General features: G+C 32.6%; 6 protein-coding genes and 1 long non-coding RNA gene across 7 annotated transcripts; 2 read left to right on the plus strand and 5 right to left on the minus strand.

The window, feature by feature from the left end:
* Positions 1-3,915: 3,915 nt before the first annotated feature.
* Positions 3,916-4,826, minus strand: LOC144550027 (uncharacterized). Its single transcript, XM_078298515.1, has one exon. It carries the CDS (start codon positions 4,765-4,767, stop codon positions 4,312-4,314), a length of 456 nt encoding a protein of 151 aa, XP_078154641.1. The 5' UTR covers positions 4,768-4,826; the 3' UTR covers positions 3,916-4,311.
* Positions 4,827-22,182: 17,356 nt separating this feature from the next.
* Positions 22,183-25,134, minus strand: LOC144575171 (NAD(P)-linked oxidoreductase superfamily protein). The gene is made up of 9 exons (XM_078325290.1): positions 24,887-25,134; positions 24,194-24,244; positions 24,018-24,091; positions 23,817-23,904; positions 23,517-23,723; positions 23,347-23,418; positions 22,944-23,003; positions 22,681-22,857; positions 22,183-22,388 (listed from the first exon to the last, which is right to left on the minus strand). The coding sequence occupies exons 1-9, from the start codon at positions 25,037-25,039 to the stop codon at positions 22,299-22,301; spliced, it is 972 nt and encodes a 323-aa protein (XP_078181416.1). The 5' UTR covers positions 25,040-25,134; the 3' UTR covers positions 22,183-22,298.
* A 2,118-nt stretch (positions 25,135-27,252) lies between these two features.
* LOC144575178 (protein RETICULATA-RELATED 5, chloroplastic-like) lies at positions 27,253-32,197 on the minus strand. The gene is made up of 7 exons (XM_078325299.1): positions 31,348-32,197; positions 30,535-30,664; positions 29,485-30,018; positions 29,262-29,369; positions 28,202-28,750; positions 27,941-28,063; positions 27,253-27,800 (listed from the first exon to the last, which is right to left on the minus strand). Exons 1-7 carry the CDS (start codon positions 31,974-31,976, stop codon positions 27,570-27,572), a joined length of 2,304 nt encoding a protein of 767 aa, XP_078181425.1. The 5' UTR covers positions 31,977-32,197; the 3' UTR covers positions 27,253-27,569.
* Positions 32,198-34,374: 2,177 nt separating this feature from the next.
* On the minus strand, positions 34,375-37,083 carry LOC144575186 (laccase-3-like). The gene is made up of 5 exons (XM_078325305.1): positions 36,902-37,083; positions 36,628-36,779; positions 36,130-36,377; positions 35,841-35,969; positions 34,375-35,636 (listed from the first exon to the last, which is right to left on the minus strand). Exons 1-5 carry the CDS (start codon positions 36,989-36,991, stop codon positions 34,552-34,554), a joined length of 1,704 nt encoding a protein of 567 aa, XP_078181431.1. The 5' UTR covers positions 36,992-37,083; the 3' UTR covers positions 34,375-34,551.
* On the plus strand, positions 34,517-36,231 carry LOC144575194 (uncharacterized). The gene is made up of 3 exons (XR_013518373.1): positions 34,517-34,642; positions 35,855-36,056; positions 36,112-36,231. It is a non-coding gene; the product is annotated as an uncharacterized LOC144575194 (long non-coding RNA).
* Positions 37,084-46,195: 9,112 nt separating the features above from the next.
* On the plus strand, positions 46,196-50,000 carry LOC144575163 (sorting nexin 2B-like). Its single transcript, XM_078325281.1, has 6 exons — positions 46,196-46,891; positions 47,226-47,639; positions 48,014-48,223; positions 49,189-49,449; positions 49,532-49,618; positions 49,737-50,000. Exons 1-6 carry the CDS (start codon positions 46,355-46,357, stop codon positions 49,815-49,817), a joined length of 1,590 nt encoding a protein of 529 aa, XP_078181407.1. The 5' UTR covers positions 46,196-46,354; the 3' UTR covers positions 49,818-50,000.
* Positions 50,001-63,283: 13,283 nt separating this feature from the next.
* Positions 63,284-64,425, minus strand: LOC144575199 (PRA1 family protein B2-like). Its single transcript, XM_078325315.1, has one exon. It carries the CDS (start codon positions 64,154-64,156, stop codon positions 63,515-63,517), a length of 642 nt encoding a protein of 213 aa, XP_078181441.1. The 5' UTR covers positions 64,157-64,425; the 3' UTR covers positions 63,284-63,514.
* Between the last annotated feature and the right edge of the window lie 7,664 nt (positions 64,426-72,089).

Here is a 72,089-nt window from a genome sequence, read left to right on the forward strand (position 1 = left end):
CAAAATAAATAAATACTAAACTTTTCTTTTGTTTATCATATTCTTCACTCTTTATTTATTCACAATTTATAAGTACTACTATTTGTAAGAAAAGAAAAATGTAACAATAGTAACCTTAAATATCACTCCAAACATAAAAAAAATATTAGTTCATAAGTGCTAAGATCAATAAATCAAAATTATGATATAAATTCCTAAACCGAGCCACAACATCTTATTCAAAATCCATACCCATATGAGTTTTCAAATTATATTAGAAATATATCATATATATAATCAAATTATAAGACATGCACAATAATTGAATATAAATTATAAGACATGTCAACTATTTATTTTTTGATTGTTATAGTTTAATTTTCTCTGATATTCAAAATAAATAAAATAATAATAGAATTTATATCTTAACCTCATATATAATTCACATATTAATTTTATCAGTACATTTTTGAAAGAGGAGGGTTCAAATGCCTCCAATTTTTGTGCCTCCACTATGCCTCCATTTTTTAAAACTTTAATAATTCAAAATTTAAAACTTAAAAGTTAAAATAAAACCGTTGGATATGATCTACATCATTTTATCTATGGACATGTAAAAAATTATGACATTCCAATTTTATTTGAGTTGTCATCAAGAGCTTGTAAAAAACGTACTAATGTGGATAATTTCTAGACGTTGATTTTTGAACTTATTGATTCACATAAAAAAAAAATGAAGTGTGATAATTTTTTATAAACACAGAGAGAAAATAACATAGATCACATCTAACGGTTTTATTTTAACTTTTAAGTTTTAAATTTTGAGTTATTAAAGTTTTTAAAAATTGAGGCATGGTGGAGGCACCAAAAATAGAGGCATTTGAACCCTCTCTTTTTGAAAATGAATTCTTAAAGGAATGAGGATATAAATATTGGAGAACAACTTTAGTACTAGTTAAATAAGTCATACTACTAGCATGAACAAGCATCTAAAAAGACAAAATGTGTGAAACAAAAATATTAAAATATTATAAAATATAATAACTGACTTCATGTATACTTGAATAGTTGAATGTTGTGGGATTTAAGTTCATAATCGGCCCAAAAGCCTAGCCCACGAAGAAGACCTCTCTTGTTGTCATCATGGAATCTGTATTCCCCTCAGGTTACTAAAATACAATAGAGAAAATAACGCAACGAATCTTAAAGCCATCTTTCTATGTTTAAATTATTAAATAGATACCGAATTTTTTGGCCCCGGCCATTCGTACTTTCTCTATTGCATCCTCAGGTACCACCAGTATTTTGGACCCATCACCATGTGCTACACGCTCTCATCAATAAACACTAACAGAGATATTTTATGTTGATTTCTCTTCTATTCTACATAACTCGAGAGAACCTCACGAATAAACACCAACAACCATAACTCAAATCATCTAAGATATCTCAGCGCATGCATGACTGACGTGTACGGTGCCTATTCGGGGATGATGCAGGGGCCAATATTATTTGTGCTTTGAGATTCGTACATAACGTTGGACGGTTGTGATTTTCTAAAACGTCACGCAAAGTTTGAGATATCTCAGAGGATTCGATCGAATTCCCACCTCCTCCGTCCCCCGAAATTATTTTATCTACCATCTTATTATTTCAATTTTTAAATTTTATTATTAATTTCTGAAAAATTTTAATGTTGCCATATACACAAACATTGTCTGCGCATAACACGTGAGTTCTATGCATACCATATAAAAAAAAAGGTGAACTCATATTACTCAAATGCCGAAATATTGTTCTAACATCAACGTCACATTAATATTCCGTAATGAAATATCGATGGTGCCGGAATTAATCAGAGTATAAAATATGAGCGCATCATCGATGTTTTTACAATAATACATCGATACATTGTTTTTAAATTTTAAATGTTCATAACTTTTGGTAGGAAACTCTGATTTTAGTGTATGACTCAAATTCTAAAAGCTCGCAAAGAGATGGAGGGCGTGGAGTATCAAGAACAACCCGAAAGTTGTATGGTTAAAAGTTAAAAAAAAAGAGTCACTTGGTGCCTAAAAATTTCAGTACAAGTTTATGATCCTCAGCAATCATGTATATTCCTTTTATTTCAAACAAAAACAACCAATTTTTCATTAGAAAATTTAATTTGACCATAGCCAACATTCTAAAATTAAGTACTAATATTTCGATTTTTCTATCTAATTGTATGTGTTATTTTTTTAAAATAAAAGGACATTGTTTGTGTAGAGTACAAGCGCTAGGAATTTGAAAATAAAACGGCTATAAATTTATTATCTAAAAAAAACTCTATGCAGGTATTACCATTTTAAAAAAAAATTACAATTTCTTCGTGCATGCTAATATTGAAAATTTCAGTAATCGATGGTAAGATTAAAAGTTAGAATAATAAGATGGTATATAAAAAAAATGTCGTTAAGCCTCAGAACTTAAAAGGAAAACAAGCATGACAAACTAATCTAATGCCAAAAATATTTATCTCAGCACTGTTAGCAAACCAACCTACTTAACACTGATACCTTTCTCAGTTTCTCACAAAAAGGAACAATCTGTAACCACATATCGTACCAACTCTTTAATTACCCTTCATTTCTGTAAATATACAACTCAAAAAAATATATATATGCAGACGTAGACTTTTGCAAAAGAGACCATACCAGTACAGAACATCTGTTAAGTGTTAAGCATCAATGTAATGCTATACCAGAAATCCAGAAATTGTCAGTGAAATGAGTTTAGCTGCAATTAGTTAAGCTACAATTTACTCAAAAGAAGAGGATGAGGCTATCGGGCAGTGGGGTAGTTTAGGAAATATTTAAATTAGGTTAATGTATAATTGTTATCTGTAACTTAAAAGACACAGTATGATCATTTAAATTTCCTCTAAAAATTGATCTTTTTCTGTTGTTGGCTTTACATAATAAGATTATAAGGGGCTGGAATGGATCACCATTGTGTATATTCTGTGGTAATAGGGAATCTGTTAATCATTTATTTTTTAACGTTGTCCTTATTCCATGATATTTTGGGATTTTGAGAATCTTGTTTACATATGTCTAAGACTATACAATGAGACTTATTGACAACATTTACATGGATAATATGTGGAGAAAAGAATAAACGAATTTTTTAGGTTGTGTAAAAAAAACACCTTATACATTTTAGCCAAATAATACACAATAAAGCACATATTATTATTTCAACTAAGATCTTTAAATTTGAAACATCACTTGCCTAAAGGTGCTTTATTCATGTCTTGTAATTAAGTTTATTACGATTATAACCCTGAGTTTCTCATTTACAAACAGTTTGCCATCTAATTAAGGGATAATTGATTCTTTTTATAATGTGTCTTGGCATAAATATTCCCTCCAAATTTTGTCTAGCCTCTTAATCCCACATCTAGAAATTTTGAATAAAAAGGTCATGTATATTGTAAAGGGATATTACACCTAAACATTATTAAGAAGCATAATTCTGCTTTCAAAAAAGAGCATTTACTTTTCGACATTTGTAACCCTTTTTATTTCCAAATAAAGTAATGCCATATTCGTTGACAGCCAAGTCATGATAGAATAATATTATTCTTTTATAATATATTTTCAGAAATAAAAGTTACGCAAAAAAATTAAGTGATGAAAGCATTGTATAAATATGTCAACCAACAATTGTAAAACTCCTGCATCTCTTTTCAGCACGATTTTTGAGCATTGACTTTGTATAATTTCAAATTTCATGAAGGATTCGTACTTCTTGTAACGTTTCGTGCATCATAATTACTGTTTGCGTGTGATGGAAGCTTGACAATAAGAATTATGTCTCAGAATTTTATAGTGTTATCTCCACTAAAAATTCTAAGCAACTTGTATTAATTTAAACATTAATAATTCAACTCCCTTCCAAAATCTACATTAATTTATTTTATCATCAGACGAATTACAATGTACAGAATGGAGACGAAAAGAATAATGTGGAGAAAAATACTTCATTGCATTATGATTTTGTACAATTTTTTGAAACAACACGACACAACAAAAGCAAAGCCCCTGCCTTCTTCCCACATTGACCCTGATCTTTCCCATAATTATCAAGAAAGATCTCCATCAAATTGGCCTTCTACCAATTGCAACAACAACAGAGAAATAGAGAGAAGAACCCCTCAAATATCAACAGGAGGAGAAAAAAAAGATGAAAACAAAGAAAGAAATATTGAAGACCAACAAAAAATGGGTTAATCCTCACTAACAGAACCAGTCAGCATGTTAAAACAAACTTCACAAATTATAAACCAAATTATGATTCCTCCACTATACTTTCGAGTTGCGGCCGCCATACCGCAACTCTTGCACTACTCCTCCTTCGCCGTTGACTTGATCGCTTCTCTGAAAGCAACTCTCTCAAATAATTATCATCATCCAAGGAACTCGCCACTTTAGGTGTTGGTTTGAAGTGTTTTTTCTTTAATTCCTTCTTCTTCTTCTTTTTCTCTGGTATGGATGAATTCGGTATGAGGAAATAAATATGCCCCCGCTTGAGTTCTGAATCGGGTGACATAATCCCAATCCTCTTTGCACCGCTATTCGAGCACGGCTTCGTTATGACATGATTCGGGTTTGCTTCGAGGATTTGCGCTGCCGTGATTTGGCAACTGAACTCTTCTACTTGACCATTTAAATGTACAATTCTCACAACATCTAGTGCTCCACAAGGTAAAACGCAAGCTAAACAACATCTCAGACTATTTCCCATGTTCTCTCTGTTTCTCTATCTTTCTCTCTCTCTGTTTTTATTCACCTTTTCTCTTTCTCTTGTTTCCGTTTGGAATGCCAAAGAATGGAAGGGTGGGGGCTTATATAGTTGGTGCTTTCAGAATCCCAACTAATAATAATTAAAAAACGATTTTAGAAAAAATAGAACTCAAAAATATTGTTTTTGTTGTGTTTTAAATCTTATCTAGCTCGTGATGAACAAGGAGCACCCCTCCATCATGTTCTTAAAATTTAAATTTCTCTGTGGAGCGCATAGTGTTTGTTGTTATGCAACGAGTCGATTCGGATAAATAAAAGATATTATAATAAATAAATTCGACATAAAAAAAAAAATATATATATATATATATATCATTATATGCTCAATTCTATGTACAAATATACCTTAAATAATAACTGATTTTTTTTTGTAAAGTACTATTGTGGATAAAGGTATAATAAAGAATAAAATTCCACATTAATACATAAATAATAAAATAGGAATACAAAAATAAAAAAGTAAGCATGTTTATTGGTTAGACGCTCCATAATATATATAAAAAAAATCATATTATAGACTAATGACTTGTTGCATAGTAGTTATCTTCCTATGTGCCACAGAAAATCCTGATCAATATTTATAATAGAGAGTAGTAGGCCGGTTACTATTTTATTCCTTTGCTGCACTGGCGGAGGGTTTTGTAATTAATTCTTACAGGGTGGCCACCTGCTAGATAATTAGGAGGGAATATACAGAGTTCGGATCTATGACCGTATAACAATTAATTTTATACTGTTTTCTGCAATGTTGATTAAGGAAGTAAGTTAAGGTGGTTATGAACTTGGGATGTTTCCAGGAAGCTGCCTTTCTCAATCATTTGCAGAATTTAGCAATTATTATTAGTACCGGACAGTACGGAATGATTACTGTAATACGGTACACTGTTACCACCTATTTTGACTCCTATTGATATATGAAAAATTAATAAGTTATTAAGGTCTCGCCGCTCAAAAAATTGTTAAATGTCAGTTATGATCTTAGGGTTTTTATGAAGTTGTGCCCACATTAATTTCACGGCAAAATTTCAGATATAAATACAGTTGACAAACTTTAGTTGGATAATTATTGCTCGTCTAATTCTACCAATGAAGTGGGACAGTCTGATCCAAATACATTTGGGGTAGGAAATGGGGAATTCGGATTACTATGTTACTGTATCTAAAATTACTAAATTCAGACGGTTCTTTAGATGTGACACGAATTTCAGAAGCTGCCCCTCTATGTTTAAATATGACACAAATTTCAAAAAACAACAGTGAATGGCTCCACCGATCAGTGAAGCAAATGCATTTCTGTCTCCACCAATTTTAATCAATGGTACTTGTTTCGTTGAAATATTTAAAATTAGTTTTATTTTAAAAGGAAAAGTCTTCAATTATTCGGCTGGGAGTTAATCTCAAGTCACTGGACCGAGTGTGGTACCATAGAGGATACAGACTCGGGAAACCCTTCATAACCTTCTTCTTAATTAAACATTAACAAATCGAGTTTGAAGGATAGAAATGATAATTTTGTAGCATAATCATAGTGTAAATATTCAAACTTGTAAAATAACATAATTATATTTTTAATTCAATGTGTTTAATTTCTTATGTACGAAATACATCATTTTATTACAATGTGTTTAAATTGCTTTCTTAACCTATTTTATGACTGAAACTGATTAAAGTGCAAAAAGAAATATGCAACTAAATAATGAATTAGTGTAACAATTTGAGCGCCCAAAAATTGTGGGTTTAAACGCACGGTTTGTCTCCGGAAAAGCTAGCATTTGATAACCTCTACCTACACACTACATCAATTGTCATCTAAAAGAAATAACAACAATAAGACCCACTAAACAGGTTGGTAATTATAGGGAGACAAAAAGGAAGAAGCGCCCAACTTTTCTTGAGTTATAAGCAAAAAATTATCAAACAAAAAGAAAAGGGGCCAATCATGACTAGTTCTGTAAATAGTCATGCATGCTAGTGGGTCTCAGCTCTCAAGCGCTCATTCAGTCCGTACAAACGCTGCCGGAGCGTAAGGGGTCTAAAGCTGTGCGTTACGGCTGGGTGCGTCCCCTGTTTGCACATCCTGCAATGTAAAGGCAAACACTCTGCAAACACTTTTCACTGGTTTCGGTACTGTTGCCTGCTCATCATTTGATGGAGTCAGATTCTCTGTTACGTATTTTGTAAACAAACTGCGTTGCAAGTCACTGACAGAATGCTTCACGAATAGTTGCTGTTCTTTAATCTGAGTCCGTAATCCCCCCAGGTACCTGAGGTGAAATTAATGAAAATGGACGGCCCAGATTAATTCCATTCAGGCTAAACTCAATCCGGTAGCTGTTGAGGCGAAGGGGGCCTTCTTTGAGATTCGTGCCAAGTGAAATGAATAGTCCAAATTCACCACTTGCACCTCAGGTACCTGGGGTGATGCGGATTCCTTTAATCTTTAGTCAGATCTCAGATGGAATCCAGTCTATCTGACTTGACACATAGAAGATTGGAATTGTACCAATGGTGGACAATTAATTAAGAATCCACGTAACAATTTTCTTTTTTTCCATAAAAAGTGTACTGTATTTTAGTGTAAATTCTTAGGGATGTCAATGGCATTATTTTATTTTATTTTTTGTTAGTATACCAGGTACGGATAAAGATAACAATTTTTTTTCCGTCACCTAACCCGTTTTCATATAAGATAATTTTTAAAAATAAGATTATATATATAAATATATATTTATATAAAGATGATACATGATATAATAAAGTTTTGTATTTTATTAAATTTTCATAATACAAATTAGTTGTATTCATTATTATTTTTTTATTTTTTTCTTGTTTTGAAAAAATATTTTATCGAAAGTAAAAATTGAAATGTCAATGGTACTTTTTTATTCATTTACCTGATCTGCACTGTATTCGAAAAGACGGGTAAGAATAAAAAAAAATTCCGTTATCATAACGGATATATATCATACTTGTTGACACCCCTATTAAATTCGAAATCCAGAAATGATTCAAAGTACTTAAAATTTTAAAAATTTGAACGTAAGATAATAAAATTTGGATACAGTTCGTTTATATTACGACATTATGTATTAAAATGCTAATATTTATACTGTAGAGTAAATAAGAAATTATTGAAATTATATAATGACATTATGATAAAACGTTATCTTTGATGGATAGTCCTTTTCTAGTAGCACACTTCAGCGAGGCTACTTTTGTTGGGTGATATTATTTTGCTCCATAGCAAAAGTTTTTTTTTTTTTTTATGATATATTTTGTTCATAGCAAAAGCAAAGGTACATCAAATTTCGCGAAGGGAGATGAGACGGGTCTGTGCAAGAACAACAATTCCCAACTCATATGTGCCAAATCTCACCAGCATTCCAAAGTTATCTAACTTGGTTTTGTATTGTTTTCTCGGTAATTAGCATATATTGAAATAAGGAATATTGCCGACAATTGGTGGGATTTTTGTTTAACGGCTAAATGGATTTAAATTAAGCAAATCAAGGCACTGAATTCCGTTGCAACGGCTAGGTGTCAACAAAGCCGCTGAGTTAGGGGATGAAACGTGCCAAAAAATTAAGCTCTCTTGTCTTATTTGTTGGAGAAATGCGTCATTACTGAATAGAGTTTGCTTCCATCGGTTTAAGCTTAATATTTTGTTTTAGATTACATTGGAACTTGAACACAATCCCCAGAGAAGATTTGCTATATACGAGTAAAGGAGGAGAGTTCAAATGCCTTGATTTTATGTGTTTCCATCGTATTTTTATTTTTAAAAACATTAATAATTCAAAATTTAAATTATAAATATCAAAATAAAATTGTTAGATGTGATATATGTTATTTTCTCTATACACTCGTAAAATATTATTACATTTTAATTTTATTTTTATGTGAATTAATAAGTTGAAAAATCAATGTCTAAAAATTATCCACATTAGTACATTTTTTTTACAATATCTTGATGACAACTAAAACAAAGTTGAAATGTCATAATATTTCACATGTAAATAGATAAAATGATGTAGAACATATCCATAGAGGTGCTACTTTTACCCGATTACCCGAATCCGATCCGGAACCGAACTGGATCCGACCCTGATCCAATTAAATTTGGATAGGGTATGGTTTAAAAAAATATAACCAGTTAAATTATGGGTACGGTTACAAAATTAATAATTTAATATCCGATCGAGATCCAGACTGGAACTGATACTGTAATGGATAGGATATGAGTTTCACTTAATTATCCGACCTATAACCAAACTCGTCCCGATACCCGTATAATACCCGATAAAACATATATTAATAACTATTAATATATAAAAATATAACTTTACATATTAATTTTTGCATAAGCTGTGGTGAGCTCAGTACTTATGTGAGAAAATATAATGCAGTCACATATTCGCTATGTCTATACACACAAATGGATGCCAAATTTATTCTTTCCGTAACAGCCGCATTAATTTATTTAAATACAATTTATTGCTATGAATACATCATTCAATATTTGTCTTAATATCCTCTGCATAATAATGAAAATTTATTGTTCTCATTGATATGTCCTTTTTACAAATTATTAGTGTTCCATTCATAAAATTTTTGAACCATAAAAAAGAAAATCGTCATCTCCAATATTTTAATTTTTAAAGACTATATCTCTTCTTCAATAGAGTTATTATTTTTATTGTGTTATGTAGTATGATATATTTTATTATTTATGAACAAGATCAATAGTATAATTTTTATTTTGCGGTAGTTTTTAATTTATATTATAATGATTTATGATATGAGATGTTTCAAAAATTATTATATTTAAATGTAAATGATTTTTCAAATACTTTGGAGTTGTGACATATACCCGCTTCGGATCCAGAACCGCCCTGTATCCGAAACAGATCCGATAATCTACAAACAAGTTATGGATATCTATCTACCCGGAACCGAAAGACTAGACCTGAAATATCTTCGGGTAGATAGGTATTCAGATCCGGACCCAACCCGATTTGAAACAAATAAGTATATGAATCGAAATTTGGACCCAAACACTTTTAGGATACGGATCCAAATATAATAGTATCCAGATCTGACCCGACCCGATAGCACCTCTACATTGTTATACTTGGGGGCACCACTAATTAGCTAAAAAAACTGAAAATAAATGCGATTAAAAGTAAAAGAGATGAGTTTAGAGAAATTGACACGCGGGATGATAACGGAGTTCGGCAAAACAAAGGCCTACGTCTCCGGGGCGTCGCAACCTCTTTCTAGGTGCGCCTTTCTATTACCCAATATGAAAGGATTACAATTGTGAACCGAGAGCCCTTACAAAACGAGAAGTCACCGCCAACGAGAGATGAGCGCCGACGAGCCCTTACAACCAAGGGAAGTCACACAAGCTACTCAAGAACAAGAGAAACACTCAATATATTACTCTAACCTAATCTAATTAGAGATTAGTGAAGTGGGTTTGAGGTTGTTTGAGATTGATTGAGAGATATTGAAGTTTATATTGAAGTTTTAAGCTCAATCAACAATGGTGAAACCAAGCTCTCAGAAAATCGCCTATTTTGAAGTTTAGGGATGGCTAGGTTAGTTTGGGAAGAAAGCCCAATCCCCCATTTATAGAGTCAGCTAAAAAATGAGCTAATTGAGCTAAAACGTTACAACGTTTTTTCCCTTTAGGTTTTCAAATTGTCTGAAAGCTCAGTAAAACGTTACAACGTTTGTAAAACGTTACATAACGTTTTGCATTGTAAAAACTTGATCAAAATCAGGAATTTCTGAAGTTTGGAAATTAACTAAAACGTTATAGAAAACGTTATAACTTTTTAAAACGTTACAGCAACATTTTAAAACGTTACAAAAAACGTTATAACTTTTTAAAACTTTACAGCAACATTTTAAAATGTTACAGAAAACGTTATAACTTTTTAAAACGTTACAGCAACGTTTTTGACTTTGATCGAGTTGTTTCACAGCGTTTTCTTAAGATATAATCGTTATAACGTTTTACAAACGTTACCAACGTTTTTATCATGTTGAAACAACATCAAAAACACTTTACCAACTTTAAAATATTACAAATTAAATTCTTGATAAATATCTTCATGATTTCTTCGGTTCAAGCATTCTACACTGCAATTCCAATTCGGCTTGAACCTACATAATTCTAAAATAAAAGAAATCGTAAAATTCAATAATTGTATGTTTTGCAAATTAGTCAAATAGGCGAAAAAGATTATTGCGCGAACAACATACATATCCAATGGTTTTTTTTGTTTTTTTATTTTTAAGTTTCAAATTTTTAGTTATTAAAGTTTTTAAAAATGGAGGCATAATGGAGTTACCAAAAATAGAGGCATTTGAACCTAAGAAATATTTTTTCTAAACAATTTGTATAGGTAAAAAAATAAAAAGCAAGAGAGAATATATTCTACATATGGAGATGCAAACTTAAAAAATAAAGTATACACATCCTATTAGTTTTGGATAAATGGGTGGTCACCACTCCTGTCTACCAAGCTTTTTATTTCTGGAGCACGAATTTTAAGTTTATATGAAAATAAAAAGGGCACTAACTTACGAGTTATAATATATACATTAGGAATTAGACTAACATACAGATATTTATATTTATGTCAAAATACAAATGATTTAAATTATATATTTTTCTAAACATAATAATATTGTAGGATAGCTAACTATACTATTTTTAAAACTATTTTATTATTTTCTTAATTTTTAAAAGATAATCCTATTTTTTATGCAAACATTGTACCTTTCTTTTACCACCTTAGAGTCATTTCACACGTGTTCATTTATTGGACAACTATTAAATCATGCATATTTTTCACAAGTATTTCAAGTTGTACACCCACAATGTTTAAATCAAATTTAAAAATAAATAAAATTAATATGAGTTTAAATTTATCAAAGTAATTTATGAGTTTAACTTCAAACTTCAGTAGTTAGGTTTCAAACAATGATGTTGAACTATTGATTTTCATCTATTCTTAAATTTATACAATTTGAGCTTTAATATGAAAATTAGAAACATAAATATTTGAGTAGAACTAGGGTGTTTTTAAGTTCACTAAGCTTTTTGGTGAACTCAAGTCTAAAACCCATCAAATCAGCTTTAAATTAAGAATCCTAACCGTTGAAACCCGCCTACCTTACGAGTGATGCGTCTACATGTGAAAATTTTAAACATTCGAATTAATTTAATATAAAGTCAATTGGTCAAAATTAGTATAAAGTGACCGCTTGACTTTATACTAAATTAATTCGAATGTTTAAAATTTTAATATGTAGACAGATCACTTGTAAGATAGGCGGATTTTAACGGTTCAAATTCGTCATTTAAAGCCAATTTGACAGGTTTTAGACTTGAGTTCACCAAAAGGCTTGGTGAACTTAAGAGCACCCTAGTTCTACTCTAAATATTTAATTAATTTATCAAGAGGAGGGTTTACAATGTCTAAATTTTATGTGTCTCGATTATGTTTTTATTTTTTATTTTATTATAATATTTTTTTAAATTTATATGTTAAAATAAAACCGTTATATTTTATCTATATAATTTTCTCTATGTGTACATAAAATAGAAAAATCAATGTCCATAAATTATTTACATTGATGTATTTTTGTAAATATTGATACCAATCAAAACAAACTTAAAATATTGTCATCTTTTATACGTGTATAGAGCAAATGATACAAATCAAATTTATCACTTTTACTTTAGTATTAAAATTTTAAGTTTTAAGTTATTAAAATTTTAAAAATATAGACACACCGAAAAAACAAAATATTAAGGTATTAGAACCCTTCTCATATATCAATGAAACTAAAATCAGCGTTGTAAATTTGTTTTTTGTTTTTCTTTTGCAATAAAAATAGCGGGCAAGTTCCGATTTATTATATTGAAAAATGAAAAAGATACGAGGACCTGACAATTTTTATAATTAATTTAAACCTTAAGTTATAAATCACTTCTTGTTATGAATAAAATATTAATGTGGATGTCCATAACTCCCAATATTCATTCTCCACTATCCCCACTACTCCATGCACTACAATTGGAATTGATGGCCACTACTATTGGAATTCATTTCTCCATTTATTATTTGTTTGGTTTTCATTTACAATTTGTAGCCTATAAATAGAGGCATTGTAATCTTGTATTGTATACACATATGAGAAATATATGAATAAAGAGATTGCCATATTTTTCCTCTCTATTTTGTTTATTCTTCTTATGCTTGTTTATATTTATTTTATAACACGTTATCAGCACGAGAGTTCTACTAGTTGAAGATTCGAGGTAATTTTAATAACTTTTATTTCAATTTTATTTATATAAATAATACTTCCTAGTAATTGCTAAATGAAATAAGTTATCAATTTATTTATATTTATTTTGAGATGTTTAGTATGATTCATAGAATTTTACATGAAGTGCATTTTTTAATTTAATCTTCCTGAAGAAGATTTAAAAGAAAAATCTTCTTGAAGAAGATTTAAAAGAAAAATCTTCTTGAAGAAGATTTATATGATGTACAAATATTATATAGTGGTTCATATTTTTTTTTGCCTCAATAATTGAATCTTCTTGAAGAAGATTTTAAAATATATTAAGAAAATCTTCCTGAAGAAGATTTAAAGAAAAATTATGTGATGCACAAATTTAACATGATGTTCATATCTCAATAATTTAATTTTTCTTGAAGAAAATTTCAAAAGATATTAAGGTCTTCTTGAAGAAGATTTTAAGAAATTTTATATGATATGCAAAAAAAAAAAAAAAAAAAAATTCAAGTAATCTTCCTGAAGAAAATTTATGTTGTTCATAAAAATTAATATGAGAAGATTTCAATATATCTTCTTGAAGAAGATTTCAATAAGGTTTAAATGATGTGAAATTTTTTGATGTAATCTTCCCGAAGAAGATTCAAAAAATATTTCAAGTTTATATATTATCTTTTTTTTAGGGTAAAATGCATTTTACGTTTTTTCATTGATAAGAAAATTATTTACAGGAAGTTTATATATTATCTTTTACATTACAGTATGTTAATAAAATGGTCCGAATCCATCTGATTATATTGTTATGTTAATTAATGGCCCGAAGCCATATGAATATAAATTATGAAATTGGCCCGAAGCTATTTCATCAATTTTATCAATTGACTTGAAGTTCAATTATAAGATTAAATTATTGAAGCCACATGCTAATCATAAATTTATAATGTGAAATTTTGTTTTCATAATATGCAATTTTATATTTAGCAACATAACTAGCTCTATGATTAAACGTTGTTGTAATGGTTCTTGAAAATATTCCTTTTGATTTGTTTTGTTTTCGCTCTCTTGAATAAGTTGATTCGCATTAGTTAACTACATAATAAAAAAAAAATGGATGATTCGTATTAAAAACAATGAGTTAAAACGAAGCATTCGGAGAAAAAGAAATTTTCATTCCGTATTATTTTTTTTTGTCTTTTGTGCAATATATATATTTTTCAATAATTCAATCTTCTGGAAGAAGATTCTAAGAACAATGCTATGATTTTGATCTTCCCGAAGAAGATTTCAACAAATATTAAGAAAATTTTAAGAAATTTTTCTGAAAAAAATTTTAAGAAATTTTTCTGAAGAAAATTTATATAGAATTAATGTAATGTTCATTTTTTTTTTTAATTTAATCTTCCAGAGGAAGATTTCTAGAAATATTTTGAGTATATTTCTTGTCTTGTTATGGTTGAACAAAATAATAATTTCACCAGAAGTGGAAAATAATATGATAGACAAACTATTAGATATGAACGTGGTAATGAAAAAAAGACGCATCATTTCACTAGAAGTGGAAAAAATAAATGAACAAAAGGAATTACCACTAGAAGTGGAAAAATAATGAATAAAAAGAATGAAAAAAGTGACAGAATAGCGAACAAGAGAATTCATGATGATGGTAAAGTCACGTACATGTCGTACACCGATGTACTTGTCGTATCCAAAATATATTGTTGACATATATCAAACACAACTAAAAAAAAAAAAATAGAAGTAAAATGTTTAAAATAAATTAATCTTGTTGAAGTGATATTTATTACATTTTTTTATACAAGTGTAACTATATTGATGGAGAGTTATTTATTTATTTTTTTCGTTGAAGAATGAATATTTGATATTTCTTTTATCAACAATGATATAAATAATGAAGATATATGTCTCGCCGACAGTGCAACAACTCATACCATCATCAAATATATTTCTCTTATTTAGTAATGCAAGGAGCCAATGTTGACACTATTGCCGGTAGTAAAAAAAAAAATATTGAAGGCTCCGGAAGAGCTACATTGTTGTGATATGGAGGAACACAATTTATATTGATGATACATTATGTTATTCTAAGTCTCAAAGAAATTTATGAAGTTTTAAGAATATCCGTCGAAATGGATATTATATTGAGACAACTAATGAAAAATATTGAATATATGAAAAACAATGCATATTGAAAATAAATTGCATATGTTTTTTCTCCGACTTGTACTACATATATATTAGTGCAATTGAAATACATATTATTGTAAATCAGAAGTTTACATACAATAATATGTTTATAGTTTGGCATGACCGGTTGGACCATTCCGGATCAATAGCGATGCGAAAAATAATAGATAATTATGAACATTCATCAAAGAACTAGAAGATTCTTTAATCTGATGAAATTTTTTTGTGTTGGTTTTATTTCTAGAACGTATACAATATGATATTTGTGGAACATTATATCCAACATGTGAACCATTTGAAAATATTATGATTTTAATTGATGCATCAACAAGATGGTCACATGTATGTTTATTATCAAATCGCAACATGGCGTTTGCGAAATTACTTGCTCAATAGATTTGATTAAAGAGCATAATTTTATGATTATTCAATTATGAAAATACGTCTAGACAATATCGAAATTAATGTTGAACATCCTGTAGATGTTCGTATATAAAAAGAAGATATGATATTTTACATACAACAAAATTAATTCGCATCATGCCAACTAGTTATTATAAAGCTTTCCCTTATAATTGGTTTTTGGTCACATACCTAATATTTCCCATATAAGAATTTTTGAATGTGCGGTATATGTTATAATTGCTCCACCACAATGCACTAAAATGGAATATCAAAGAAAGTTGGGAATTTATATTGAATTTGAATCTCCATATATAATAGACTATCTAGAACCATTGATGGGAGATTAATTAATGGCTAATTTTGCCGGTTGTGATTTTGATGAATAAAAATTTCCAATCTTAGGGGGAGAAAACTATCAGCTGGAAAAAAAAATATATTAGTATGAATTATCATTGTCTTATTTTGATCCTCGTACTAAAGAATGTGAACTAAATGTTCAAAAGATAATTCATTTGCAAAGGTTAGTGAATCAATTGCCAGACACATTCACAAACTCAAAGAACGTGACCAAATCACATGTACCAGCTGCTAATGCTCCAATTAAAGTCGGTGTCCCTGTTGGACAGACTAATTATAACACGCATGAAGCGTGGAAAAGCAATCGGTTCCAAAGATTAAAAATATAAAAATCCTCGAAAAAGAAAAGGAGCAAAGAATGAAAATGGTCAAGTCGAGGATATGATAATTTCAGATAAAACTCCAGAAGAGAATAAAATTATAAGTAATATTGGAGTTCCAGCAGAAACTCAGGTATCTGAAATTCATGAAAATAAAGAGATCTCGATAAATTATATCATGAATGAAATAAGATGGAACCGAGATGAAATTGATATCAATAATATTTTTGTATATAATATAGCGCTAAACATAATAAATATTGAGGATCATCACTAGAAGTCTATTAAAGAATGTCGACAAAAGAATGATTGGCCAAAATAGAAAGGTGCAATTGAGGTAGAGGTAAACTCTCTTGAAAAATGAGAAGTTTTTGGACCTGTAGTCTTTGTATCTCAAGGTATAAAACCAGTATGATATAAATGAATATTTATGAGAAAATAAAATGAGAAAGGTGAAATTTTGAGATATACTCATATGTGGTGGATGCAACAAATTTTTGATATATAATTAGTCTGGCAGTCCATGAAGGACTTAATCTGCACCTAATGGATATTGTTACAGCCTATGGCTCGCTTGATAATGATATTTATATGAAAATCTCTGAAAGATTTAAGATGCCTGAAGCATGTAATTTAGGTTCTCGAGAACATTATTCAGTTAAATTGAATAAATTTTTATATCGATTAAAGCAATATGGACGCATATGCTATAATCGTTTAAGTGAATATTTATTGAAACATGGATAAAAGAATGATATGACCTATCCATGTATTTTCATGAAAAGATATAGAAATAATTTTATTGCAGTTTATGTTGACGATCTAAGTATTATTGGAACTCCTGAAGAGCTTCCAAAAGAATAAAATTTAAAGGAAGAATTTAAGATGAAAGATCTCGGAAGAACAAAGTTTTGCATTGGATTGCAAATTGAACATTTAAAAATGATATTTTTATGCATCAAGAAAATTATATTGCAAGAGTGCGGAAATAATTTTATATGGATAAATAACATTCATTAAGCAATCCGATGGTTGTAAGATCATTAGATGTAAATAAATATTATTTAAACCTCGAGAAAATGATGAAGAACTATTTGGTCCTGAAGTACCATATCTTAGTGCAATATGAGCACTTATCTTGATGAGCATACAATACATGATATATTATTTATAGTAAATTTATTAACAAGATATGGTTCTTCTCTCACGCGAAGATATTGACATATAATTAAACATATATTTCACTACCTATGAGAAAATTTAGCAATACACAAAAACAAGTCAAGTATGTGTTTGGTTAAGATCTGTGATTTAACACACTTGTCAGACATGTAGATTGTCTTTTAGAGAAATGATCCTGAATATCATATATGAATATAATATTATATGTATTGCTCAATGAAAGAAATGATACATTAAAGGAGATATAACAAAACATATTTCACCAAAAATTTTTTTCACATATGATTTCCAAAAGAATAATGTTATTAATGTTCAGCAAATCCATTCAAGTGAAAAATCCAGCAGATTTATTCACTAAGGCACTCCCTATAGCAATATTCAAAAAGCTAGTTAGTAATATTGGAGTTCGCCGACTTAAAGATCTTGATTGATGCTGTCATGAGGGGGAGTTAATATGCACTATATTTTCCTTAACCATGGTTTTTTCCACTGGGTTTTCCTGGTAAGGCTGTAGTTGCGTATTTAGAAGAATATTGTACTCTTTTTCCTTCACTATGTTTTTATCCCATAGGGTTTTTCCTAGTAAGGTTTTAATGAGGCATATTCTTATGTAATAGACATCCAAGGGGGAGTGTTATGAATAAAATATTAATGTGGATGTCCATAACTCCCAATATTCATTCTCCACTATCCCCACTACTCCATGCACTACAATTGGAATTGATGGCCACTACTATTGGAATTCATTTCTCCATTTATTATTTGTTTGGTTTTCATTTACAATTTGTAGCCTATAAATAGAGGCATTGTAATCTTGTATTGTAGACACATATGAGAAATATATGAATAAAGAGATTGCCATATTTTTCCTCTCTATTTTGTTTATTCTTCTTATGCTTGTTTATATTTATTTTATAACACTTCTAATTTTTTTTATTTTCATATATTTTACCAGATTTGATGAGAAGATGTTGAAGAAAATAATTCTGGGTACGCGTGCGGCGCACGTGATGAGGGAACGGATGCCAAGCGAGAGGAAGTTTCCTGGCAACTTGGTGCAAGGCCAAGGCACCGACCTATACAGCTCACAACTTGGACTGATCTGCTCCTTATATCTGGGTCCCACTTAATCTAACGGTTCACACGGTTTGGGCCTATGGCTGATTAAATTAGGGCCTCTCAGTCTGACACCAACACAGATGACAACTCAGTTGGGCTTTGTAAGTTTACTATGTGGGCCCGTGTGGGCATGTGGGTCATGTACTATAAGTCTATAATACAGGAAATATCATTTATACCCCTCTAAAAGCTTGAAAACCTACAAATTAGAAAGCTGAACATTTTTCTTCCAAACTACATATTTTTACTTTCTTAATAAAGGATAAAATGATAACTTCATAAATTTAAATTAGTTTTAATAGAAAATTTAGAGGGGTAAATATGATATTATAAATTTTAGGATGGAAGATGTAATTTTGAGATTTTCAGGGGCATGCATGAAATTTTCCCAATAAAATATTAATATTATTTTAAAAAAAATTATTGGGTATTTTATTATTGGAGACCATCTCTCAACTAATTTTTTGATGGCTTGTCCTGTATGTACTTTATGATGCTTTGCTGTCCGTGCGCTTATTTTTCTCGTATCAGAGGCGGTGGTGTTATTATATTAGCTCTGGAGGAGTATCTATTGTCTCTTGGTGGTTGCTCAGCATATTTATATGGTAAACTAATAATGTATATAAATGAATGCGGGGGATTTGTTGAGTTCAAATCATTGAGATCTGTTAGGTACTGCATGATTTGTGTTTTAAAGGATATATTTTCTGATAGTGGATGACCTTATTCGTTGATTTCAAATCATTGCTGTTGTTTTCATAAGAATGAAATGATGAATTACAAACAAAAAAATGAGATAATCAAATATATTAGTGATTATATGATAATGATTTGGTGATGAAATCAGAAAGATTTGGTGATGAAATCAGCATGTTTAACTTTCTCTATTGATTATTATTATATATAGGTTGGATGATAATTTTCAGGTAACAATATATTAGTTGAAAAATAAAGAAAAATAATTACAAAAGAAAAAGCAATTGTCAATAAAATAAAGAAAAAAGAAAAATAAAAAGAGTATCAAAATTCAAAACATAAGTTTCTCATTCCAGAAAAAAGAAGATTCATAATTTGTTTGATTTGAGGCGGCATGCTGTTCCGAATTTCTTTTATTTGAAGTTAATTTGGGATGATTTTGATTTGTTTTTCACTTGGCAACTTGCTCGGAGTGATTAGTTGTTGTAAACTGTATAAAATACTATTTCATACTAATTTTAAAAATTCAAAACATAAGTTTCTCATTCCAGAAAAAAGAAGATTCATAATTTGTTTGATTTGAGGTGGCATGCTGTTCCAAATTTCTTTCATTTGAAGTTAATTTGGGATGATTTTGATTTCTTTTTCACTTGACGACTTGCTCGGAGTGATTAGTTGTTGTAAACTGTATAAAATACTATTTCATACTAATTTTAAAAATTCAAAAATCATATGCCGATTTAAGAGTCGGCGAAACTAAACGCGATTCCGTCAGCACTTCCATCTGAATCCCACTCAATCCTCTCTCTTTTTTTTCTCTCCTCTCCGTTCAAGAAGGCGCTTCTACCTAATAAATCTAACTATTGTTTTTGCTGCTTCTGTTTAGTGGATCTGACCACTGCTCTTTGCTCTGTTCTATATCCAAGCAAGTGCTTTCGTCTAGTGGATCTGACCATTGCTCTTTGATCCGTCTTCTATTTTTTGAGTTCAACTAACGGTGGTGTGAATTCATTCCACCCCGTAATATCTAACTATAGTTATTATATGAATAAGGTATGTGTTTTTAATAATTGTTGCCGGTGATGATGACTTCCACATTGACGTCTCTTGTTTTGAAAGGTGATTGTTACAATCCGATTGATTTAGTTTTTAGTTCGGTTTGATTTAGTGCCTTCTCGGCTGCATATTCCTCATAGCGGTGACTGTTCTGATTCTGATTAATTCAGTTTTCGGTCCAATTTAATTCATTGCATTCTCAACTGTACATAGGGATAGAATCAATAGAGAACCTATGAATCTATATTATTCCATTTTAATCTCTTCCCGATACCTTCCAAGGAAAATCTCAAGAAGGAAGTTTCAGCTTAATGCAGATGGGTAAAATATCTTCGACTTTATAGAATTTTCAATTCCATGAAAACTTATTTTTAGTGTCACTTCTGACATCATCTACAACAAGTGGTGTCAGTTTTGGAATGCTTGACGGTATAATTATTGGTGAACCAGATGCAACCATTGCATTTGCAGGTAAAAGAGTGATTGAAGAAGTTATGGGGATCGAAGTACCCGAGGGTGTACATGAAGATGAGTACTTATTGGAAAAGGGCTTATTGGATTCAATTGTACCACATAATCTTTTTAAAGGTTTACTTAGTGAATTATTCGCGTTCCACAATATTTTTCATTTTTCTAAAAATAAATAGAGGAGGCTTATGAAAAAAGAATTGGTATGTTCCTTTCTATTGTTTATGGAATCATTTTGTTCTATTTTTTATTATGTTTTGATTCGAGTATCGATACGATGTCTACTAGAAGGACCAAGATAAATATACACACAGAGGAAACATTCAATAAACTTCTATCATTATAATTAAACAAAAATGATTAAATTTGTGTCCATAAAATACACATACTCCCTGTGTGTTTTTATTTCTATTTGTGTACAGCTAAATAATTTTAAAGACAATTATTGTTTAATATTTGTTTTTTTTTATTAAAGACACTTATTGTTTTTATTTATTTACAGGTAAATAATTTTAAAAACAATCAGTCTAATTTCATAACAATTAATATGTAACTTTTTACTTATATTAATAGCAGAACAATTCATAACAGTTAGTTTATAACTTTTTCATTATATTAATAGCAGGTCATTACTTCTCTTTTACCTACAAGCACTACAAATGCAATGCAATAGTTGCATCTGGTTCACCAACTTTTTGAATCAATACAATCATCTACAAACTTTCAACCAAAAAAGCGAAAAAAAAATAATTCAAAAGTCAAGTAGCAGCTCAAATATTCGCAATGATATCAGTCAAATGTAAAGTTTTGAAAAATTAAAAAATTAAGGCCCACAGCGCCAACGGGAAAAAAAGCAATTTAGGCCGAAAATCGTGTTTTATTTATAAGACGGAAACGCCCATTACCGAACTACTGTGATTGGTCAAAAATCGTGTTTTATTAATAAGATGGAAACGCTCATTACCGAACTACTGTAATTAAATGTTCACTAACTTAATAAAATTATACATTAACTAGTTTAGTTCGATTTCAAAATTTACGAATTTAAATAATCCAAAGGTTTATTAATATAATTATTTTCTGAACCCACCGATTGATCCCAAGACAGCAACTTCTTATCAATACAAAACGACGAAATATACTCCGAAAAACGGTACAAATTATACTAACTTGTTAAAAAGAAAAAAAAAGAAAGGAAAAACACCATTTTTCTCAAAAAAAAAAAATAAAAAAATAAGAGCACCTTTATTTATGTACCATGACTTCCGTTCAAAACAAAGACCCAATTAAACAAACATTATTAGCATACTGCTCAGGCGAAACATAGATGAATATAACACGCTTAATCCTCATTATCCCACAGCTCAGCAGTGCTCTTGTACGGACCATGAACCTTGTTAACAAAAAGAACCTCTCCATCCAGAACTCTCCTCTGTCAAATAAATAAACACATAAATAACCAAAATAAACAAAATATATAGTGGGACTTTAATATTATGCAGCACATACTAATTAGTCCATATTATCAATTAATATATTCGTTTTCGAATTCCAGTTAATCGATATGAAATGTTCAATGTGATTTTTTTTTAGTATTATTTTACTATCACTACTTTTGAATTGTCATAATCTTTAAATCATGTGCTTAAAATAGTAAATAAATATAGAATGTAAAATTTGAGGTAAATTTCACTATTGAAGACAGAAAAATAAAAATAAAATACCTGATCTTTGATGGTGCTCAAAGCTTGAAAATATTCTTCTGGGATATCCCAATTGAAGACTTGAATGTTTTCATTTATTCTCTCCTCTTTTGATGACTTGGGTATAACACTGGTTCCCCTCTGAATTCCCCATTTTATCAACACTTGTCCAGGAGTTCTGTTCACCTTATTAGCTACCTGCATTATTTGTAAATGCAATTAAAATAAACACAATTTAATCCCAGATTCAAAGATTTAATAAATTAGATTGGATTAGAACAAACCCTGGCGACGACTGGATCGTGTATGAGGTCTCTCTCGCTAGATCCCAAAGGTGAGTACGCCTGACATTTAAACAAAACATGTTTAAGCTATGCAAATTTCAAAAACTTCTTGCTAGCACATATTATAGCCTGCTATCAATGTGGTTATTTTTGGGCCGGGCCAGTTTACGGGCCACTGTCTAATTGCTTTTTGAAGTGGGCCAATGTCAAGGACATGTGGACTATCATTTTTGTGATTCCTATTTATCATTTCAATGAAATAGGTTAACTGAATAACTGTACTGGTACTTTTCTCTTAGCCCTTCAATCTTTTCCATTTTTTTTTTCTCATTTTTTCCCATTTTTAAGGAAGAAAAAGAAAAGAAAATAATAATAAAAGATACGACTTGTTATTATTACTTACAGTTGCATGAATTCCATGCTTCTTGCAAGCTTCAAGCATTTTATCATTCCTCCAACCAGGATGCATCTCCATCTACATGAGAAACAAAAAATCAATCCATGAATTTACAATTATTTCAAACAGTTAAAATACCCTCTAAGTAATGCATATCTAATCTATGGCATGCGCACCTGGCATACAGAAGGTTTGATCTGTGCAAAGCTTAACAGCCTGTTGAGCTTTTTAATTGTGTAGTTACACACACCGATATCTTTTACCAGACCGTCTCTAACTAGATTCTCCATTTCTTTCCACACACCTTCCATGTCAAACTCTAACACCTCCCCTGCTTCTGGAGGCCTATGAGCGCCGTCTTTCAAGCGGAACGGCCAATGTACCTATCAGTTCACATATTCGTTTTAGTCAAAGATGACACCAAAGATAATCGCTATAGACATAGTCATAACAACATATAATTTTAATTTTAGTACCAAGTAGAGATCAAGGTAGTCCAGCTGTAACTCCTTTAGTGTATTCTTCAATGCATATTTTACTCTATCCGGGGACAAATCAGAACACCTAAACATAAAAAAACATTTTCTACAAGTTATGCTATTGATATAACTACTTCCAAATTGGTAATGCTTACTGGAAAGCTATAACATAAAGAGCGCAATTGAGCTTGAATTTACCATAATTTTGAAGTGATGAAGAGATCTTCTCTAGCTATGCCAGCTTGCATTGCAGCTTTGAGTCCTTCACCAATCTGTAGGTTAAAGCAATTACATATGTGCTATGAAGGAAAATGAACATGTCGGTATTCTATCTTCTTTTTTTTTTGGAATTAAAACAAGGCGGGATACTATACCTCTTCCTGTACGCCATATTCTTTTGCTGTATCAACATGCCTATATCCAGCCTGTGATTTCAATTTTGATAAAATAACGTTCATATAAAAGACATTTCATTAGTCTGACAGAATTAAATTGCATGAATTCTCTCTTCCTTCTCTTCTAGTTCGATTAATTTATCTGATCTCAACTTCAGTTCCAAGCATCCAAATTAAAGAACCACCAGCATTGTGCAATTAGAACAAAGTAAAAAGAAAGCATGGATCACTGGATATTTTGTCACGTCCTAGGCGTAAGTCAAAATTTCACTCTTTTGTTTCATTTTCATATGTTTCTTAAATTTGAATATTGAATTTTGCGCTAGTAAATCACCTTCTACCCGAAAAAAATATTAAAGTTTATTGCAGCCACTCAAGTACACAAGAACAACAAGAAAAAAATTAGTATATTTGTATAATATTTTTGTAAGCAATTTTATAAAAAGTTTAATGTAATATTTCCTATATATTTTTTCTTCGTGATACGTGAAAGATTCTGTTTGTGTTCTCGATTGATTTCGTGAATGAATTTTCAAACATATTATATATTTGATTAATATGCGATGAAATACATATAGACCATTCAACTTTAGTGTGCTGATATATAACATATAAATATTTGTTAATGAAATTCAGAAAACACACAGAAACAACAAAAGAGAGATAGAGAACCTTGGTAATAGCAGTGAAGACCAATTTAGCGGCATCCGAACCGGAGCGCCAAGTGCCGAGCCCAACTGAGGGGATCTTGTGGCCGCTGAACAGAGTGAAGTACTCTGCTTCAGCATGTATATGTGGTTCTCTCACCTCCTGTGCCATTGCCATTCCTTCCCAAGTTTCTCTCTAGCGCCCTCTCCCTTTCTTTACAAAAAGCTTCTACAAATATATGCTTGTATAGTTGTATGGGGTTGGCTGGACCTGGATAGGATGAATCATTAGGAGGAAGGGGGTTTTAAAAAGTTGGTATAGGAAAAGGAAATTCAAGGTGGCAGGACAGGTGTTAGCTTGAAGTGGACACGTGGTGGGATGGTTTGTTTAAGAGGATGAATGAGAAGAACCTCCTAGGAGGCCAGGAGTCTGTTTTTAGAAAGGAGAAGCTAATAGGAGCTAATTTTTTATATGGAAGTATTGAACTAGAGAGGAAAAAAAAAAAAAAAAGACGGACCAGAGGATCGTGGCAACAGCGGTTGCTGGTTACGTACTATTAACCGTCTGATTTGATCGGACGGTTTAGCTCAGTTTATTAGATAAAAATGAGACTAAGATCTAAATAAAAGAGCGTTGTTTTTAGTTAGGTTCAGACGTTTAGCTTTATTCTAAATGGATATTTAGATGAAAGTGAATTTTCGAATATTTGAAAGTTATCTCTTTTATAATCATGTTTTAGTCATAATTAGAGTTAGGCTACGGTATTTAGGGGTGTTCAAACGGTTCGGTTTAATCGGTTTTGGACCGAACCGAATTAGTTCGGTTTAAATGGTTCGGTTATTTCGGTTTATTGGATCGGTTCGGTTTGCTTTTCAAAACCGAATTATAACTTCGGTTCGGTTCGGTTTGAAAATTTTCAAAACCGAAATAACCGAACCGACCGAACTATCATATAATATGAATTTGATCGGAACCACTCCGGTTTATTTTTTAATACTCCGGTTTATTTCTTAATCAATTGCTTTAAATACTTGGTTTATTTTTAAATAACTTAATTTATTTCTTAATACTCCGGTTTATTTCTTAATATACTTCCGTTTATTATAAATCAATTGTTTTAAATAAAAAATAATAATATATTTCGGTTTGAACCGAACAAACCGAAATAAAACTTCGGTTCGGTTGCAATGCTAATTCGGTTCGGTTCTATTTTTAAAACCGAATTATAACTTTGGTTTGCCAAGTTTGGTTCGGTTTCAACCGAACCGAACCGATGAACACCCCTAGTCGGTATTATACATAGCGGAATATTCTGTAATATAGATTAATATTTTTGTTTTTAAAATTCAAATATTTCATATGAATCAGTCAATATATTTTCTATGTAAAAATATACTTTAGATTAAATTTAATATTTTTTACAATTCTTTTTATAATTTTTTAAATAGATAGAAAATCACTTGATTTAAAAATAGAAGTAAAACTAGGGTGTTCTTAATCTCACCAAAGTGTTTGGTGAGCTTAACTTCAAAATCCATCAAATCGATTTCAAATGATTAATCCGAACTCTTGAAATCCGCCTACCTTACGAGTGATGCGTTTACATGTGAAAATTTTAAACATTCGAATTAATTTAGTATAAAGTCAAGCGGTAAAAAAATGTTCAAAAAATGAATGCACTAAAATTAATTTATTAACCTTCTGATTTTGACCAATTAACTTTATACTAAATTAATTCGAATGTTTAAAATTTTCACATTTAGACGCATCACTCGTAAGATAGACGGGTTCCAACAGTTCGAATTCGTCATTTGAAACCGATTTGATGAATTTTGGAGTTCAGCTTACCAAATACTTTAGTGAGCTTAAGAATTCTACTCTAAAAATAGTAATATTTTATTTATCTAAACAAAAAAAATATAAAATATAAAATTTAATATACAAATACATTTTCATATAAAGAACAATATTAAACAGTTTAAAATTCATTATTTTAACTTTAAAAAGAAAAATATTAATATGTAGTACGGATCAATCCACACCATGCATGATACATAACTGCACTCCAGAAGAATTATATTAATCAGTCAGACAAAAATCCGAACGGATAATGATTAGCTGTAAGATAACATTAAATCACAAGATTTTAATTTGTTATAATTTTTATGATAGTAAGATTTAAATTAAATATGGAACACAATTTCAAAGGATTGTTATATCTAAGCTAAAATGTGAAATCATAAACTAAGGCCTTCGACAAAATTTTTAAACCGTTATGCAGTTATGATTTTACAGATGGAAATATCAAACATGTTTTGGATGTATAACTTCATATAAACTATATTATACAATCAACAGAACTTAAAAGACGTTAACACACATGTACCTGGTAAATCTTTATCCAAAAATTTCACCAGAATTATTTATTAACCAAAAATGATAGGTACAAGGCTTGCAGAAATAAATGTTCTCTCCATCAAAACTTCAGCCATACAGCAAAGGTCAGTTGCCAAGAATGTATATACATACGGCCTCAAAACCTCAATATTTATATGCAGCACCACAATTCTTCTTTACTCCATCCAGAGTTTGTAAACTATTGTTTTTCTTCTTTATTGGTATATTTTATGAACAATTGTTCTCAGCTTTCTATCCTTGAAGAAATATTCCTCATCAAATTTTTTACTTCTCTCCTGCGGTGTTGTTTCTACAAGTTATGACTGTCATCTGATTGGTTATTGCTGTCTTCTACACTTTGTACTTCTGTAATGGAGTCCTCGATCACTGGCATTTCAGATGAAGCCTGAACTGAGTTCATTTGCACTTCTGTTGCGGTGCACTCTAGCAATGGCCTATCTGGTGAAGCGGAAACCTGGACTGAACTTGGTTCGTCCTTACTCCTCTGTATTCCAGTATACCTTGCCAGATCAACCCATTGCTTCATTGACAATCAAAAGCACACATTTAAATTGTGATTCAAAAAAGAAAGAGGCCCACAAAAAAACTTTGCATGCTCTGATTGGGCCAAAAGTGTTAGTTCTATAAAAGCATGAATATAAATGGAGAAGCGAGCCTAACCTGAGTTCCCCAGTATGAGTTGATTGTGCGTGCAACAAAGGACAAAACATTTGCAAGGAATGGTTGGTTGTAATAAGATATCAGGTATTCAGAAAATCGATGCTCTACTAATCCAGCAATCACCTGCATTCAAGTGCACTATTTAGAAACAGAAAACCCAGAGAAAAATATTTAACAAAAACCCAAAAAGTTGCAACATCAATACACCATATCTAATGGCACCAGATGTCATCAACTATTAATATGCTAACAAACAATTACCTGGTACCGTAGATTGGCCGAAGTACCAAGAAAGCTTCCATAAACAGCCGCAGACTTTAAGATAGGTGTTCTTCTGCGCACATCTTTTGAAGCAAGTGAAGGGTTCAAAAACCTTCTCAACCCATACAAAACATCAGAAGCCACCCCAGCACCTATACTTGAAATTACACCAACACTGGCTAGTTTCGTGCCTCCAACGAGCACTGCCGCAACCCTCTGAGTTAGATTCCAATCAGTACCAACAACATTTTTCTGAAATGCATTGTCAGGGAAGGAACCAATGAAACCTTTGAGCAACTCAAGGTTTTCACTAGGAGAGGAGTCATTTGCATGGGAGAGGAAGGAGATGGTTGGGGCCGGGAGCCACACAGTGAAGAAATCGACTACTATGCCTCTAATTGTGTCAGTTAAGACGTAATCTATCTCCTCCCAGAAACGGCCTTTGCGCCTCTCGTATTGTGCCAGTAGAGTTGTTGTTATGGATATGGCCTCTTCTATGGCTAATCTGTTGAGAAACTTGGGATCTGCTAATAATCTCTCGCGAAAACCCTAAATAATAAAAGAAAGGTTTAGTTATTTTTGTGTCTAAATAATAAATAGGATGGATAACTGTCTCATATTTGGTGTCTTCACTATGCCTCTATTTTTTTCAAATTTAACTAAAATCTAAAAGTCTGATATCAAAATAAACTGTACAAGTGATCTACATCAGTTTTTCTACATGAACCCAAAAACTATGACATTTTGATTCGGTATTGATAAGCATCAAGAGTTTGTAAAAAATCATTGATGCGGGTAATTGTAGACGTTAACTCTCCAAACTCTTAATCCCAATAAAATAAAGTTCAAATGCAACCACTTATGCACATGTAGAGGAAGTAGCATAAATTGCATCTAACAATTTTATTTCTTCATTGAGTTCCAAAAAATTTGTCATGAAGGAATTTTAATGTGGAGATATTATGGAGGCATGAAATAAAGGTATTTGAACCTCCTTATAAAAATAAAAAATAAAATATATGTACATGATCATGTAAAAACATAATGAAAGAAATATTACCTGAAATCGGTGTGTGAGTTCAGAAATGACAGGATACTTTTCAAGGTCGAAAAAGTTTTGCAATATTTCAGGTGAGACCACACCAAGATCCAGTCCTTTTTGTATATCCTGAATAAGTCCATACAAAATAAAATAAAAATAAGAATATAAGAATATCTATTTCTTTCTCTCCAAAGCAAAATAAATCTATAATCAATGATTAAGGCTAAAATATGAATGAAACCTGTGGCAGGCCCTCTCTTCTCCTTCCAGCTGCATTCATAACCCGCGCAATTTCAGCCCGATCAAAGCAATTTCTGTTACAGGGCTTAGCAGCAGAGTACCACAGAAAATCAGTGAGAGGAATCTCCCCCTCCCTCCTTATATCTTGCCTCTCTGGATCAAGTAAAACCACCACTTGGCTCTTCTTCTGTATTTTCCTTGAGATCCGTGCTGGCACACCAATCCCACGGGACCCATATATGACGTGGCTTGCACCGGTGATAACTATCAGCATACCAGTGGGCTCCCCATCCATGATGGCTTGTAGAACTGTCTGTGAAATGGTATAGTCATCTACAACCCGTGCCTGTGCAGACAAGTATGCAGTTGGGCCGAAGGGGATTTCACGATTAGGTGAAGAAATTCGGTCAATTAAAGATCGTCCTGATATGGATGTGAAGCCTGAGATAAACCCTGACCCAGCAGGAGGAGTGTAGATTTTGCGGTCGGCCTTGGAGAGGCCATGAATGCCTTCAGCCTGGACTGTTCTCAAGACCTACTCAAGAGAAAAAATAGTTTCTGGATTGAAAACTTAAGCTCGACCTATGCTCAATCTGGACTTGTTAAGCATGTCATAAAAACTTTGTACTGTATTAATTTTCAGATGGATTTTTCAAATGATAATTTTCACAAGGATTCTGCATTATGTGAAGTTGCAAAAGGAGTTCCTTAATTTTTGCCCTGCAGTGACCTATTCAGAAGGTATTGAAGTTCCTGAAGAGATAAGGTACCAGATTAATGTTTTCAATAATTGAGGGGAATTCTGCAAATCTTGCACAAGGACTGTTGTGACTGTTCCTTGAATTTTTTTGCTCCATAAATCTTATATATTAATCTATGATCCAGAGACACTGTTCATCTACAGTATCCGCTACAGTGCCTCTCTGGCAAGTGGGACCCACTTTTTAGTGATATTAAACTTATTCAGTATAGAGACTCAACCTCTCAGATGTTAAATCAACAAAGCCTATTCTGTGGTCTGGATTGGTATAAAGTGAAGCTGACAAATTACCTGAAGGGGAGTGCCGCAAGCAACAAGCTTGATTTTGTTTTCCCGGCAATAATTCAAAAGAGGTTCATACTCCTGCCAGCGTTGTTCAGGCCAGTGAAATGTGTACGATTTCAATCCCTTCCCATCAATTCTGTCAAAAATATTGACTTGTCATGAACAATGTTGCCAAGCATCTCATTATCTCACTAGTTTGGACCAAAATGATTCCTTCAAGCTCATTAGCCAGTAGGCCCAGGACTATGAGCCTACCTCTCTAATTTGCACTGGGAAAATTCATATTACACAAATAATGGACACCATAGTTCATATACTTGCACTTAAAGGAGTTTTTTTCTTAACTGAGAACAGCACCTTGGAGCAAATCCGGGCGCTGTTAGCTAAAGACTGGGAGGTGAAGATATACGAACTGAGAGAAAATGGAATGGTTGTGCTGATCTATTAGCAAAAAATGCACTTTCAAGTGGCATTATTTTTAAATCTTTTCCTCATATAAATAATTTGTGTTGTGCGGATGTATTAGGTGATGTTTAATAAAATTGGAGTTATACTCTTCTGATGGCTATGCCGAAGGAGGGGTGTGCTTTATTCCTTTGTTTGATGAAAAAAAAGAGAGCTATTTTCTTAACTTCACAGATATCAGGCATATTACCAACTTAAAGTAAAACTAACAACTATAATTTTTTTTTAAAAGCTAACAACTATATATAACATAATGTTTCTAACAACTCTTGAGGATAAATGATGCCTGCTTACAAACATTTGCTTCTACCGCTGAACAATTGACTAATAATCTCTCAAATTGAAAGAACTAACCTCCCATCCATAAACTGATTTAATGGCTCTTGCAAATCCCTCGGAAATGCCTCAAGAGCAAGCGACACTGGCCGCTCCAGCTCAGCACACCGGCTCCTCAAATTCTTTACAATCTCCAATTCAAGAACCCGATCGTCTCTATCTGGTACCATCTCAGCCTCCCCCAAGTACACCACTCGAGCCGCCATCAGTTTCTCCCACACTCTACTTCTGTCCTTCCCCACCGCTTGTGGCTCCCCTATCACAGTCGCGTCGTAAACCCTAGAAAGCACCTCCGGCTCCACTTCTTTTTCTTTATTTTTCTCTTTTGAAATGTCTACGTCGGATGAGGGAGTGGATGGCGCGGGGACGGGGGCCGGTGAAGTTGTCTCCTCTGCCCTGGCGGTGGATAAAAGACAGCTGGCGGCGAAAGCCAGGGAGGGGACAAGGAGGAACTGTCGGCGGAGGACGGAGGGGGAGGACTCACGCGTGTCATCATCTCCGGTCGGGGCGTGGCGAAGCGCGGTGGTTCGTAGTGGTCTTTTGCGGCGGAGAGGACGTTGGAGGGAGGTGGAAGTGGAGACGGTGGGTTTTGGTCGGACAGGAGAAGGAAAGTACTTGAGATCCGAAATGGCTTGTGTGTGAAGCATTTTTTACATTAAGCAGCAGCTATTGGTTTAACATTACTAGATTTTACAATGGTTGGCTGTTGTGTTGCCACTGCTTGTAAGCCGGCGGTAATGAGCGGGAGCTGACAAGCGGAGAATCCCGTTTGTAGAGATTTTTTAGATAGTTTATTCCTCCTCGCGGTTTCTTTTTTCGAACTTCTTTATTTTCCTGGGGTCAAGGACTCAAAGTTGCCTCAGCTTTCTAGTGGTAAAGGGTCTAAAGACACATGATCTTTATGTGAGAGGTTATAAGTTTAAAATTCAGATGAAATTTTTTTTGTTGTTGTATTACAAGAGTATTAAATAGTTAGGTGACTTGACTTTCAACTTTTACTCAATAATTTATTCATTTGTTTTATTATAGCTCATTTTAAATTTATAAAATAACTATTTTATTCTTACATTAAAAAATTAAAAATATATAACATGTGTAAATTACATAATTGATCCGTTTATGAGGGTAGGATAGGGGTGAAAACGGAGCCGGATTATCCGGCCGATATCCGCTCCGTATCCGGATATAATCCGAATCCGGATAATCCGGATTCGGATAATTCCCGGATACGGATTCGGATAATTTTCGGAAATCCATAAAAGATTCGGATACGGATACAGATTCGGAGTCCTAAACGGAGCGGATATCCGGATTATCCGGATTCGGATAGTTTGGCCAAACTCATATAAAAGAGGAATAAATATTTGCTATAGGTGGGATTTGAACCCATGTCCTCCCATCTCAATGCCTTAAGACTAAGCTTCAAACCACTACACCACAACATCTTTTGTTACCATACACTTATTTGATATATATATATTATATGAATAGATTATCTTTCATCTCTTATAAGTTCATTAATATTTATATTTAATGTTTTAATTAATATTTGTATTTTAGAAGTTCATATATCTTAATTATCCGACCATTATTCGTTTTATATCCGTATTCGAATCCGTATCCGTGGACTATCCGTTCCGTATCCGTATCCGTTTAAGGAGGATTTGGTTTTGAATTTTGATATCCGTTTACTATCCGTATCCGTATTCGTATCCGCTCATTATCCAACGAATGCGGATATGGTATTAGCATTATCCGCTCCGTATCCGCTCCGTTTTCACCCCTGGGGTAGGAGGTTAATTTATTTACATTAGGCGCATACCCAGTTAATAGACCACTGTACAACTCCTCTTATTATTTCCACTAAATTTGTATCCTTTCAAGGAATACAATAATTAAGTTCCCACAGATTATTCACATCTAAATAGTCAAATATAAAATTATTGTAATTTGCAATCCAACTCCAAATTGAATTAGCCATCTTGACAAGAAACAAAAAGATGATCAAACATATTTCAAAATGTTTGGCCCAAAATGTAATATTTAATTTTATGCAACGTTCTAAATAGAAAAAAAAATATCAGATTGTTTTATCCTTAAAACATTTCTAATTGGTTCCTAAAATTTCATCTGTATCAATTAATCTTGAACTTGCGAAAAAAAAATAGGTTCTGTACTTTTATTTGAATTATATCGGTCCTTCAATGTCAAGTTATAATCTTCCATCTTTATTCTGGAATGATCAATTAGTTTTTTCTTTAAAATTTAAGAACCAACCTGTACGAACCAATTTTGTATTTTTCTAAAGTTAAAGAATAAAATAATTTTATTTTGGAAGTTGTAATAAAAATTTAAGAGTAAGTTAATACTTAAAAAAAAAACTTATTAATAGTCAAAACTTGCTATTCATGAAACTTGAACTGAATAGCTAACTGCATATGATAAGGTTGCATCGTCAGCACTCAGTAGTCGGTCCTCCCCAAACAAAGAAAGAGAGAGAGAGAGAGAGTTGGTCCAAAGCCAAGACATTTTTTTTCTTTGGAAAATCCAAAACCAAGAAATGTGAAGCCTACGTGAAGAGATAAAGATGGAGACCGAAAGAGAGGCTCAAGTTTGAGGTTCAATTTCTCAGCCACACATCCATAAATTTGCAGTCTTTTCATCTCAAGCAACTTTTACAGGCCACATTTTTCTCGCTTAAAATTGCATAGAGACGTGCCTCTCTGCGGTTCACGAGGGGAAAAAAAATTATCGGTTTCATTTTTGAAAGAGGGCCCGATAAATAGGCGCTGGCCACGGACCACCCGATCCGATAAATAAATTTTGATTCTATAAAACTAGTTATGACTCAATAATTTGGTTGAGCTAATTCGTTATTCTAACATAAAAAATGTTATAAGTCAGAACTACTTCTATCTTAAGTTTGAAAGAAAAAACTATTTTATAATTTCGTCACTTATTTTTCCATGAAGCAAGAATCAGAGTCACAACAATAATTACTCAAGACCATAAAAAAAAAAAAATTTAGACCATAAAAAAAAAAACAATAATTACTCAACAACTGCAAGATGTTTTACTCACAAAAAGTACAAACTATGGTAGAAGGGCATGTAAGAATCAAAAGCTACATAGCGTGCTTTCTAAATATATCCAAAACGAAAACGAAAAAAAAAATAACGAAAGTACAAAAATTACAAAAATAAAATTATCACGTTACAAGTTTTAACAAAGAGGGTAATCAACCGGTGCCGGCTCGAGCGACTCCAATTCACCGACGCCATCCTCCACCAAGAAAGCCATGGCAAGTCCCCATGTGATATGCACATCCAAATGGCAATGCATTAACCAAACCCCTGGGTTATCTGCCACGAACCGTATTACCGCCCACCCGTTAACCGGCACACCAACGGTGTTCCTTTGCGGCGGATCAACTAGGTTAAACTTGGATGTGTCCTTCTTCGGGTCAAAATTACCAAAACCTTCTGCTAGTATGTAGAAATCGTAGCCATGGATGTGAATTGGGTGGTTCTCACCGGTGACAATGTTAGTTCCTTGAAGCACGAGCTGCACGACCGATCCAAATTTCAGCGGGTAGACCTTGGTGCCCTTGACGGGTTGATATAACGCCTGGCTGATATTTTGAGCCGTGTAATCAAATTGTACCGGAGGCTTGGATGGGAAATCAGTGGTGTACACTCCTTCAAGGCCGTAATGGTGTGCTTGTAGAATGGAAACTTGTGATGGAAGCACAAAGGAGAAGTTGTTCATGCTTGCAGCGAAACGGGTATTGTTTGGTCCGCCGCACTTTTGGCTCTTCGGACAGTTGATTAACCCAAGACCAACTGTGAAGAAAAGATTTTCATCAACCGGCTCTGGGATTTTAACCTTTGCCGGGCTTCTAAGACTGGTCGTAAAGGCGGTGGCAGTCGCAGTGTCATTAAAGGCTGGAAGATAGGGGAAAATTGGCGGGATTCCACCAGGTCCGGGTTTGGTGCTGCAACCGCAATCATATTCCAAAATGGCAGTGGTGGTGGTATTGTCAAAGGCAACGCCTTGCGCACTGGAATAAGCACGAGCGGCAATATAGTAGGAAGCGATCGCTTGGTCCATTTTGACCAGTACATCAGTTGTCTGGCCGGGTGAAATCAAGATGACAGATGTGGTAAAGGGTTTCGTGTAGAGAGCATCGGCCCCAACAACCGTCATTTTGTGGTTGGCAATAGTAACAAACATCTCAGTGTTGAGAGCTGAGTTAATGAACCGGAACAAGGTGGTCTCGCCGGCCTTTACGGGGATGGTTATTGTGTCTGCATATAAATTTTATTTATAGGTTATTTCTGGATTCAGTATATATGCACAATAATATATATTTGGTATGGTTAATTTCTCTACTGACATGCCTGAATCATGGCATAAAAAACCTGTGTTGGTCAGGTTCATCTTGTCATTTTTTCTTTTCTTTTAATTTAATTACGAATGAAATGAACTGGACTAATCAAAGTGCAATTTACCATCTCTAGAACAGTTGAAGAGATCGCCGGGTTGGCCATTGATGGTCAAGGCATCGGAGACATTTGGGGCAGCGCCGGTGCGTTGTGCCTCATTAATCACATCAATTGGATTCGCATTCCACCATTCTCCTGCATAAATATTTAAACTTACATAAATTGATAGACAATTTTAATACTGCTTATACACTATTAAATTAAACTATTAGTTGCTAATTCGTGTAAGCAACCCGCAGTGCCATTCCAACTGAAAAAAAATTGAAACTTGAGAGAGAAGAGAATTGAAAGAGACCTAGTAGGATAGGAACTTCTCTGATAGGCTTCTCATCAAAGGGGTATGAATTGTTGCCTCGAGGGTATATGATTAGTGCACCGTAGACAGTTGCTCTGAGCCAGGAGCTGTGAGCATGCCACCACAGAGTGCCTTCTTGTTCCTCAATCGTAAACCTGTACTTGTAACTTTCTCCCGGCTTGACGGGGCACTGAGTCACAAACTCGGGTCCATCTGCCCATGCTGTCCTCTTCTGCCTTATCCCATGCCTTGCACATAAAAAAATTGTATCTAATTAAAAGAAGAAGAAAATTTGATACCAGATTTTGTTTTTCTTCTTGGTGAAATAGACAAATTAAACATCTATGTCATGTGTGCAGTAATGTGTAGCTAATTATAAAATGTATCCAAAATTAGTTAATTTACGTGTTGACATTTGATGGTGAAATTAAATACAAATACATATATCAGGTTACAGGAATATCTGTGGAGATATTAATATGTAATTAGATTACTCACCAATGAATTGTAACATTATACTCAGCTTTGTTAACCACATTGATAACAAGAGTGTCTCCCTCTTTAACCTCGATGGTAGGTCCCGGGAACTGCCCGTTCACTGTTATAATGTTGTGTGTATTGCACAGCCTCTTCACTGGTGTTTCTTGAACCTGATCATGGAAAATGCATTAATTCAAGTGTAAATTTGCATACAAGAACCCAAATAGCTAGAGTAGTATATATATACCCCAAACTAGAAATGATGTAAATAAGCAACAAATATAATACGTACAACAAAGTCGTGGTAATGCACTTCTGCATGTGTGTATGATGAGAAGAGAAAAAATAACCCTAACAAGAGAGAAATGAGCCAAGTTGCCATGTTTGAGGTGTTTAGTTTACAACTATTGTATATATGGAAATATAGCTAGCTAGAGGCCGGTGTGCCAAACTAATTAAAGCAAGTTGTACTACAAATGAAACCGAGGGGCCGGGGCAGGTATTTATATAGATTATATTCCAGGTGGGATATCAAGATGCATGATTGTTTATTTGTGGGTAGGTTAGGTTGTTTTGATAATTTGTATATATTTAAAGAATAAAGATTTTAAATTTATTTTCAAAAGAGGTTTGGCTAGAGAGACCTCCTGATCAGTCAGTCCTTCATTGTTCAACTTCATAGTTATAAGTTGGTGCACCCACTTGTCCTTTTCCTTTAGTAGTATAGGCGCGTCTCTCATTAGATTTCCTTTGACAAGTCTTGATCAACTAATTAATGATTAATGATTTTGACAAATTCACTTTTAATTAACCAAACTTTTTTTTTTTCCGTTGTCTACACATATGCACGGAGGTTTACATAACTACTTCAGGGAATTTGTCAACAATTAAGTATAATGCTGCTCATAATTGATTAGCAATAACACTTTTTTCGTTGGGATGTAGATGGAAATTTGTTTCCTGTCCAGCTAACTAGCTAGTAAGAAATCCAATTAGATTTAAGCAATTGCGAGCTCTTTCACATGAGAACATATGAGGAAATTAACTAACAAAATTTAGATGCCGGGTATAATTTAGTGCAACACCAAGAACATGTGGTTGTGAAAATTAACATATTATTTTTTTAATAGTTCTTGGAAAACCAATATAATTGTGTGTATTCCAAATAATCTAAAATATATACTCTATAGATGCCGGGTGTAATTTTACCCCAATAATATATAGAAAACATTATTAAATAATTTCAACAATTAAATTTTATAGAGTTTCAAAGAAAACAAAAATGTATGAGTTTATCATATACATCTAATGTCAAGTAATTTTAATATCGTTAGATAAATACATAAAAGATCGTTAAATTCATACTGTCAAAAAGCTTCAAAATATTCAATGAATGAATATTAAGACATTAACTATATGCATGTCATCATTTTTGTCAGTACAATATGCTATGTAGATCATATTTATGAAGTTTGGATTTTTATCTTAACTTTAGTTCTATGATTTTTTAAGTTGTAGAGTTAAAATATATACTTTTGCTTGTGAGATCAGGCTCTTATCAAGCTTGCTTATCCACCAATGAGCGTGCGTTAAATTGGAAGCAAGTGTCAACTAAATTTGTGTTTAGTATGAACTGTGTATAAATTGTACGTAGAATTGAAAAGAGAGAGGTATATACTACAAATCTTTACCCTATTCAGTGGGAATTTTTTTTGATGTAATTGATTGAATATCAAATTTTTCATACATTAATTTTTATAGAAAATCTGGAAAAATGAGATATTCTAAAAAAAATCATATTACAGAGAAGTCTTGTGCGAATCAAAATGTGCAAGTGAAAATTAAGTTTAGTTGAAGTTCAAGGTCCCTTATGTAACTTTTGGATGATATGAAAAATAACTGGACTCTCTAATTTGGATCGAACGGTCTAGATTGAATATTATTAGCATTAAAAATGAGTAGCATGCACGACATGGTCAACTCATCCAAACCGTTAGATAAATTATGTTTCAGAAGATTCAATAAATAATAGGTTTGCCAGTGGAGACGACCATATATATATATATATATATATAACCTGTTAAAAAGGCATGCAGATATGTAATTTCTTCTAGACACTAAATTCAACCCTGAAGTGTGAGTGGTTTTGAAAAGTAGAAGCACGCAGAGGTCAAATTGTCAAAAGCAAAACGAACCAATCTTTTGCAAATAAGGGTTAGAAGGTCTCTGTTTCTGTTGGGGTTGTTGGATTTGGGTGCATACCTCTACTAGAACAAGGTGTTACTTGACCACGCAATCGAAATATCAAATGAAAACGGTTGCAAATTAAGTCTAAAGGTATTAGCCTTTCGTTCCCATTCATGATTAATTTGCCTTTGTATCTTGTAAGAGAAGAAATTAATGTGAGGTTAATTAAAGGGCAGGTGATGGAGGCTTGCTTTTTAATTATATGTTTGCTTTTTAGCTAGTTAATTAACTGCCAATCAGCTTATAAGCCAATTACCTTTAATTGCTTGGCATTGAAGAATGAATGCTAATTTGACCTCTGTTTTTCTCTATTTTGTGCTACTTTTTGTTAAACTATGTATTGACGCACTAACAGGGCATTCATCGTGGACTCGCCTATCAATAGCATCGGTCATTATAGATTCGTTATTTTATTTTTATTTTTTTCATGGTTCACATTCTATATAAGGAAAAGGAATGTAGTAAAATCATTCAATTTTCTGACAAATGTAGTAAAATCATTCAATTTATTAAATGTTGTTCTCAAGTAAAAATTTGAGACTTGAAGATCAAATAACTCAATTATTTACTATTTATAAAGAATTCCATTCTGATTTTGAACATATAACCTCTAATTTATTAAATGTAAGAATATAGATATATATAGGAGCCTGATAATTAATTGCTTCCTTAATAAATCTCTGAACATGCCCCTCAAGTATTTAAATATCTAACATCCATTTTTAACGCTCATATTCAAGGTTTTAAAGCCCTGTTTATAACCTTGTACAATGCTACTCGTAAGCATTTAAACCTTTATCTCTAAGCATTTAAATCTTAAATCTGTGTGGTTCGCCTAACTACTTTTGTTTTCAAGCCAAAAAAAATGAAAGATTTCTTTCACCCACTCTTTTTATCTCTTGACCATTCTAGTTCACTTTCCTAATGATCCTTGATAAATTTTGCGAATAAAAAAATGCAAACATTTTCTACTCGATTTTATCTTTCAAATGAGATCCATGAAGAAATACTTTTGAGTTTTTTTCAAGTTTTTGTTTTTATTTTTATTTACACCCTGTTTGGATGGAGAGTAGAGGAAGGAATGGGAGGTAAAGAATAGAAGGGAATGGAATGTAATAGAAAGGAAGATTAACATATTTAGCCTCTTCGTGTTTGGATGATTAATGAGAGAAAATAAATTTAACTTTTCTTTCCGTCTTATTTCTTGTTTGGTTGATTAAAATTTAGAAGGTTAATGAGAAATTCGGTGACTGTTGAAGGTTTGAGAAAAAAATCTTGTATGAGAATTATATATATAAGATATATGGTTAGGCATTTGTATTATTTTTTCTAAAAATATTTGTAACAAAATTTATTTCCATCCGTTACATTCCAATTTGGGAGGAAAATCGATTCTATTAATTATAATGATAGAAGGTTAAACCTTTCACCTCCTGTATCCTTCACCTCCAATATAATTTTATCAACCAAACACGATTCAACGAAAAGTTTTTGTTCCTTTTCATTCCCTCCCTTCCTGTACTCTCCGTCCAAACAAGGTGTTAAAGTAAAGTCCATGAGCTCTTTAAATTCTCAAGTTTTTAAACCTCAGTCTACCACCTTTTAAACCTGACATGGAAACTATTTAAAAAATGTCTGACGCAACTACTTTAAATGCTTGACACAACTACTTTAAATGCTTGACACTACTAACGATTATAGACAGAAGTTTAAATGTGTGATATTATATAATCGACATCAGAGGTTTAAATGCTTGAACGTAGTAGTTTGAATGATAGACATCATAAGTTCAAATGGTTGTAGGCTAAGATTTAAAATCTTAAAAATTTAAAGTGCTCATGGGATTTACTTTCAGAAGAAAAAAAACTACTTGAAAATAACTCAAAAGTATTTCTTCATGGATCTTATTTGAAAGAGAAAATCGAGCAGAAAATTTTCGTATTTTTAGATTCGTAAAATTCATCACGGGTCATCGAAAAAATAGACGACAATGATTTAGAGAAAACAAAATAAAAGTAGTTCTAAGTTAAAATTATACGGATTTAAATATTTGTAGATATAGATGTTTAAATGCTTACGAGTAGTATTGTAAAAAGTTATAAACAAAACTTTAAAAAACTGGATATGAGTGCTGAAAATATAAATTAGACAAAATTATAAGATTTTTTTTTCTGTTAAATTAGTTGAGAGACGTATTCGGATATAATGACTCGGAGAGCGAAAACATTTCCCTTTTTCTTTTAAATTAACAAAATCTGCACGACCGTCTAAAATAAATTCAAATGAGATGGTTTTCACTTGAAATTTATACAATTTGCAAAACCCGACTACAATGATTATAATTAACTACAGGACCGTTTACATCTCTAATAAAATCCATGATTAGAAGGAGATTGGAGAAAGCACATGTGTTGAAATAATGCTCCAAAGGAGTATCAACACCATATAGTTGTCAATTTTTTTGAACCAAATAGATCAACTACTTTATTGGAAGTTCAACAAGTCAAATATTTATTGATTGATTCCGATATATCTGATTTGCTTCCATTTTTTACAATTAAGTAATTAACCAGTCGTAAATAGAACTATAATAAATCAATTTATTACCAAAATATTTATCACTTCCGTCGTAACATTTATTTTTCCTTTTTTAAGAAAGGGAACAAAGAAATAACCGTCATTTTCCTTCTTAGGCTCACACAGCGCTGAGGATCAAGAAAAAGGATTTTCAGACTGTAGAGTGGAAAAATCTTGATGTACCGTATAGTGACAAATATGTTATGATTTTAATTTTGTATAATTTTAATTTGTAATGTGTCGTGTTGTAATTAAGTTAATTTTTTAAGAACCATGCCGTGACTAAAAAGTCGAGGAATGGTCACGGCAAGCGAATGATCACACCAATTGAGTCATGTAGTGTTGTGACCAAATGTGTTGTGCCTAAACGTGTCGTAGCCAGTCACGTTTAATCACATTTTATTATTCCTTTTTCATAATTTAAATTTATTTATTGAAAAATTACAAAAAAAAAATCAATAAAAATGTGGAACGATTCTTCAAAATATTGAAATTGATCCGTAGGCGAGCGAGTTCGGCAGACAAACAAATCAAGTGAAAAGAAAGATCAAAGGCAAAGAGTAGAAGAGAAAGCAACAGATCCAGGACTAAATGTACCAATAGATCCAGCAGATAGAGAAAGAACAGAAGATACAAACTCTCCACCAGGCTAAGAGAAAGAAACATAATTGATGTGTCCTGAATAAACGTTTTGTTTATGTACTGTGCTGTGATTAAGATGATTTTTGTGCCATGTTACGTCTTTATTGTCAATAACTGATTACGGCACGGAACACACGAGTCACTATACATAACCGACGTGCATGTCATACCATTCCGTGACAGAACCTTATAATTGAAGCAGCAATTACCAAAGAGAAAAGAAAAACAGAGTTAATTAGCATGACAGAAGTATTCTAGTTAATTAGCATTCAAAAGAGTACTTTTGAATGTGATACAAATAAGTAGAGACTTCTAGAAACATGAAGTTGACTCTTTTGTTGACTGTACAGTCTGTACACATACGTGTCTGAATATCCTTTGACCTACTAATTTTATTTCATCATTGCGAACCTTCTTTCACCTGTAAATGATTTTGTGCATCTTTCTTTTTGAAATCATGGGTTGGAGGTCATTCTGATTCATTCTTTTAGAATTATGGTCTAAGATCATGAACGGAAGTACCTTTCATCCCATTATCTAATCACAATTCATTGGGTCCCAATTGATGCATTCAATGCATCTCATCTCTCGCATGACATTCAATATTTCAATAGCAATTTAATTAACCAAGTTTATGAACATGTAATTTTCATATAAATTAATTGATGTAATTCCCATTATAATAAAAAAGTACATAGATATGTTTTGACAATTTTCCACCATAATTGGAGTTTGACACCATTTAATACTATCATAAATATATTTGGTGAACAATATATGCTTGCCTTTGATACTATCATAAATAATTTCCTTTTTTTTTTTTAATAAAGAAGAGTGTTAAGTCTTCCAATTTAGTTATCTTTCTAATCAAATTTCAAATCTGAATACGTACCAAAATTTAGATCTCATGTCAGAAAAGGAAAAAATAAACAAACAAAAAGCTATTTGGTGGGTTAGGAAGAGATGGTAGGAAGAATAAGGATAGCAAAAACAGAGTCGTCTTTGAAACCTCAGATACTTCAACTCTCATATTAATAATATTGTAACTACTAACAAGTCCAAATCTGAAATCTCTTTGGCATATAAAATTGTTTTTCTCAACCAGAAAGTTAAAGAGGATCGAGCTTAGTTGTGCAAACCTAATTAATTTAGCATTCCATTTTTATGGATAATTGTGCAGGGATTTGGCAGTTCTTTTGTACACGTGATTAAGACACAGCCTCAAATTTATAACCCCGTTATTGGAATAAAAACAGATTAAATTTAACAGAGAAATATAGAAACAAAATTATTGCAAGCATTAATTCACTCTTTTTGATGAAATGAATTGCAGAAAGCCAGAAAGATCAGTGCAGGAATTTCATAAATATATAACAATTAATGTTGTGGTATTAGTCGGGACGATCTAAACAGAGGGTCTTAATGGGCCATGGCCTTCTATTAGTGGGCCGAGTTTGTTTATCTCAAACGGATTTCCAATCCAGGAAATCTTACATGGGCTTTTGTTATTGTCACTCAGCTTAGAATGGCAGGTTTTCAGAAATCAAATATTCTACATGGCCTTATGATAGCCCTTTTACTTTTACAGGCTTAGCATCGACGGTTTGACGGGTATCGGATAAAATTTAGTTCGACGACAAGTATTTTTTTTTTTTCCGTATTAAAATTTGTACTAACAGTTTTATAATTTGTACAAACAAATCAAATTTAATATTTTTTAGAAATATTTTACTATGGTAAAAAATTATTATTTTTGAATGGTCTAGAATCTTTAGATCAAGTGATTTTTTTTATCTATTTTAAAAAATAATAAATATAAAAATGTAAAAGTTGATCTACAAGTATATTTATATATAAAAATTATCTTAAACAGTTTAAATCTACTGTTTAAACTTTAAAAATGAAATTATTGGTCAATATTACTGACTAGTATGCCTTATGCACATTATTGTAGTCTCACTCTATTTTTATGCTTTTAATCGATCTACTATTCAAAAATATATTTTACTAAACAACATTTCATTCTTCAAAACTGTGCAAAAATAATACAATTTAATTCCACCTTTTAAGAGGAGGGTTTTAATGTGAAATGTCTCATATCTTTGATATCTTTTTGTGCTCTGTTCTCTGTATGCTTTATCTTTATTTACAAATTTTAAATAGTCTATCCGAACCAATTAAATATGGATTGATTAGTTTGGATTGACCGTTTGAACTTTAAAAATAATTATATAAAAAAAAAAAGCATTTGAGGCACAATGAGTAATGAAGACATGAAACATTTGAAATCTACAATTTATCTCCTGTTTTACTTAATAGTTAGTACTATTTTATAACTATTTCTAATTTTGTTTAAACAATACCATAATTCAGTGATACAGTACTTCAATAATTTGACGACAATTATATACTAAATCAGCGACACGATTTTATCATCTAGAATGACACATAATATCTTAATCAAGTTATTTGACAAAATAAAAAAAGTTATCTTAATCAAGTCAAAGCCATGAACGAATTATACAAGGACAGTCCGTGGGTCCTCTAGCTCCAATGGGGAGATGCCAAGTAAGCAAAACCACGTTTTCATATCGTAAATATATATAAAATAAACCAAGTCCATTTTAAATCTTCCTCGTATGGTCGGTCCTACAGTTAACTTCCAATATACTACTCGCTCCAATATATCCGATCCCTGAAGCAAAAGCAACTAACAAATTTACTCAAATCATTATACATTTTTTGTTTTTTTGCAACCATTCAATATCATAAATTTACTTGGCGCAGCTAATTTTAAATTTTTTTTTGGTATCTATTTCGGCAATATTGTCTTCGTTATCAAATGTTTGATAATTTTATGTTTATGATTATGAACGAAGGCGTTCACAAACATATTTGACGTGTCATAAATATTTTTTATATATGCATTTACGTCTACTTATAAAATTTTATGATTTTTGTTTAAGTATTAAATGTTAGTTTTCTTAACGTATGAAGTTGCATAATGTTTTTCGAAAACAAACTAGCACTTGGTGTATAATAAAAATATTGTCTGACATTTGACCTTTAGTATTTTAGTGATATTCAACATTTAAGTAAAAAAAAAAGATATTTAGGAGATAAAAAAATATCATTATATGTTTAAATATATCTATGAACGTATTCATTCAGAAAAAATGTATATAAAGTTGAAAATATTAGAAATAAATATATTATTAGTTAGAGATAAATTATGCTTGCACTTCATATTATGCAATCCTTCCCCGCAGTATGAAAGTATAAATTTATACTTAACATACAATTATATTTATAATTAAATTCAAAATATCTATACTTAATATACAAAGTTTTCATCATTTTTTTCTAAATGATCATAACAAAATTGAAGTTAAAAATTTGGTCAAATAACTAGTTACATAAAATTTGTATTTCTTTCTAATAATGTACAGTATAAACAAAATTTATCAACAAGTATAGATAATTAAAGAGGAGGGTTCAAATACCTGTATTTTTTTAATTTCTTTCTAATAACGTGCAATATAAAAAAAAATATCAACAAGTATAAATAATTAAAAGGAGGATTTAAATATCTCTATTTTACTGTGACTTCGTCATGCCTACATTTTTTAAACATTATTAAATTAAAACTTAAAACTCATATATCAATAGATATGATATATATAATTTCTTCTATGTACATACAAAAGATGACTACATTTGTTTAGATCGGTATCAAAAAATTTACAAAAAACATTAAAATGGATAAATTTTGGATGTTAATTTTTTAACATATTAATTTATATAAAAGCTACTGAAAGGTAATAAATTTTATATTTGTATATAGAGAAAATAATATAGATTACATTTAATATTTTATTTAACATATAAGTTTTAAAAAAATAAAAAGTAGAAGGAAACAGAAAAATTAAAAATATTTGAAACCTCATCATGATTACAATAATATATGAATGTATAAGAGGTGCACGTAAGATAAATGCAATTGGATTATCTCATCGTTATTAATATTAATTTAGAAAACCCGGATTGACATGAAAAAAAAAATCGCTAATTTTGTTCCCTCTCGTCTACAAATCGAAACCAGGAGCGGAGCACTTAATAGTGGCCACGTGACGATTGATCGTTCGTCGAGTGTGTAATCCTGCTGCTCATATGCTGACCTGCGGTTCAACAGACCGTACTCGTCTTCTCTCCGATCTCACCCTTCTTGTCCAAAACACCCTGTTGATTTCGTTTCTTCTCTTTGGTCCGACCAGTCGACATGATGGCAGCTGAGTCGCCTCTCAGCCTTTCGCCATCACAAGCTAGAGAAGATCTCGAATCTCTAAACCTAGACGACGACGAGGATGAACAAACCAGCTCTTCGTCTTTGTTCGCCCCTCGATTAATCTCGGCAACTCGTTCCGAGCTTAACGGCGGAGATCCCCTCCTCAATCCACCTTTCTCCCCTTCTCCACCATCGTCTCCTGGGCCCTCCACGGGAAGCTTCTCTTCGCCTTCCTCGTCCCCAATATTCAAACCACAGAAGATCCAGAACGGCGGGTCAGAACGCTTGGGGCTGGAGTTTACGCGGATCTCCGTTACAGACCCGTTGAAGGAAATTGACCCAAACCCGTCTTTGGGTGGTTCAAGCACTTATGTCAATTACCTGATAACAGCTAAGTCTGTCAATGATGGGAGAGAATTTCGTGTGAGGCGGCGGTTCCGTGATGTGGTCACACTAGCAGATCGGTTAGCAGAATCTTATCGGGGATATTTCATACCCGCTAGGCCTGACAAGAGTGTAGTGGAGGGACAGGTTTTTACAATTATCTTATTGAATCTCAATAATTAAATATTTTGGTAGGATTAGTTGTATGTATTAGATTACATTATAGTCCTCAATAAGTCGAGCTTCTATGTAATGAAAATTACATAACACAGCTTATGCTATAAATCACTGATTGTAGTTTCAAACATAGGCTTAATAATAAAAAGTTGGTCCCAGTGAAAATTTGAAACTGCAATGACAATGTCCTACTGAAATATATGGGAAACATATTCATAGTAATTGGTGTAATTATCAAACTAATTCCAAATTATGCTCAGAAAGTATACTAAAAAAGTGTATTAAAAATTAAGATTTGATTTAGGTGATGCATAGGCATGAGTTTGTGGAGCAACGGAGGACTTCACTGGAGAAGTACTTGCGCCGCCTCGCAGCTCACCCTATCGTGGGCCGGAGTGAGGAGTTGCGCACCTTCTTGCGAGCCCCAGCGTCAGCCTCATCTCATTCCCAAACAGACAATGAGGCTGATTCAGAGGACGGGTTGCCGGTGCCAAGCCGGCCTCAGGTAGTGAGAGATGGTTTGGTGGGGAGTGTGTCGGTAAAAGGTGGGAGGGACTTTTTTGGCATGTTTAGTAATATTAAACAGACAGTGGTTAACGGGTGGGGAGGAGGTGGATCTGTAGCCGGGTCCCGGGTGCTGGAGGAGGACAAAGAGTTCTTGGTGAAAAAGGCCAAGGTTCTTGACTTGGCGCAACAGCTGACTACCATCTCTCAGCAGGTTTAAATCAATGCACATCTATGAAATTATTTTCTGGCTGTTTTAGTATTTGATGTTCTGATGTTTGTGCTGATGTGTACTGGTACACTTCCTTGGGTATACATCGTCTCTGATAAAAACCAGTTAGATTGATTGAACATTGTTGCCAGTATGAAAATTACAACCTGCGGCTTGAAATACACAAGATTGTGGACAATATAAGACAGTAAACTCATCAGATTATGGAACAATTTAATATCGTGCACAGTCAAGATACAGTCTGAGATTCTATTGCCTTCTTTCTTTAGTTTATTCTCTCTGGTCTAGTTTTTTTTCTTCTAAATATTGGAACTTAGAGTCAAGTCAACTTAACACTGGTTGGTTTACTTCAACAGGCTGAAGCACTGGTTAAAGCACAACAAGACATGGGGGAAACGATGGGGGAAATGGGCATGACCTTTATCAAGCTATCAAAATTTGAAACTGAGCAGTCAAAATGGGAGTCTCAGACCTTGCGTGCTGATGTGACCAGACAGTTTGCACTCACTGCTGTGAAGGTCAGCCGGCTTCAGCGAGCACTTAATTCACAAACCGTCACACATCTGGTTAGTTAACTCTTCTTTGCACTCAATTTATAAAGCCCTTTTTTTAAAAAAAAAGGCATAAAACCTGTTTCATTAATATGAAACTATTAATTGCATAACAACTACTCTACTTAAACCTAAAAGCCTAACCCTTTACCCTAAAAAAACCCTTGGAATCGAGATCTCAACCACTCACACCCTTCTTCATTACTTAAGTATTCATCATATCACAACACTCTGTACCCGTAAACCGGTACAGAGCCCTTTTGTTATCAGAGTATTGTAGCAATGCCCTCCCTTTACAAACACATTAAGTTGCAGGTCCCGAACTTTTAGTCGAGACTTGTATTGTGGTACTAATATGTGAATAGGTATAACAAAATTCAAAACTATTAAATGAAAAATGAACCATAGACCTAGTTTTAATTTTGATGAGCAAGGCTATGGTACTATACCAGGCGCGGATTGGTCCATCCTATGTATCAATATCTTCGTTTTAAAAGTTCATATAGTTGATCTGAACCGTCAACATGATCTCCATATGAAAATATATTTGGAAACTAAATTTTACATTTTTTAGGATCTTTTTACTATTTTGTTTAGATAGGTAGAAAATCACTACTTTTGAACGGTCTAAAAAAAAATTTAGATCAAGTGATTTTCTACCTATCTAAAAAAATAGTAAAAAATTTGTAACAAATGTAAAATTTGATCTACAAGTACACTTTCATATGGAGATCATGATGAACAGTTCAAATAAGACTTTTGATTTTAAAAATGGAGATATTGATCCATAGTACGGACCAATCCACGCTATGCATAGTACCATAGCCTCACTTCAGTTTTGAAATTATAAATTAATTGGTTCGTCTTTTGAGATTAAGAGAAGATGGTCTTCTGTGCATTGTCATTACAATTTTTTTGTTAATTTCTTACAAGGGTGTCTAGTTGACAGGTTCTATTTGATGCTTTTATTTTTCTTTTAGGATACGCTGCATGAATATTTGGGGCTGATGATCCCGATCAATAATGCATTTTCGGATCGTGCCCACGCTTTGAATACCGTGCAAACGCTCTCAGGAGATATATTGTCCTTACATGCAAGGTTGGATAAAATTGAGGCTGCCTCAGTAAAAGTATTTGGCCAGGACAGGATGAAAACTTCTAAAATAGAAGAACTGAGGGAGACTATAAGATTCACTGCAGATACAAAAAACAATGCTATTAGACAATATGAGCGCATCAAGGTATTTTTTTTTTTTAATAGTGTATACTAATTTACACATTTCTCTTGTTTTCTGGCTTATATTTTTATTTGGCATTATGCAGGAAAACAACAAATCTGAAATGCAGAGGATTGAGAAGGAGAGGCGTAGTGATTTTATGGCCATGTTAAAGGGATTTGTAAATAGTCAGGTAATGATCACATAAAAATAAAAAATAAAAACATAAAAGATACTCTTGGGATTTCCTGTGAATTGATTGTGCTCATATTTTTATACATTATTGAATGAATTTTTTTCTTTAACTGCAGGTTGGTTATTCACAGAGGATGGCAGTTGAGTGGGAAAAACTAGCAGATGAAACCAAACAATATGTGAGACCAGGTCATTAAAAAGACCTGGTAATTATACAATAGAGATATCGTTTTGCTCACCCATTTATTCATGTTCTAAAGCTACTTCACAATAAATAGTCCTTCATAGCTTACTGTTTGTGGATGTTGAGTGTTAATCTCTGTTCCATTTTTTTGTTTCACATCTTTTGTTTTTATTAAAAAAGAAGTGTTTCTGTACAATTTACTGAAAATCTTAGCAAACTTTCTACTATAACAGTATGAAAGCAACTTTTTAAGTCATTTTTGGTGGGAATAATTGATAAAGGATTGGCAACTGGTAATGGTCTCTCTGATGTACAAGTACAACCAAAGTTAAATACATGGATGGCGAGTTTCTTTAAAGAGTTGTTAAAATTCAATAATATTCTTTTCTTTTAACTTGCCCTAAAAATCAACATGATTGGAAAGCTAGATATGCGCTTAAATTTTCTGTACGAACTGTATGCAAAATGTCTAAAAAACAATATAAACTGCGACTTTGGAGCGAATTTGCTTCAGCAAAGTTGCTAAACGAGTTTTGGTTCATTGAACTCGACCATTGATTAGAAAATCGACTATTTCTGAATCGTAATTTTTTTAAGAGAGGATATGCACACAGCATTAACGAAGATAAAAGATTTTGTTAAATGAAATATCAATTTTGAGGTGTATTCTTAGACTCTAAGTGTCAACTTCATAAAATTTAGTCCCGCATTTGGTATATTGTTTCTAAATGTTAAGACTGGCAAATTTTAGACTTTCTGATATTAGTGCCTAAAAATATATGTTAGGTGCCTCCCATATCACAATTTACTAGTGACAGATTGTATTTGACAAGCTTTTTGTTAGTGGGCTAATTTAAAGAGCAGACTAGAAGATGACAGCTTAATTAAAAAAGAAGTGGGTTTTGTATTCTGTACGTAAACTAGTTTTAAGAATTTATTTTTGTTATTCTCTATTTGGAGAATATCTTTTGTTATGAATAACTGAATAAGTCATATCTCTTGTTAGCTCAATCAAGGTGAATACAAATTTGTTTCCTTATAAATTTGTCATTCTGTATTTCTATTTAATTTCTGCTTCTCTGTCAATATTCTAACAAACTGGTATCAAAGCTAGAATTATTATTACAAACTGGTTCTATAGCCAATTTAGTTGCTGATCTATTGTGTTGCTACAGCTTTTTACAGCTTTAATAATTGGTGGTTTTTTTGCTCATTACTCAAGGCTCCGACTGACTTGCGTAGGATACACTTCTAGATCCTTTCATCGCAGCAAGACCACCTCTGTTTTATCTGCTCTGCGCCATGCACTCATACACCGTGATAACACTGCTTTTGTAAACCGCACCAACACCTCTATTGCACTGATTGTACATCAAACCATTGTTCAAAGACAGCTGTTGCTTTTGATCAAGAATTGTGGTAATTTCAATTTTTGTTGAATAGCTATGAATCATACAAATTAACTTTCTTTGTGTTTCTCATTCATATACTATCATCGAATGATCAAATAGTATTGAGTGCTTCGATTTTGATTGTCTAATATTCTATTTACTGAGCAATATAAAACCTTAATTTTGAAGGATGAGATGACGGGGTGTTGGGAATGCAAGTTGGTGAAGTTGCTCATCTTGAGGTACCTCTTATTAAAATTTTCCAATTTTATATTTTTGGAAGGGTTTTTTTTCAAGTTCCTAAATATAATCCTTCTGATCATATCTGAGTTGGATGATTAATTCAATATGATTAATCTTGAAGGATGTGTTGGAATTTAAACATTAAAACTCAAAATTTCAAGTTAATATGTTTGCATATTATCTCCAATTGATTGACTAGCCGTTATGTATTAATCATTTCCGTTGATATGAAGATTTGAAATTAAAACTGAGATATATTTCTTTAATTGTAAATCATTTATGTTAGTGACAATTGATTTCATATTTATTACTCTTTAATAGTAAATATATTTACAGCAATCATGCATATACGTTTCCTATTTTGGTATTCAAGGCATATGGCAGTTTTGTCTCTTTCTCTTCCCTAATTCATGCAAAAACGTTTTTGACTTTCTAAATATAAGTCCTTCTTCTCATTCTTAGGATTCATCCTGAAACAGAAAAATAAATACAATCTTTCCGTATCATCTTAACCTATTCATATTATTCCTCTAGATTTCCAATTCACTACTACAATAATATTATTCGATAAATTGCTGGGTATCAAGGAGTTGTCATCTGTCACTTCCACGGTCGTGTCCCAAGAAGTTGACTATCCCGGATTATCTTGGTTGTGATTCCAAATCTTGCACGGTAGAGACGGAATTCGCTTAAGGACAGTGCTTCGCACAATCCGGGTAACTCAATTTTAATTATAATTTATTTTCTGAAAATTATCCGATATCTTTTATTATATTTTTAAAGTTAAGAAAAAAATAACAATCTTAAGCGAATTTTCTCTTTAATCGGACAAGACAAGAAATAATAGTTTATTAGTATACTTTCTGAGATTACATAATTTTACTGTTTTTGATTAAGGAATATTTCTTATATCATTAGACAGAATTACTTAGGCAAGCTTTTACTCTAAATATTTCTTATATTTTTATGCTGTTGATTAAATTGCAGTTATTTTCTATCATTATATCTTCTTTACTCAAAATGGGTCTAGATGATGTTCATACACTCAAACCTGAAAAATTTAATGGATTTGGATTTAATAGGTGGATAGAACAAATGGAAGCATGGTTAATTGCATTAGGTTTAATATCTGTATTAGGAAAAACTGCACCATATACAAAAGAAACTATCAAAGAGGGCAATCATGAAACTCCCACACTGGTCATTCAAGAAACTCCCACAGAGGGTAAAAAAGAAACTGTTAAAGAGGACACTTCCAAATCAAAACCTAGTCCTGAGGAAGTAGAGTTTCACTGTCGTTTTCAAATTTTAAGTTGTCTTTCTGATGACCTTTATGAAATTTATAGAAAATATGAAAAGGCTATAGACATATGGAATGCATTAGAGGATGCATATAGTAGGGATAATGAATGATTAATAAGGTTTACAATTTCTGATTTTCATAGTTATAAAATGGTTGACGAAATTCCTATCAATGATCAGATTCATAAATTTCAAAATATGATTCAAGAAATACATAGAGGTGGAGAGACAAAATTAGATGAAAATTATCAAGTTACTTGTCTCATAGATAAATTACCACCTTCTTGGTCAAAGTTTGCTCAAGATCTTAGAAAATCACAAAATAAACTTGAAATGAGGTCTGTCATTCAATCAATTAGAATTGAAGATCAATTTAAACTTCGACTAAGAAAAGAAGATCAAATGTCATCCAAAGTTCATTTAACTGAAAAGTAAAATAATATTAAAAATCAACACTTTCAAAATAAGAATAAGAATCACAAGTTTCACGGAAGAAATTTCAAGAAAAGTGGAAATATTCACAAAAACAAGTTTAATAAATCAAAGAAATTTTCTAGACCCAATCATGAGAAAAAGAATGATAGTGATCAATTCTGCTATGTTTGCGGCCGAGACAACCATTATGCAAAATATTGTTTCTATCGAAAAAAAGAGAAGATTGAAACCAACAAGAAGATCAGCTCAAGTCAAAACAAATCTCAAGTGAACATGATCGAAACAAAACCCGTTGACTCATCTTTCAGGTTGATATCTATAAATCCATCTATTAATCTTACTTATACAAATTTAGATTGGTGGTTAGATAGTGGAGCAAATACACATGTATGTACTAATAAATTTTATTTCTCATCCTATCAGATCTCAAGTGGAAGAAGTGTAACAGTAGCTAATGGAACATCTGTCAAAGTATTAGGCGTTGGAGAAATAAAATTAAAATTTACTTCCGAAAAATCTATTATTCTTAGAGATGTACAACATGTTCCTGATATTGGAAAAAATTTGATTAGTGTATCTTTGTTAGTACAATTAGGATATAAAATAGTTCTTGAATCTAATAAAGTTGTAATTTCTAAGAATGATGTTTTTATTGGAAAAGGATATGTAACAGATGGCTTATTTAAATTAAATATTGTTTCTCATTTAGTTAATGAGGTGTCAATGATTTCTACTGATGAGTCAACTTCAAATGTTATCGAAAATAACAATATAAGTAATTCACTTGATAATTGGCATGGTCGTTTAGGACATGTTCATTATAAAAAACTTGAAAAAATGTCTCGGCTAAATCTGATACCTAAATTTAAATTAGATATTAATTCAAATTGTGAAACTTGTGTCCAATCAAAAATGCTAAGGAAGTCATTTAAACCAATTCAATTCAGAGATACCCAAAAATTAGAATTAATTCATAGTGATGTATGTGATTCTAATAGAGGCCCTACTCGAGGTGGAAGTAGATATTTTGTAATATTTATAGATGATTACTCTAAATTTTGTTATATATATCTCATAAAAACTAAAGACGAGGTACTAAATAAATTTGAGAAATTTAAATCAGAAGCAGAAAATCAACAAGAAAAAAAAATAAAAATTTTAAGATCAGATCGAGGTGGAGAATACACCTCAAATGAAGTAGCATTATTTTGTGAAAAACATAGAATTATACATGAAGTTACTGCTCCTTACTCACCCCAATCTAATGGTGTTGCAGACATAAAAATTGAACATTACTAGACATGGTGAATGCCATGATAATAAGTTCAGGTGTAACACAAAATTTGTGGGGGGAAGCACTTCTATCAGCATGTTATATTCTTAATAGAATTCCAGTTAAAGATAAAAATAAAACACCATATGAATTTTGGAAAGGATATCCTCCTAGACTTAATTATTTTCGAGTTTGGGGATGTTTAGCAAAAGTAAGAATTCCAGAACCAAAAAGAAAGAAAATAGGACCAAAAACAGTAGATGTTATATTTATAGGATATTCACTAAATAGTAATACATATAGATTTCTAGTTACTAAATCTGAAATAAGTGAAATATCAAATGATACAATTATAGAATCTAGAGACGCTGTTTTCTTTGAAAATATTTTTCCATTTAAAAATGATAATTGTACGAACTTACCATCTACATCAAAATCTATTTCAATTTCAAATCATGATTATTCACTGGAACCAAGAAGAAGTAAAAGAGAGAAAATAGGAAAGAATTTTGGTGAAGAATATATAACTTATTTAATTGAAGATAATCCAAAATCTTATGAAGATGCAATGAGATCTCCAGAAGCATCATTTTGGAAGGAAGCAATTAATAGTGAAAGTGAATCTATTATAAGTAATAATACTTGGATATTAACTGATTTACCTCCAGGTACTAAAGTTTTAGGTTGTAAATGGATTTTTAAAAAGAAACTCAAAACAGATGGAACAATAGAAAGATTTAAAGCTAGATTAGTAGTACAAGGTTATACACAAAAAGCCGGTATAGATTATTTTGATACGTATGCACCAGTTGCAAGAATAACTACAATAAGAATTTTACTTGCATTAGCATCAATATATAAACTTTTAATACATCAAATGGACGTAAAAACTGCATTTTTACATGGAGATCTTGAAGAAGAAATTTATATGCAACAACCAAAAGGATATATAGCCAAAGGACAAGAGAACAAAGTTTGTAGATTAGTTCGATCCTTATATGGTTTAAAACAAGCTCCAAAACAATGGCATGAAAAATTTGATAATGCAATGTTATCACATGACTTTCAAATTAATGAATCAGATAATTGCCTTTATTATAAAAAGGAAAATAATGAATTTATCATATTGTGTCTTTACGTAGATGACATATTAATTCTTGCTCCAAATATAGAATTAATAAATAAAGCAAAATCAATGTTATCACAGAATTTCGATATGAAAGATCTAGGAGAAGCTGACGTTATCTTAGGAATGAAAATTATTAGATCTCCTAATTCAATTATATTATCTCAATCCCATTATACTCAATCAATCATTGATAAATTTGGATTTTCTGATTTAAATCCAGTAAATACACCATATGATCCTAATTCACATTTGTATAAAAATAAAGGTGATCCAGTAGAACAAGAAAAATATGCACAAATTATAGGTTCTCTTATGTATCTAACTAATAGAACTAGACCCGATATATCATATGCAGTTTCAAGATTAAGTAGATATACAAATAATCCAAATAAAAAACATTGGATAGCATTACAAAGAGTTTTTAAGTACCTTAAAGGAACTACATCATATGGTCTTAAATTTATGGGTTATCCATCAGTTTTAGAAGGATTTACTGATGCAAATTGGATATCAGATTCTTTAGATATTAAATCCACAACAGGATATGTATTCCTTTTAGGAGGTAGCGCAATTTCATGGCAATCAACTAAACAAACCATTATTGCTAAAAGCACAATGGAAGCTGAATTAATAGCTCTAGATACCACTTGTATCGAAGCAGAGTGGTTAAAAGAATTATTATCTGATATACCTTTAATACCTCAACCAATTCCATCTATATTAATTAATTGTGATTCTAGAGCTGCTATTGAATTTTGCAAGAAAAAGTTAATAAATTCAAAGTTAAACAGACATATAAAAAGAAGACAAAAATCAATTAAACAAAATATAAAAAATGAAATTGTTACTATTCAACATGTAAGATCATAAAACAATCTTGCTGATTGCTTTACTAAAGGATTAAATAAGACAAAAATCCAAAATTCATCGAGGGGGATGGGATTATGCCCATAATGGGTCTTCTTGCAGTGGCAACCCAATCTCTAATAGGCGATCCCTTGAAAGAGATTCAATGGGTAATAACAAACCGATAAGTTGACCAAAAGAGTACACATTTTTTTTGGAGTATCAACTCCAACCCCATCCCTATGGTGAGTGTGCTCTATGTAGATGGTAGGATGAGCATATTAGCTCTTAATGAGAACCGAGACGGTAATTTCCGCAGGATATGTCTCTACACATATCCTTGGTAGGTAACTCACCTATATGAGAGTGTCTGTATACGGCCGCGGTGCGAGGCATGGGTAAGCCTTCAAGACTCTCATGAAAAATCCAAGGTATTTGCGTAAGGCCATTTAATGCGCTCACTGTGATGAGAATCTCCATATTGTGTGTATGGTAGTGGAATTTGGAACAAAGGAACGAGTTCAAGACATAGTTCTCTCTGTTTCCTCCAAAAATTAAGCTATCAATACTAGATGAAGTTCAAAGTTTGTAAACTACTTCATTGATGCGCAATAGATATCCAGCAATTTAGTTCTATAAATTTCAATCATTCGATATTCTTATATTTTGAGTTTTGTGGGGGATTGTTGGAATTTAAACATTAAAACTCAAAATTTCAAGTTAATATGTTTGCATATTATCTCCAATTGATTGACTAGCCGTTATGTATTAATCATTTCCGTTGATATGAAGATTTGAAATTAAAACTGAGATATATTTCTTTAATTGTAAATCATTTATGTTAGTGACAATTGATTTCATATTTATTTCTCTTTAATAGTAAATATATTTACAGCAATCATGCATATACGTTTCCTATTTTGGTATTCAAGGCATATGGCAGTTTTGTCTCTTTCTCTTTCCTAATTCATGCAAAAACGTTTTTGACTTTCTAAATATAAGTCCTTCTTCTCATTCTTAGGATTCATCCTGAAACAGAAAAATAAATACAATCTTTCCGTATCATCTTAACCTATTCATATTATTCCTCTAGATTTCCAATTCACTACTACAATAATATTATTCGATAAATTGCTGGGTATCAAGGAGTTGTCATTTGTCACTTCCACGGTCGTGTCCCAAGAAGTTGACTATCCCGGATTATCTTGGTTGTGATTCCAAATCTTGCACGGTAGAGACGGAATTCGCTTAAGGACAGTGCTTCGCACAATCCGGGTAACTCAATTTTAATTATAATTTATTTTCTGAAAATTATCCGATATCTTTTATTATATTTTTAAAGTTAAGAAAAAATAACAGGATGATCTTACTGGGCATATAATCTAATCACTGAGAACATTAGGTTAAAGTTTTTTTCTATTGCACACTCGTACCTATTGTGTGGCCTAATCTGCCTCTGCATTATGTTCTTTTGTGCAATTATTTTTGGTAGGTTGATATGTTATTTTTCTCATTTTTTTTAGAATAAGAATGAGAAGATCTAGATTAGTCGGTATTGTATTTTCAACCAACAATGTCTACAATTTTCTGGTTTACCTCTCCTAATACTCATCTGAAATCCTTTATTCTTAATCTTACATTTTCTTTCAATTAGAATGAGATATTGTATTTTGCAGGGCCGGTCCTGAAGATTTTGGGGCCCGGGGCGGAAGAAAATTTGGAACCCTTTATATATACAAAATTTTTATGAGACCGGCCAATACATTTCGATAAGTACTTCAACACTATATGCTTTAAGTTATTTTTGTATTTTTAAAATTCAAATAGTCGATCCGAACCGTTCAATATGATATTCATATTAAAACGTGCTTGGAGATCAAATTTTACATTTTTTTGGGATTTTTTTTACTTTTTTTAAGGTAGATAGAAAATCCATTAATTTAGAAGATTCTAAACCATAAAAAAAATTCTACTTACCTTAAAAAATAATAAAAAAAAAAAAAATGTAAAATTAGGTCTCCAAGCACGTTTTAGTATGGATATTAGGTTGAATGGTTTGGATCGACTATTTGGACTTTTAAAACGCAAAAACTACTTATAAACATATGGTGTTGAAGTACTAATGGAAGCAATTAGGGGTGAATGGTTCAATTCGGTTTCAATTGAACCGAACTAGGCAAACCAAAGTTATAATTTGGTTTTAAAAATAGAACCGAACTGAACCGATCCGAACTAAAGTTTTATTTCGGTTTCTTCATTTTCTTCGGTTCAAATCGAAAGATATTAATTTTTTTATTTAAAGCAATTGATTTATAATAAACCGAAGTATATTAAGAAATAAACTAGGGTATTAAGAAATAAATCAAAGTATTTAAAACAATTGATTAAGAAATAAACTAGGGGTAGTCCGGACCAAATTCATAATATATAAAAATTTGACCGGTTCGGTTTTTTCGATTTTGAAAATTTTCAAACCGAACCGAACCAAAGTTATAATTTGGTTTTATAGAAAATTTTAACCATTTATATGTACAAAATTTGAGCTCTAATAGTTTATTTATTTTTAATATATACAATTGTTTTATATATATACAAACTAATTTTTTTTTTTTGAGGCCCCTAGAATTTTGAGGCCCGGGGCGGTCGCCCTGGCTGCACAGCCCCAGGGCCGGGCCTGGTATTTTGAATACTTGCGTATTGCAGTGCACTTCAGATTATGCTTATGGAGCTAGTGCATTTCCTACTTGGGGTATTATACGCTACTCATTTCTCATCTTTGAAATTGAAGTTCTGAGGGTTCAGTAACATCAAAATAATATGATGCTTTTCTTTTTTCTTTCAATGCTGAAGGAAAAATTTCAGTTATACATATATATGGATATAGAAATGGAGTATAGTGAAGAAGTTTAAATAAATTATTAATAATTATTTAAGCATGCTATATTTGCTATTCCAATATCTCAATGCTGTGTTTCACTTTGCCAATCAATACAGAGCAACGTCAGGGATTTATATTTGCGTCACTGCTTTAACTTATACGGAATATAAATAACGAATACGTACCATTTTCTATTGTTCAACTTCCATGGCAGCAAGAAGAGTGTGAAGATTAGTGACGCGGAGAGCAAGATGCACTCAGCACACAAATATCAGTTAAGAGAAAGATATCCAGCAATTGAAATTAATTACTAAATTAGCAATTATGAAAATTTTAAAAATTAAGCAATCCACTCTTACATTGGTGCAATCAACCAAATAATTGAGAATTAAATATTTGACCAATAAGAATTAAACATTTAGCCAACTCATCTTTAGAAAATGATTTCTTATTAAGCAATTATTTCCAACAATTACTAAATAAGTAATAGCCATGCAATCCAGCAATTACAAAAACAATTGACACATCAGCATAAACAATCTATAAGCAATCACTGTTGGAGATGCTCTCAAGAGGCAAAGAAACAAAAAAATAATGGAAATATACTTTTACTATCGAAATGGTAGCCATCGATTCGGAAACCGATAACAACTTGAGATTTGACCCGACGGTGAAGTATTTTTCTGTAGTAGTAGTGATATTTCTTCCTTTTCACTTATAAAGATACATGCATGTATTGAACTCGCTTTATATCGCATTCTTTATTCTCCTATGAGATTTAGTTATAAAGATATCTGCATTGTCAGATCATTTCTATAATTTAATTATTGTAACAAATATCATGTAACTCAACAATTTTAACGGTTATTTTTTAACATTTCTAAATAATTTTTTTATTCTTTTTATTTATATATAAGTGTTTTAGTAATTTCTTATAATATAACAGTAATAAAATATTTTTTAATTGTAATGCCAAGTATTTATACATATACAATGAAATATTTATTTCTACTCTTTCTTTCTCCTTTTTAAAAAAAAAAAAAAAAAACTCTCTCTGTATCTCTTGTGTGTTCTTCAGCCTTCTCCATGGGCTGCACGGTCACATAGGAGCTTCCATAGACTGCTGCCCCAACTTGTTCATTCATATATCTCAACCAGCTGGCCTTGCTACTTTCCTTTCTTCTGCATTGGCTGCCGAACTTGGTGAGAATCTTCAACGGAGAAGATGCACTGAAGTCTGAAGCACCGGAGTCTGCAATTCTGTTGCAACTGAAGATGATTCTTGGGCCGCAATTGGGCTTTTATGGTGTACGAGAGCTGGATTTTTTAATTTCCAATCCTTTTTTTCATGCAGAGGCCTAGAATGCTGCACTCAAGGGGCATGGAAACCTAAGTGAGCTGGAAGCCTGCCAACGGAAGTGGCATACCAATCTGTACTAGTTTCAGGTCTGTTATTTGTTTCTCTTCTCGCAAACTCCAAGGGGGTGACTGTCCTGGTCCGGTTGATTCAATTTCTGATCCGGTTTGATTCAGTGCCTTCTCGGTTGCATATTCCTCTGAGTGGTGACTGTCCTGATTCGGTTGATTCAGTTCCCGATCTAGTTTGATTCAGTGCCTTCTATCAGAGGAACAAGACAAAATATGCGCACAGAGGAAACAATCACTAGGTTTCTCTCATTATAATCAAGCAAGGATAATCAAATTCGTGTCCATATATAGGATATACATAACTCCTGTGCGTTTTAGTTTCTTTACAGCTGAATGCTTTCAAAGACACACGTCTCATATTATGTAATAGCTTGTTTGTAACTCTTTGAATAAATATAATTGCCTACGGGCTTTTGGCCAAAAAAAAATATATATTTATTTATTTATTTCTATGAGGGTAACTATTTTTGTTAGAAAAAGATTAATGCGAGGATGATTGGGGAAGGTCTATGCGGGGATACGGGATCCCCACTATATCAGAGGAAGTTTGATGCAGAGATTATTGGGGAACTAAAAAATAGATGATCATAACAAGTTACGCATCAAAGTATTACTATCTTATTTTTCAAGTATTAATATCTTATCTTTAAAATATTTATACTTATGAATGTTGACGTGGGGACGAATGCATGACTGAAAAAGAGAAACCATATAATTAGTGGGACTATAATACAACCTTCCTCTATTGTCCTCTATTGTTGCTACAGGGGGGGCCTGAAAATGAGAGATCCATATAATTATTCTAGTTACTTATGTTCCTAGTATAGTGAAAAGAACATACAAATTTGCAAGTAAATAAGATAAATAGCACAAAATTTTAGCATGTAATTTTTTTAAATTGCAAATATCATATTTATTCTCTACGTAAAACATAAAAAAAATACTTATTAAATTATATTTTTATTTTCATTATAGCTGTAAACATCAACTTTTGCTGTGATTGGAAAATTAGTACGTTGCCCATAAGCATCGATTGGAATCGGTCGCATCGTGCACATTGAGAGATTGAGAGGTATACTCTCCTATAGTCCTATAGCTATATGTCCCTTTCACACATTTATTCAGTTAGACTCAGTAGTTGATAGAAAGGTACTGGCAAGACAAATGAAAAGGGAGCATTCAATAGGTGCATACATCTCAAAGTTCATGAATATATCATTGCAAAAATAAATGGGATACTACTATATATAAATACAATCAATAATTTGTGTGAACTGGAAGATAATTAAGAAAAAAGAATGTTAAGTCAATATGTTAATTATATGCAAAACTAAAGAGCACAAACAGGGATCCAGATGATAGCAGATTATCAATCTAATGTAGCTAATTAGGAGACAACTATTTTGTGATGGAGAATTTTGTTTGGCTTTGTCAAAGAAAAATTAGTTTATAAAATCCCCCAGATAAAATGGAAATGGCAAGCTAGTATAAAAAAATGGTTATCCCTTTGAAATGTGCGTGAATTTTGTGAATAAAAAACATACAATCAATATTCACATTCACTTTCACAATCAAATTTAAGTCACAAGTAAATACTAACATCTCGGCAATACATTTACCAGTGCCGCTAGTCCAAAATAGGGAGATGGTAGCCAATGTCCTCAGATAACACACCACCTGCGTCATTTACGTATTCAAGCTACTCCTGATAAATAGCATATAAGCAGCTTCACTTGCCGTTCCTTTCCAGGATCCATCACTGAAACTATGAAAGCATGCAATTTGCAGTGCTCTTGCACTGCTGATCTTTCATTCAGTTTCATCTTTGCTAATTTGAGTTCCAAGCAACTCTGTTGAACTTAACTGAATAACATAGATGAGAATGTCAGCAGGCTCTCTTTGTTTTGTTGTAAATACAGCTCATTGCAGATGTGTGCCATGGCCCATGAGGCTTCCATGGGGTTTCAAAGCAAATCACAGAAAAGTAAACTAGAGAATTCCAAATGCTTGCTTGAAATGTTGTCAGTAACGCACAAATGTCAGGAAGTACCTAAGAGTGAACCAGCCAAGAGTGCAAGATTGTGTGGAGATTGGAGAGGGAAATTGAGGGGATATGACACTCACCACTCACCAGAGAAGCAGAAACCACTTCGGTTCGAATTCATATCACCCGAGTTAACTCAAATTTTGAGTTTAGATCCATACCATCTGATCTGTTGCAGCATGAACATTTAAGTTGCCCTGTGGATTCTGCCTTGGACTGGATTGCCCAGATTCAGATCGATGGTCCTTGTCTAAACTCAAAATTTGAGTTTCTCTAGAGGATCCGGAACTCCTTGGGTTCCACTTGTTGGCACTGCTTGATCAACATCTCCCTGGGCAAGCCCTTTAGAATTGCAACATTTCTCAATTCCAGGAGTTTTACAGAGGACAGCTACTAAGTACTAATCACATGAGTAATGTCATACTCCGGTGTTACTATTTTTATTTTTTTCATATACTATCATAATATTAATGTCTAAAAAACATAAAAGTAATAAGCAAGACAACCACATACTTAGAAAGAATAATTGCTCTATTAAATTTATCATTTAAGTTCTTAGCTCAAACAAAACTAAAACAAAAATTAAATATTTTGATCAAAATATGAATTACACTACACTTAAGTCTCAAGATCGTAATTAAATCTCAAAAATACAATCACATCAAGCCCTAAACCAAAGAATCAGATTTTTCCTTGTCTGTTGACTTCAAAAAAAATAACGAATACCCTACTAATATCAGATCAGATCCGACCTGTTGATCCGGCACCACCAAGGAAAGAAAGCAGTCCTCCAGCGGCACCACCTGTGACAGAATCAACCTCATCAAGAAACAAATCCTCCGGCATTCGGAACGCCCCATGGAGGCAAACCAATGCCGACCCGATCACAAGGGCAGAAATAATCAAAGATCCAACCGATGTGAGGAAAACCGCAAGAAATGTGACAACCACAAGCCCCAAAAGAGTCTCCCGATCAGAGAAAGTGCGTCCAAAGAGAACGAGGGGCGGATCTGAAGGCCTCAAGAGATATAGGAAGCACCATGCAGCGAGGAGGGCTAGGAGCACGGCGAGAGAGAAGGGATGAGAGAGGAGAGAGGCGGCAAGGCACAGCGCTATGACGGCGGCGTAGTTGACTCGAAAGTAGCCAAGATTCTTCCGGACGCGTGAGGTGGCGTCTGAGAGGGAATCAGGGCGGGAGAAGGCGGAACGATCGATGAGCTCCGACCAGGGGCGGCGGTCGGAGAGGGATCTCCGGATCGAATCAGAGAAGCGCGAGAGGAAGAAGCGGAGACCTGGCGCGGTGGCCGGATCGGTGGTGGAGGGAGTTTGCGAGGCGGGAGTTGTGGTGGAGATCGGCAGCAGAGGCGGGTTTGTGGTCGCCATTTTTCTGGAAGAGGTAAGAAGAGAGATGAAGTTGTTTGACTATGACTTATGGATGAGAGGTTGAAGAGTCAATCCTGTTGTTCAGTTCAACGAAGGATTTTCAACTAAAATTTCTTGGCAGCGACTATTATTAGAACTTAGAAGAGAGCGTGGGGAATTGGAATTTCAGAAGGGGTTTCGTGGTAGATTCATTGGTGGAAAGGTCGGCGGAGCGCGTTTTAGTATCTGGTTTTTTCTTTTGATCACTAGTATCTGGTTGACTAATTGGATTGTGAATTGTGATGCTTTGGTTTAGATGTTTTCTGAAGAAGCACGCAACATGTCTATTTACAAAACGAGGAGGGTTCGTCTACACTCCATCATAGGTGTGTAAAGGATCGGATCGGATAGTGATCAAACTTATCCGTTATAATTTTTGAGAATTTGACAAAAATTCATATTAGATATCGAATGAATACTAATACTGATATAAATATAATTCAGATGATTAAAATTAAATTACTAATTTATATTCTAATAAAAATAATATTTAATATAATTTTCATAATAATTTTTTATAAATATATATATTAATATAAATATAATATTTAATATTTAATATATTTTTATAAATAATATTTTATATAAATATAATATAAATATAATTTTTTATTTATAAATTAGAACTAATATTTTTCATAATAAATTTGTTAGTTACAAAATATATATTATTTACTAAAACGATAGTCACTAATTATATTAAGTGTTATATTATTTATCGGAATATACTAATTCAAGCTTAATAATATTTCTTTTTTCTAAACATATAGAATAAATAGAAACCAAGCTTCTAAATAGCGTTTATAGCGGTATAGCGGGGAGACAAAAAAAAAAATTTTAGCGAATAGCGGAGCTATAGCGAAAGCTATTATAAATAGCATTTTTTTTATTTCAAAAATTATATTTTATATTTCTACTAAAAGTAAAAATGTCTCATCAAGAAAAAAAATATCAAATTAATTAAGAAGTTTTAATATTCATATTAAACCAATACAAAGTTCAAATTGTCATTCAAAATATCCCTAATTCAAAAACTATCGATATATTTTATATTCAAAATATACCACTACCATATATTAATGCATGATACAAAATTTAATTGATATAGCGGTATAGCCCGCACATGTTCCATTGTATTGATATAGCTTAATAAAGTAAAAAAAAACCAATCTAGATATTAAGGCCCATTAAAATTGCAAAATCATGTTTTCAGAAAAAAAAATTGCAAAATCATAACCCATGTAGCATAGCGCACCGCTATTGCCGCTACGCGCTATAGCAGTCGTAGCTTGATTAGCGCAGTTTTAGCCCGTAGCTTAGCTTTCTGGGTCCAAAACCGCTATAGCTAGCTATTTAGAAGCTTGATAGAAACTAAAAGAGCCTTAACCAACTGCATCTCTTATTTCTACTTCCTCAACAAAATTATATATCAATATAAGTAATAAATCATTGATATAACAAAAAAAAATACAAGTAATAAATCATTGGTATGTATATACAATTTAATAAATTATTTTAAGAGCAGAGAGTACATTTATTATGGTTTAGAGGTGTAAACCGGTCAGATACGAATATTTACGAATAGTTAGAGATCAAACTGTATCCTTATTCATTGCATTTTTTCGGATACAGATAGATATTTGATAATTCAAGTAATTTTTTGGATTCGAATCCAGATGAAATCAGATAATATTGGATAATATCCGATCCTTTTACACCCCTACTCCATTGTCATATTGATGAGAACCTAAACATTTAATTTCTAACCCATTTAGGACATGTTTGGATGGGAGCTAAAATAGTTAAAATAGCGAAATTTCAGATTAGTAAATAAGAATATAGAAAAAATAGTGATTTTTATATTAGTGTGAAAATAATGATATTTGAATCAGTAAAAATATTGTTTGGATTGTATATTTGGATTAGTTAATAGCTATGACCGAAAAAATAGTATTAACAAGGTGCTAGTTAAAAGATAATATAGGCAAGTGGGGGTCTCAAACGAATTGTCACGACGTAGAAATTGTTAGTGTAATAATCTAGAAGTCAATAATACGATAATTTATCATAAAGCTTTGTTCATGAATTGGATGATTAATATCATTTTGTTGCCTTGAGTATTATTGCATTTATGGATCATTTCGAGTTCATGACTGAAATTGTGAAACTCCATAATATAGATGATATATACTCTTAAAAGGTCACTGACCAAGGTAATTAGCAGGAACACTAATTACCGCTGTAAGGTTAGTATGTGGATTAAATGATGGTCAAGTTTTACAGACCATAGAAAAGGAGTTGTCATTTTAATCACATAGATATATGTTCCAGGAACATGATATCTGACAGACCCCGAATGAAACATTATACGGAATTGTGTTCGTGTCATTAATGCTTTCATTCAGTGTTAAGTTCTAAAGTATGAGGTATTCATCTTTGCTACTAAGAAATGTATATGTGTGATTGTTATCGAACGCTGTCGGTAAAATGCAGTTATAACGGTAGCTCTTCGGTATACATGGCTTAGCTGAGGTAGTGATGGTTTACCAAAAGTACTATTGTCCCTCGTATCTCTATACGAGCTATAGCATCACTGGGCCCCTTGATAGAGTAAGATTATCAGCGCGCGGTATGATTACAAGAGTAATCATATTTGATAATCTGCTCAAGATTAAGAAAAGATTAAGTTTACAAGGATGACACACACCTACCTTGAAACTAATCTGATAGCTATGTGACAAAAGAACTGACACAAGTAAATTGTTTACTGGATCGTGATATTGTACTGTACAGCATCATCTGTGTAATTGGATGGTCATGATGTGTTGTCAGATGCCGCTCATGATTATAGAAGTTAAAACAGTTTTAACTCTATTTACCAACATAACACAGATCCTATTGGGTCACACCATATAGGAGTTAATCGGAGAATCTTATTGTGATTGATTATAAATTGGTTATGATCAATAGTAAGATGGTTATAATTAATTATACGTGTTATAATTAAATTATAAATGTTATGTAAAAATAACAAGCAAAAACATTGGTTAATTTATAAACGCGTGTGACACGTTGTATAAAAGTTAACCGGTTAATTTATAAATGTGCAGGACACGTTGTATAAATTACCGAAACAACAACCGCAAGAAAAATATATATAATTGTTCAGAATAATTATACAAACATTATTTGTATTCGGGCCGAGGGCATTCGGGTCTTTTCAGATTCGTCTTATCCGCATGACATGTCATCGATCCTATCCAGATGACACGTCATCGATACCGAAACAAACAACCGCAGAAAAATATATATAATTGTTCAGAATAATTATACAAATATTATTTGTGTTCGGGCCGAGGGCATTCGGGTCTTTTCAGATTCGTGCTTATCCGCATGACGTGTCATCGATCTTATCCACATGTCATCATCCTTATCCATTCGATGGCATATCTTGTAAATAGGCCGAACTTGGAGGGCATTTTGGTCATTTGGCAACCGACCCTAAACCCTATAAATAGGGGTGGAGGGGTAGAGAGAAAAATCACTAATTCACTTGTATCGTTTCGTGCAGAATCGAATCGGTATTTTCTCTCTTTCTCGGTTTCTCTCCCAAATAGTGTTTCGGTTGAGAAAAGAAAGTTATACGTAGTTGACGTATAATCTTGCGGGTTGTTGTGGAGAATATTTACGGGATTGATGAATAGTGTTTTACCGAATTTCGCGGTATGTCAGTTTTGCTCATTTGATGAAACTGAGTAACCAAAAATTTGTGTTTACGGGTTTTCGTCTTTTTCCCCGTGAATAGTGTTTTTGCAGAATTCCGCGGTTTATAGTATTTCTGGCAAAAGAAATAAACCGCTCTCTGGTTAGTCCTGGTGGATAACCGATAAAGGTATCACACGTGTGATACTCCGAGTCGATTCCTTTCCTGGTGAGGCTCTACTCGCTCGGTCTGCATTCCAACTGTGATTTGGAAACAAGGTATAAACATGTTATATTAATCTATTTAATTGGTAAGTAGATTAAAGTTTTAGAAATCAATCATGGAGTAGATCTGTAAAAGGATTAAATTGGGTTTTGATGCCAAAGGAATACTGAAGGTGGACCGCCTTGGAAAGTTTCCTGACATACCCCGTTTAATCCTGAGCTTAAGTTGGCTGTAGAAATTTTTGTTCTACGGTCATTCCGCACCTTAAGCCTAAACGGGTTTTGGTTACAGCACCGCCGAAACCCCAACAGTGGTATCAGAGCACAAGGCTCTCCCGCTGATTGATTTTCTAAAAGTTATAACTTATGCAAATTAGGTGCATATACCGCATATCAGTTTAATTCTTACATTTGCAGCTTAAGTCCAAAACCGATTAGAAATGAGATTTTCTTGGATCGGTTCTACCGACTAAGAAAGTTAAATTAGATTTAAGTTTTCTTTATGCTTTCTTATGAAATGTAAACTTTTACATTTCTTGGATCGGTTTTCCGACCGAGAAAGATAAAATAGGATTTTATGCTTTCTTTATGTTTTTGTTTGCAAAACTTTCAACTGCGTTTGAGTATATCTAAGAATGGGATGAAGCAATAAAGTACCCAAGTAAGAACTGCTAATCTCCACCCGTAAACGACAAGGTTAATGACAAGAAAAGTCTCGACTTTTCGTCTAACCCTCGTTTACGCGTCCTGATAGCTGGCCCAAAGGGGACTTTGTCACGTTACCAAATTACTGTATGCTTTTGAAATGGCAAAATTTAGTGTAAGTTTTTCGCCTTTTCGAAAACCTTCGGATAAGTAAAGTTCATCGAAGAATGTGATGAAGCAATAAAGTACCTGAGTAAGAGCTGTCATTTCCACACAAGAAAGAGATGGTTCTGTCTAGGAAAAATTGAGTCTAAGCGGTGCTCGTGACCCCAATCTTTCCTGGGAGCCCCTTTCACGTGTCCTAATGGCTGGCCCAAAAGGAACTTTGTCACGTTACCAAATTGCTTTATGGACCGAAAAGAATATCTATTTTAAAACATATAAATTGTTTATGTGCTTTAATTGGTATAAATAAGAACTGAGCATAGCTGCAAAATAAAGAATTGGTAACTGATAGATTATATATACCCGACTTGGTCCTGTATATAAGTAAATTAGATTTACAGCTTAGAGTAAATTAGATTTACTGCTTTAAAATGAAAATGGGTAAAACTAGATTTATCGTCTTTCCAAGAAACCGTGAAAGAAAATTTTCTTTGAAGAAAAATACGAATGTAGGATCACATTTGGCATTATTTTCTTTCTGACTTCCTTTCCATGACTGCTTATTGAAGCATATGAAACAGGTCTTCGAGGAAGATAGGAATTGGATCACAATCGGTATTTTTCTGACAAGCAACTTTCACTTGTCCGTAACGCTGACCAAGGTCAACATTACGAACTGAAAGAAATATACGTGACTCGGTCACATATATAGGTAAATCAGATTTACTGCTATCATATAAAAACGTATAGATTAGATTTACCGTTTTTATAAGAAACCATATAAACTACCTCTACAAGATAGACGGTAGCTAAAGTCAGTTACAAGAACTGACTGCTTAACAAAGCTAAGCGTATCAAAGAGGTACTAATAAGAACAGAAACTAATGGAGATCACATTTCGTATTCAAGACTTCCTTTCCACGACTGCTTAATGAAGCATATGAAAGAGGTCGTTATAAAGATACGAATAGAATCACATTTAGTCATTCTTACATATGCTGAGAAAAGAAAGTAATGGGGATCACATTCGATATTTTAGACTTCATTTCCACGACTGCTTAATGAAGCATATGAAAGAGGTCGCTATAAAAATACGAATAGAATCACATTAGTCGTTCTTTCTGACATAAAGCTAAGAAAAGAAATGGAGATCACATTCCGTATTCAAGACTTCCTTTCTATAATTGCTTAATGAAGCATATGAAAGAAGTCGCTATAAAGATACGAATAGAATCACATTAGTCGTTCTTTTTCACATACCCCTTTGAAGATTGCTGACACTGTTAAGCATAAACACCAACCCATTAAATATTAAGTAGTATGCCCTTCCCACTCTATCCTCCTCACATCATTGTTCATTGGTTGTATGATTGAAACCTACTCAGTAGGCATCGCCTTTTACCTTTGGTGGTCGAGGGTTATGTGGGACATAACAAAACAAAATAGAGTGAGGTTACTTACCAATGATTTCTAAAAGAGTTTTAGGCTCGGGGCAAAGTCTTCGTTAAATACACGTGATGTTTTAACGAAACTAAGAATCACAAAGAGTTGTGATTAGCAAGTTTGCTTACCTAAGATAACTGATAGCCATGATATGCATACACTGCCTTGGTTATTGGTGAAAATATGGATCTTGGTCCTACTGCAAACGGGAATAAAACAAATTTGCAGTGAGAGTTTTATTATTGAATAAAACATTACATGAACAAAGCTAAAAATATTTACTTTAAACGTTGTAGAAATATGGCTAAAGAAACGTCTTTCTCTTTACGCTACCTACTCGAAAAGGTAGACATACGTGAGAAAAAAGAATATATCCTAAATACACCGGTCCCTGCTTAAATAGTAGAGAGCAGCTCTGTCAGTACTCACACGCTTCGTATGACAAGTGATGATCAGAAACTAGAGAAGCTTAACTGTCCGTTGAGCCACGAGTTGGCCACGGAAGTTATCCTGAACTCATTTCCTCCCAGCTATTCGGAGTTCATTGTGAACTCCCATAAGCAAGAGTTGGATAAGAGCTTGCAGGAGCTCCAAGGGATGCTGAGGATCACTGATAAAGACATTGAGAATAGCTCTCATGTCCTCATGATCCAAGAAAGTGGGAGGAAGATCAAGAAAGCAAAAGGGAAAAACGGCGATTAAGTACAAAGGCAAAGGGAAGTTGGTTCCGGGAACGAACTCTCCCAAGACAAATGTTTCTGCTAACTCTGACTGCTATTTTAGCAATAGCAAAGGTCACTGGAAGAGAAACTGCCCGGAGTATCTTGGAGATATGAAGTTTGAGAATGTCTCAAAAGTCTCAGTCTCAAGTATTTATGTTATTGAAATTAATGTTGCGACCTCTCTTAATGATTGGGTACTGGATACCGGATCATGTGCTCATATTTGCACGAATATGCACGCACTAAGAGGAAGTTACGCAATAAGGAAGTACAACTCCGAGTTGGAAACGGAGCACATGTTGCAGCCGTTACAGTCGGTAGGATAGAATTGTACTTGCCTAGTGGGTTTATTCTGGAACTAGAAAATATCTATTTTGTTCCTGCCATTTCTAGAAATATCATATCAATCTCGTGTTAAGAGATGAATGGTTTCTCGTTTGTTATAAAGGACAATAGATGTTCTATTTATAAAAATGAGACATATTATGGATCATCTTACTTGTTAAATGGTCTTTATATGCTAGAAATGGAAAACCCCGTGTTTAACATCAATAACAAAAGACTCAAAACGTTTCATGAAAGTATTGACTTACATGAGACATAAGTCTGAATCCTTTGACGAGTTCAAGGAATTTAAGACTAAAGTAGAAAATCAACTGAACAAAAGTATTAAGGCATTACGGTAGGATCGTGGAGGCGAATGCTTGAGTTATGGTTTTCAAAACGTACTTAAAGGAATGTGAGATAGTCTCACAACTCACACCTCTAGGGACACCGCTATGTTACGGTGTTGCCAAGAAAATGAAACAAACCATGCTGGACATGATTCGTTCCATGATGAGTAACGCCACCCTTCCCAAAATCATTTTGGGGACACGCACTAGATACTGTCGCACTAACGATAAATATGGTTCCATCCAAGTCAGTTGAAAAGACTCCATACGAGTTATGGTTTGGGAAATCCCAAATATGTCTTATCTTAAAAATGGGAT

The sequence above is a fragment of the Carex rostrata genome, chromosome 2, assembly GCF_964058835.1.
Source record: "Carex rostrata chromosome 2, lpCarRost1.2, whole genome shotgun sequence".
NCBI classification, from domain to species: domain Eukaryota; kingdom Viridiplantae; phylum Streptophyta; class Magnoliopsida; order Poales; family Cyperaceae; genus Carex; species Carex rostrata.

Excerpts from the sequence above, each read along its gene's own strand:
- LOC144550027 (XM_078298515.1), bottom strand. The coding sequence starts at position 4,767 with ATGGGAAATAGTCTGAGATGTTGTTTAGCTTGCGTTTTACCTTGTGGA.
- LOC144575186 (XM_078325305.1), bottom strand. The coding sequence starts at position 36,991 with ATGGCAACTTGGCTCATTTCTCTCTTGTTAGGGTTATTTTTTCTCTTC. Across the intron at positions 36,378-36,627 it reads TATAATGTTACAATTCATTG|GCATGGGATAAGGCAGAAGA; the intron begins GTGAGTAATCTA and ends TTTATGTGCAAG. Across the intron at positions 35,637-35,840 it reads CTTCAACTGTTCTAGAGATG|ACACAATAACCATCCCCGTA; the intron begins GTAAATTGCACT and ends ATTTATATGCAG.
- LOC144575199 (XM_078325315.1), bottom strand. The coding sequence starts at position 64,156 with ATGGCGACCACAAACCCGCCTCTGCTGCCGATCTCCACCACAACTCCC.
- LOC144575163 (XM_078325281.1), top strand. The coding sequence starts at position 46,355 with ATGATGGCAGCTGAGTCGCCTCTCAGCCTTTCGCCATCACAAGCTAGA. Across the intron at positions 46,892-47,225 it reads AGAGTGTAGTGGAGGGACAG|GTGATGCATAGGCATGAGTT; the intron begins GTTTTTACAATT and ends GATTTGATTTAG. Across the intron at positions 49,619-49,736 it reads AGGGATTTGTAAATAGTCAG|GTTGGTTATTCACAGAGGAT; the intron begins GTAATGATCACA and ends CTTTAACTGCAG.
- LOC144575178 (XM_078325299.1), bottom strand. The coding sequence starts at position 31,976 with ATGCTTCACACACAAGCCATTTCGGATCTCAAGTACTTTCCTTCTCCT. Across the intron at positions 30,665-31,347 it reads AATCAGTTTATGGATGGGAG|AATTGATGGGAAGGGATTGA; the intron begins GTTAGTTCTTTC and ends TATTTTTGACAG. Across the intron at positions 27,801-27,940 it reads ACTCATACTGGGGAACTCAG|CAATGGGTTGATCTGGCAAG; the intron begins GTTAGGCTCGCT and ends TTGTCAATGAAG.
- LOC144575171 (XM_078325290.1), bottom strand. The coding sequence starts at position 25,039 with ATGGCAATGGCACAGGAGGTGAGAGAACCACATATACATGCTGAAGCA. Across the intron at positions 24,092-24,193 it reads AATATGGCGTACAGGAAGAG|ATTGGTGAAGGACTCAAAGC; the intron begins GTATAGTATCCC and ends TTTAACCTACAG. Across the intron at positions 23,724-23,816 it reads ACTACCTTGATCTCTACTTG|GTACATTGGCCGTTCCGCTT; the intron begins GTACTAAAATTA and ends GTGAACTGATAG.